We start from the raw sequence: 72089 nt of genomic DNA, 5'->3' as shown, positions 1-72089 counted from the left end.
TCAAGTTAGAAATATGGTCGAGCATAAAAAGTCGTATGAAACTTGCCTATAATGGTCATAAAGACGCTCGTATGAAAATTATGAAACTCGCTTGCGCTCGTTTCATAAACAAACATACTCGCGTCTTAATTACTACCATTATAGGCTCGTTGCATAATGTACTATTCTATCCTGGGTATGAAGAAATAAATTGTGATGCATATGAATTTATTGTACAATACATAAATTACAGATTGATAACAAACTTCTCTATATATGAACGTTTTTGATCAGTTCATCTAGTAAAATCCCAGACTGCCATGTCCTGACTCGTGTTGTGAGTTGTAAGCGTATGATGATCCGTGTGAGTGTGATGGGATCACCACATGGTGAGTAGCTTGAGGATGAGTAGCATGAGGATAAGTAGCTTGAGGATGAGTAGCATGGGGATAAGTAGCTTGAGGATAAGTAGCTTGAGGATGAGTAGCATGGGGATAAGTAGCTTGAGGATAAGTAGCTTGAGGATGAGTAGCTTGAGGATGGCTGGCGTGTCCGGATTTCTGGACGTGAGCGTTGAATCCGTTGTGTTTGTCGGCGGTGTAGTGGACAGTGCGGGTGGTGCCGTCAGGCTCAACCAGCTTGTAGTATCCCTCAACTTTATCGCCGTCACGCGTCTCGTGTTGTTCCTTGATGTCGTGGGTGTGAGTGTCCTTCACTCCGTACTTGAAGTCGTACTTGGGATGGTGCTTGAAGAAGGAATAATGATAATGTTACTTGTTGGGAATATTTCAGAATAACTTACAAATTCAAAACGAACTTTCATTAATGGTATTACATGGAATATGTAACTGCATCACCCTTAATTATAAACTATTGTTCTACAGTATATAAATTGCAATAAACTGAAAACAAATTTGAAGTGGATTGCTTTCGAGGTACAGACCTATTATCGTTTACAAGATCCACACATATCGTATTGAAACAATATAGGCTATGCATGGTATGTTGAATAGTACGCAGGAAGATGGTGTCTTATTTCTCTTAAACATTATTATAACCACTGTCTGGTATGTACAGTCACGAAGCTCAATACGTAATAAATATGCATTCATACATAGTTGCTAACCACTAGGATCGCTAATATCACCTCATTACAGACAATGCGAAATAGTACATGCACAGTCTATTGTTCCTAGCACTCTCACAACTCAAGCTTCGTGACTGTATATACTAGACTGTGTTATAACCAGGCTTCGAGACTTTGGACCCGATACAATAAGTTTACTGCGCATGCACTATACAGACGTGGACAAATTATTAGACAAAATTATTTATATGTGCAACGAAGCTGTATTTATCGGCAGAAATAATGAACAAAAATGTATTTTGCACAGAAATAATGAACAGAAAATTGAGTCTTGAGGTTACTAATATTTTGTGAACATTTCCTTATTATTTATTAACACGTTGATTTGGTCATGGATGCTGGAAACCAAAATTTGACACTTTCTTTGAATATCTGCATCATTTTGCCAGATATCAGAGTGCTTAAATGAGTCCATGTTTTGTTGTAAGCCTCTTTTTGTTCACTTTCTTCTTCAGTATAGATCACAGATTTCCAATTTTGTTCATATCCGGTCTTCTTGTAGGCCATGGGAGAACAGACTGTTGAATATATTCTGCAGTATACAATTAAAACACCAGTAGTACCAACACAGCCAGATAAAATATACTTAACCATTGGAAAAATATACCAGAAGATGTAAACAATCACATTTACAACAATAGAGACTCTGTGAATTATACTGATAGTTGATATGACGAATTATATTATGTTTCCAAGAAAAACGTTTTAGTCTAATAATTTGTCCACGTCTGTAGGTTGTTGACTCGCTGCAAGTAGGTAGAGATGTGTTGAGGTAACAATGTTGCTATTTAGAGTAGAGTACGGTAGTATGGGGAAACACACACATATGTAGGCCTTCATTCTGAAAGTAAATGTACACTACACAATGATAATGTCAAAAGAAGGTGAAAAGCATTTATTCTCCTGTCTTTTATAAGCATTTGTGTTTAATTATACACAGTGTTAATGGTGGAAATAAATATGTAGCAATTTTAATTTCTTCATTTATCCTATTGGTCGTCTTTAGGAAGTGCAGTTACAGTACCGAATTGCAATGTACTACAAGATACATTCTCAGTGTCTCATACGTAAATCTCTTTCGGTTATCTGCCAAAGATTGTACTGTAGAAAGCTGTGCTCTACGTCGCATGGCGTGATAGGAGCAAAACGAAAAAACCTAACATCATTGCAGTCTCTAATACACGTCCTTTATTCTCAGGTGACTCTATGCCCACTAGTTTACTGTTTATGTTACGTACACAATGTTCCATAACCGTTATTTTTACATAAAATTGTTTTACACGTTCAGTAACCGGTGTACTTGGTGTCTCTTTAATTCTCTGCGTCTTTTTCTAAATTAATTTGAGGGCTTCCGGCTCTCTTGCTCTGACTTTTCTAACCGTGTAATAGTTTCAGACACAGTCTGTATGAAAACCAAATTATTCGTCAGAACCTTCAAATCCAGAGCGTTTTTCTTTGCGTATTTGTTGGCATTCATTCTACAGTACCCCCACCCACTATACGCTTTACCACTATACTCAGCACGTCGTTATGCGGATTTCCCACTGAACTGCTCTATTGGGTCCGAAGTCTCGAAGCCTGGTTATAACTATGACAGTTAATTGGTGTTACGACGAATGTCTCTGAAATGTCTACATAATCGCTACATTAGGAATGGAAATATGTTAATAGGAGTTTATTTTCACTCAGATCAAGTGATCTATCAGAAAACGAAATATCGCGTACCTCAGCTGCAATTAAGTTTGTAGATTACCCACAAATATTGCAATTTAATTAAAACAATGTGTCGTCATTTTAAAAATCACTGTATAGAACCTAGGAAGTCTTTGATATACAGAGAGTAAGTGGTATAAGTGCCATTATTTTAACTGATGATTATTCATGTTATAAAGAAGAAAAATGTTCTTACATTTTTTTTATAATTACAATATTTAACTAATTATTAAAGTTTACAATATTAGACGTTTTGCAACGTTGCTGGATGGGGAAGAGGGAGTTTAGAAGTACACAGAACCGCTCAGGCGGGTACAGACATACCGGTACAAAACATGCTCTGTTCCAATGCAGGAGCGGACGATGACAATACTGTTGTTTGCACAAAACGAGCAGCAAATACAAACTTTCAATCTCATTAATAGAACATTATGGTAAATTTACATTTTATTTAATTTAACAATATTGCTCCATTTTTTATTGCACGTCTAAAAAATAAACAATATCGATTTTCTGCACAAAATCATACGAACTTTTTTTCTAATGCAACATTTTAATTTCTCCCACTTCCGTAAAGCAGTATAATTTTTAAATAAATTTCTGGTTGTGAGATTTTCGAAACGGAGTAAGAGAGTTATAGTTTCTAGTAATCGTTGAGAAACCGCTACAAAATTTCGTCGATTAAGTAACCTTCATTGCGGAAAACATTGACGGCACATCCTTCTTGCATCACTTGAATTACGACGACTTTCTCCATAAATGAATAACATATGATATTCCTAAACTGTGAATGACATTGTAAGTTGTTTATCGAATACCTGGTACCGAACTGTCATCCACTCGGCAGTAGAGCTATGGACAGGGAGCTTGAACTCAGCTGACATGTACGTACGTCTGTGCAGAGTACTGCCTGCTGAACACGTTGCCACGTCTCTCACGCCAGAATATTAACAAATTTAAGCATGCAATTTTATTTAATTTCACGAAAACGTAATAGAACACACAAATACGTATTTAAACTAATATTAACTCTTTGCTAGATATACCTACTGATGTAATTGTTTTCGTAATTTTACTCATTTTATAAGCAGCATAACGCAAATAAAACAATAGGAGAAATATTTTTTTCTGGGAAAACTATCAAGTTTTGATCCTATGTTGTATGGACATTTTTTGATCCTGTAGACCGTCCCCGACGACTGTGAAAAGGACAGCACTTATACCCCTTACACCCTTATAATTAGATTAGAAAACGAGAGACTTTCAACTATAAAGCAACAATCTCATTAAACTCATAAATAGCGGACATGTCATTTCATGGCCAACCAAACCACACAAACAATGTTCGATACTCACATGATGTTCCTGCTCCTCAAATCCAGGTACAGCGAAAGCAACAGCAAACATAGCGAGAACTACTGCAACCTGAAAGGATATTTTAAATTGAAAAATATAAAAAAGGAATTTACTTACTGTATTTATTATCATTAAAATGAACCTAAAATCACAATTTCTATCTCAACGCAGTGTTCGGAGGTTAGAGAAAGTTTAGGAACGTGACAAATTTCAATCGCGTAAGTATACAAAATGGCTTCTTTAGAAATACGTGGAACTAGAAAATAGTGTCTGGAAATCGTGGATGTTGCTGACAAAGTAATTTCGACATCCTGGTCGGGGCATCGCATCTCATGGACCTTGTCATATCTTCATTTAGACAACTATAAAATTTCAATGCCTTTGTAGACAGTTCGGCTATACACTGCCAGTTTCAACAGGAAAGCATCATTACAAAGAACCGCTCGACGTGCAATACGATTAGACACAGGCAGGATCATAGTGAAGAGCATGTGAAATTGTATTAAGTTTACTAACCACGTTTAAGTAATAATTATTGCAATGAGTGTACGTTAACCTCTAAAAAAGATAAATTAATGCAAGCATGTATGGCAACAAAGATTATGTGAGCTATATAATTGTCTAGGTCAGCGGTATCAACATATAGTACGCGTACCACTGGTGGTACGTGAGCCACGTGGTACTTAAAGTATGAAATAAAAATATATGTGATCATAAAATAAAAAAAATAGCTGTTTTTTCTATATTTTATGCAAGATTTCATTGAATAACTTCAGTCACTATTTCTTAATTGAACACTCCTAAATAAAACAATCAATGGTATTGGACCATAGAAATATTTATTTTATGACTGTAGAAGAGCGACACACGACATTTTTTCTATAATAAATTTCGTTAATGGTACAGTTAATGTCTTAAATTAAAAATAGTGATACGTCGTTGAAAAAGGTTGAGAACCACTGGACTACGTGTAACACCGACCATCTCTGCCTGCTTGATATAAAGGAAAGAATAAAGATAAAAGTTGGTGAAAAAATAAGCGAAAAGTAACTTTTTTTTACTGTGTCACTCGCTATTATCCTTGAACGTGAAAATGAAAATGTACGTTAACACAAACACTTAAATTGTTATTCTATGTAGTGCGTCCCTGACTGACGTTATTTGGCAATATTGGTCATAAATGGTAACAAAGATTTCGAATTTGTGACTCCAAATTTTATATTGTCACAATAATTTCTATACTATTATCATATATATCATATGTAAAATGAACGCGTGTTATCACATTAACGGAAAACAACACACATAATACCATTTGTGGAGTATTTACATTATCAAAAGAGGAAAGAATTCATATCATTCTTCATTCTGTGGGTTAAGTCACAGGAATGTTGCAGCAGACTGGACGAACAGTTCCCTAGAAATTGGATTGGTCGGCGTGGACCAGTGGAGTGGCCGGCCAGGTCTCCAGATTTAACACCCCTTGATTTTTTGTGGGTGTTACAAAAAGAGCTTGTATATGAAGAGAAAATTGAGAATGTGGAGTGATTATTTTGTAGCATTGACTTTAGCACAGGCTTCAATGATACGGTTTTTTAAATGTTCCATAAATTATTATTCTTTCCTCTTTCGATAATACCATCACGAAAATAAAAAAAATTGTTATAGGAAAGCTTCAAATAATCACAACAATGCATTGAAACTGTCACAGGTTAACCAAACAGTAAAGCAGGAAATGTTAATTACAAAATTGCATAAAAATACCTTTTCCAAAGCCTCCATAGTACTGTACCATGTTACAAAATATCTGTCGATGTAGTAACTAATTTTTGTGTCATTATGACAGTTATCTTAAAATAACTTAAAAAGGATTACAGATATCTCAAAATTGATTGTACCATTGCTTTTTTTTTTTTCAGAAAATTTCACTTGGTTTTGAGTACCTACATGACTCCCTTTTCATTTAAAATTTCAAAGTTGCACCCAAAATGGCGGCTTTTGAGATAGATGAGGGCTAGAATCGAATGTTTCACTGTTAGAGCATTTGGTCTTACAAATACTGGTAACATCTATAGAAATCGAAAACCAAGCATATGGAAGATATTTATATGGTTCTAGACTTTTGATTCACCCTGTAGAACAAAAAATAACAGAAGAATGCTCAAACTTGACAGTTCTACTTCAAATTGTATGAAGATTTCTGAAGCAAAAATAGCTACTAGCTGGTTTTCACTATGTTTATCCAAAAGAAATAGACGAAATAACAGGCATGTAGTTAGTGGCTATGAAAACCATAAATTATTATTCCAAAATTTTATTGGTCTTCAATGAAAGGAAAGATAATTTCAATTTGTCAATTTTTGCTTTAATATTGCATAATTATGATCTTATTTCTCTAGTTCTATTTTTTTTATTTCCCTCTTTTTGAATTTTTGCGTCTGTGTTTTTTATATTTCTGATTGCATTTCTTTTTCATATTTACTTCTGCTGTCTGCTTTTTTTTTTGTATATACCTATTTGTATTCTTGTGATGTGCTAGAGAAGGTCTGATCACCTAACTCCAGTAGATTAAACAAATAAATAACTAAATAATTCCCATGCTACAGGTTTCTTGAACTCACCTTTAATATAGTCATGTTTAGATGGAATGATATTACCCGTTGGTGTTCTGGCTACAAAAATTGGTAAGCTACTGATGAGACAAGGCGTAACATTCCTTTATATACTGAAGACATCGGCAAACGTTACATAAATGTTTCTCTTTGTTAACAACGTGTAATGCACCAACATCTCGAGCATTTTCACATTCTGCCCTAACTTCCCGTACAGTAAAGCTTGTACACTTGTGTTCATAAGAAATCTCAGCAAATTTTTATCATTTTACGGAGGCTTCCGTAAATTAAAAACGTATTGTAAACCCTATTGTTGCTGTTAAGGGCATAGCATTATGTTTGCCTAGGCTTTGTATGACCTATTTAGTGACAGGCCAAAGTTATTTTATAAAATGTGTTGCATACGTCTGAATCTTATTTCGTTCATGCATTGGTAAAATTTGTTAAATATAAATTTGAAAGTAACGTTTCATATGCGCTCAGTCTAAAATTAGCACGGTGGCCTACATACTTTGTTTTTTACTTGGTTCTTTAACGATGCTCTAACAACTACAGGTTTATTTAGAGTTGATGGAATTGGTAATAGCGAGGTGGTATTTGGCGAGATCAAATAGATTCGCCATAGATTACCTTACATTCTCCATACTGTTGAGGAAAACCACTTGCCGTTCCTGTTGTCCTTGTCAGTTTGTGTTGTTTTTGTCAGTTCGTATTGTTCTCGTCAATTCGTGTTGTTCTCGTCAGTTCGTGTTGTTCTCGTCAGCTCGGTTCGTGTTATGCTAGTCAGTTTGTGTTGTTCTCGTCAGTTCGTGTTGTTCTCGTCAGTTCGTGTTGTTCTCGTCAGCTCGGTTCGTGTTGTACTAGTCAGTTTGTGTTGTTCTCGTCAGTTCGTGTTGTTCTCGTCAGTTCGTGTTGTTCTCGTCAGCTCGGTTCGTGTTGTGCTAGTCAGTTTGTGTTGTTCTCGTCAGTTCGTGTTGTTCTCGTCAGTTCGTGTTGTTCTCGTCAGCTCGGTTCGTGTTGTGCTAGTCAGTTTGTGTTGTTCTCGTCAGTTCGTGTTGTTCTCGTCAGTTCGTGTTGTTCTCGTCAGTTCGTGTTGTTCTCGTCAGCTCGGTTCGTGTTGTGCTAGTCAGTTTGTGTTGTTCTCGTCAGCTCGGTTCGTGTTGTGCTAGTCAGTTTGTGTTGTTCTCGTCAGTTCGTGTTGTTCTCGTCAGCTCGGTTCGTGTTGTGCTAGTCAGTTTGTGTTGTTCTCGTCAGTTCGTGTTGTTCTCGTCAGTTCGTGTTGTTCTCGTCAGCTCGGTTCGTGTTGTGCTAGTCAGTTTGTGTTGTTCTCGTCAGTTCGTGTTGTTCTCGTCAATTCGTGTTGTTCTCGTCAGTTCGCGTTGTTCTCGTCAGCTCGGTTCGTGTTGTGCTAGTCAGTTTGTGTTGTTCTCGTCAGTTCGTGTTGTTCTCGTCAATTCGTGTTGTTCTCATCAGTTCGTGTTGTTCTCGTCAGTTCGTGTTGTTCTCGTCAGTTCGTGTTGTTCTCGTCAGTTCGTATTCTCGTCAGTTCGTGTTGTTCTTGTCAGTTCGTGTTGTTCTCGTTACAAAATTGTAAAAATTGTAGAAAATTATTAAATTGTAAAACTGTAAAAATTTGTAAAAATTATAATTGTAATATTGTAAAATTTTTACTTGTTCCACAACTTAAAGCTTCATTGCTCATGTAAGATCTATGGAATAAAATGAATGAATGAATGAATGAATGAATGAATGAATGAATGAATGAATGAATGAATGAATGAATGAATTATTTGATTGGAAGAGAACACCGGCTCCCCAAACTTAACTTGTCAACATGATTAATTCAGATTCCTCTCTCAGAATTTATTCTTGTCCCATGAGTGAGAAAACAAAACAAAATTTCATTAACTTCATCACAATTTTTCTGCAATTGCCGGATGTCTCGTATCTTGGGCAAAATTCTCTGCATAATTTTTGCAAAGCGAAACTCTTCCAATTCTTATTAATTGCATAGCTTTGTGAAGCGTTTATGTGGTGTACACTCTAAATGTGATGACGTGACGGAAAGATTAATTGCTTGGAGAGTTAAGTGAGGATGTGAAAATACTGGACTGTAGTTTGTTCCACACTTTGGAAACAAAGAAGCAGCATTTATGTAATCTCTGCCCGTATCTTCGGTATATAAAGGATCTATGCATTATAATCCGTCAGTATCTTACCAATTATTGTGGACAATTCATCAGTCCGATAAAATCAGCCCAGATTAAAATGGCTCTCTTGAAGGTAAGTGTAAATACTATATCAGTAATGTAATGATAGTCTACGATAATAATCAACTACTATTCTCTTTAATTGGCTAACTTACACAAATTAATATTTCGGCTTACTTGATATAGTGAATAATACAACTTCAATTGTTTAACGTCTTATAAAATTTGAGAACTTCAATTTCAATTCATAATAGATAGAGATAAATCTATTTTCTTTGAGTAATAACAATCAATGGTTACTGCCTCTGTTACGCGTTGCTATAAATGGCGTCCTTTCGAATGCTTACACAAGATCGAAATGTACCATACTCGGCGAATTTCTAGCTGTTAATACTGACAGTCAAGTACAGTCAAAAAATATTTGGGCCACCTGAATGTTCAATGCTTAGTATGTCATAACTGGGACTTGGAAAAATTCAGGTGGCCCAAATTTTGTTCCTGGGTCTGAACCAGCCATTAGTTAAATAAATAAAATAAATAATCATAAGCTATTCAAACATAAAATGCTCACACATTCAAAACGCAATTTGTTCATTTTAATCGTGCCTTGTACAGAATTTGCTAATTCAAGTGATTGTCTTTTGTTATTTTTTTTGGCATGACTCGAGTTGTCTTAGTAACAACATTTATGAGCGCCCGTGATTAAATATAATAATTATTGTTTTAATTCACCATCCACATTCAAGGAACTGTTCATGGCAATAGAGAAATAACCTGGTATCACCACATCTTGAGTCCACACCTGTGGAGTAACGGTTAGCGCTTCTGGCCGCGAAACCAGATGGCCCGGGTTCGATTCCAGGTCGGGGCAAGTTACCTGGTTGCGGTTTTTTCTGGGGTTTTCCCTCAACCCAACTTTCGGTGCTGGACCTCGGACTCATTTCACCGGCATTATCACCTTCATCTCATTCAGACGTTAAATAACTTTAGATGTTGATAAAGCGTCGTAGAACAACCTACTAAAATAAAAAACCACATCTTGATATCACTTCAGTTGACAAGTTCTTTCTTTCTAAATTGAGCAATAGGATCTTGGGTGTAGTTTATTACGATAGTTGTGAATTGGAATAAAATAACTTACAAAGTTTTATTATATAATTGATTTGGAAAATAGTTAATAATAATAATAATAATAATAATAATAATAATAATAATAATAATAATAATAATAATAGTAATAGGCTAATAATAATATGCCTATTTATTGAAATGGAAGGGTCGCCCTGCGTGATGAAGTTGATATAGCGCTGGCCTTCTGTGCCCGAGGTTGCGGGTTCGATCCCAGCCCAGGTCGATGGCATTTAAGTGTGCTTAAATGTGACAGGTCATGTCACTAGATTTAGTGGCGTGTAAAAGAACTCCTGTGGGACTAAATTCCGGCACACCAGTGACGCTGAGGTTACTCAGCAGTTGCCAGCGTCGTTAGATAAACCATAATTTTAAAAATTAAATTAAAATTGAAATGGAAGAACATTTTAGTAATAAATTTCATCTTGAAACAATGTTACATTTTAACTCATTCTTGTTATCAAAAGTCTTTGCTAATTTGGTGTTAATTTCCTTAATATGTCATTACTTATTTTCAATCATCCGATGTTTTTCCGCTTCCTTCGGCGCAGTTTTTTGTTTCGTTTTCATTTAACTTTATCCAGTTCAGACAATCATCGCAGTGATTATGGAAAGACTAATATTTCGATATCGGTATGTGTTTAACAAAACTATTATTATTAAGAATATCTTTAGTTTCATGATATGACTATACAATTCGCCTTAATTACAGTTCATACGCTTTTAGAAGGCACATTGGACGAGAACAGTCGGAGTTGTTCAGGGTGACTAGCGAAGTACTACCCGGAATTTGCTAGTATCATAGAAACAACGTACCTTAAACACTATTCTACAGCACTCCCTTCAAAATAGTTGCCTTCCGCAACAACACACTTTTGCCAACGCGTGTAGAGTTCCTGGAAGCAGGCCTGGAAGCCATTTCGTGAAACCCGTCTTAGTGCTCTCGTCGCGTTTGCGATAACCTCTTCAGCATTGAATCTCCGTCCTTTCAGATGACTTTTCAGACGGGGAAACAGAAAGTAATCAGGTGGTGAGAGATCAGGAGAGTATGGTGGGTGATCCAAAGCAGTTATGTTACGCACACGCTGAGCGATTGCTTCATTTGTTACAGTTGTTGGTCGGCCGCTGCGTACGTCATCTTTGATGCTATCGCGGCCACCAGAAAAGCGTTTATGCCAGGCATACACTTCAGTTTTTTTCATTGCTGCTTCGCCATATGCTTCTTCCAACAATCTTAATGTCTCTGCAGGAGTTTTGTGTAACAAAACACAGAACTTGATGTTTGTACGTTGCTCTGTGGACATAATTCCAAATGCGACGAACAAACAAAACATAATGATAAACAATTGCCTACAACTCAAAACCAACAATCGCCATTATCAACAAACTTTAAGGAAATGACATCATGAATGTTACCAACAAAACGAATGTATAATATACCTTGTTATATATTAATACGAAAAATGGTAGTAAAATTCCGGGAACTTTTTGAACCTAGTAATATAAGTTATGTGGAAGGTTTACTACATAGAGGACCAGTTTTATTATAATAATAGCTATTATAAATAAAATAAAACTTCAGACCAGATGACAAAAAAATACGATTTTATTAATCTAATGAGTCGTTTTCACGTTTTCTTGAAGGTTGCAGTAATTCTTGCCTTATTAGCTGCCACTTCCGCTCTGCCTGTATTTGAGGAACACGAACATAATGTAAGTATTTTTAATCATCCGCAAAAATATAACGAATTTTTCGTTTTCAATAAATATGTGAGTGAATGTTATATCTTGAATTTATATAACATGTATTAAGAAATGTGACAAAAATAACCAGGAATGAGAGCAAATTCGACGAAATTAGGTCATGTCAATCCACATACGAACAATTAGTATTCCCTTGTGGTTATTCTATTACAGTGCCCATAGTAAATTTGATATACAATGTTTTAATGAGGATTTAAAACTAGTAGCAAAGTTATTTTATGAGATACAAGATTTTAATACTGTTATTATGTGTTGACAATTTGTGTTCCCAGTTATTAATTTTATGAGTTTCAAAGGAAGTCAAATTAAAGAAGTCTCAATATTGAATTCTGTAGAAGAGATAAATATTTATAACGGCTAAAAATTGCCACTTTCTTCTGCCCGTTCTCTAACAATTCGTATTTCTGTTCTACCCGTTAAGGACAGCATTGAAATTAAATTTATATAACAATAATCATTGAAATGACATCGACATTGCAGAGACTGTGAAATCAATATTATTTGTCTCCAGTTAATTCAGTTACGGATGAAATAAGTGAGTATTACTGATTGGGAATGTAGTTCATCGCCAGAGATTCTAAGAAATACTTTAATTTCATTGATTGTTGCTTTTTATATTGTAAAGCCTTTGATTTGAAAATCATATGTCTTCTGTTTATATTTCATTGGATGTGAATATTTTACAAATGACACACAGCCGTACTAACATAAGTGTGTTTTCAATTAGACTAACAATTCCCCCCCCCCCCTCACTGTTACTTATACTCGCTTTAACATCTTTGGTCATATCGCGAGTTAATCTTTTGGGTGAAATCCGAAGGCCTGTGTGCTATTGTTGAGGCTGGTTCTATTCTTGTGAACTAGATGGCGACTGCAGGCCTACATGTATTACTGATTTGTTATGAATATGATTTCGGTGATGAATGAGGCCGGTGATATTCAGGGATGTTGTGGCCCGAATTTCCTGGCATTTGCCTTACGGTTGAAAGAAAACCCTGAAAAACCTCAACCAGGAAATTCAACCCAATCGGTAATCGAACCCGGGCCCTCTGCTTAAGAGACCAGCATGCTGACCCCCACACCACAGAGGTGGTCAACTAACAATTATAAGTTTATAAGAGTAACGAAAATTCTTGATCTTCCTGTTATAAATTTCCAAATTTGTATAATAGTTCAGCAATACTTCAATTATTTTCGAAGTTTTGGAGTATACCATTTGATCGATTTAGATTAATTTTAAGAAAGTTAGCTCTTAAAACAATCTTTTTTTTTTTTTTTTTTCAATTTCTCGACATAAACTGCATTATACGGTCACTTATTCTTTCAGCATCACCCAAAATACGATTTCAAGTACGGAGTGAAGGACTCACACACCCACGACATCAAGGAGCAACACGAGACGCGCGATGGCGACAAAGTTGAGGGATACTACAAGCTGGTTGAGGCTGACGGCACCACCCGCACTGTCCACTACACCGCCGACAAACACAACGGATTCAACGCTCACGTCCAGAAATCCGGACACGCCAGCCATCCTCAAGCTACTCACCATGTGGTGATCCCATCACACTCACACGGATCATCATACGCTTACAACTCACAACACGAGTCAGGGTCCAGCAGTCTGGGATCTTACTAGATGACCTGATCAAAAGCATGGTCATGAAAAGGAAATATTTCCCAATTGAAACTATAATTTATGTTTTGTGTAACAAATTTATATGCATTGTATAATAAATTTACTTCTTTATATTTCTCTGTGCCATTTATGTTGATTTTGCCTAGAAATTTTATACCTGGTGACTTAGACTTTAACGCAATAAAATTAAGGATTCTTTTCCTTACTTCATGAGAAATGTCCTCTTGTGAACCATACTCGTCTGCGTTAGATACGAACAGTTCTGAATTAGTGAGGGAATTATGATGTGTGTTATTTATTATCCGTTCTGGTTTCACATACCATAAATTAAACTCCATTCTTAAAATCAGAGAGTTAGTTTTTATTTTCAGTCAATCACTTATCATGTTAAGATGGCAGAAGTAGATTCTGTTACATCAAGTTACAATATATTAATATACATCACGAATATTTTCGACTTACTTTTCAAGTCATCTTCAGGTGATAGTTTACTAACAGACAAGTACATTTGAACTTAGGTGAAAAATGTAAAGATAAAAACACTTATAAAACACAAGTAAAAGTTTAACCTTGCTTGCTTTCTTAAAGTGGTTAAATGACGTACATAGTATTAATACTATGTTAAGATAAAACACTTATAAAACACAAGTAAAAGTTTAACCTTGCTTGCTTTCTTAAAGTGGTTAAATGGCGTACATAGTATTAATACTATGTAAAGATAAAAACACTTATAAAACACAAGTAAAAGTTTAACCTTGCTTGCTTTCTTAAAGTGGTTAAATGGCGTACATAGTATTAATACTATGTAAAGATAAAAACACTTATAAAACACAAGTAAAAGTTTAACTTTGCTTGCTTTCTTAAAGTGGTTAAATGACGTACATAGTATTAATACTATGTAAAGATAAAAACACTTATAAAACACAAGTAAAAGCTTAACCTTGCTTGCTTTCTTAAAGTGGTTAAATGACGTACATAGTATTAATACTATGTAAAGATAAAAACACTTATAAAACACAAGTAAAAGTTTAACCTTGCTTGCTTTCTTAAAGTGGTTAAATGACGTACATAGTATTAATACTATGTAAAGATAAAAACACTTATAAAACACAAGTAAAAGTTTAACTTTGCTTGCTTTCTTAAAGTGGTTAAATGACGTACATAGTATTAATACTATGTAAAGATAAAAACACTTATAAAACACAAGTAAAAGTTTAACTTTGCTTGCTTTCTTAAAGTGGTTAAATGACGTACATAGTATTAATACTATGTAAAGATAAAAACACTTATAAAACACAAGTAAAAGTTTAACCTTGCTTGCTTTCTTAAAGTGGTTAAATGACGTACATAGTATTAATACTATGTAAAGATAAAAACACTTATAAAACACAAGTAAAAGTTTAACTTTGCTTGCTTTCTTAAAGTGGTTAAATGACGTACATAGTATTAATACTATGTAAAGATAAAAACACTTATAAAACACAAGTAAAAGTTTAACCTTGCTTGCTTTCTTAAAGTGGTTAAATGACGTACATAGTATTAATACTATGTAAAGATAAAAACACTTATAAAACACAAGTAAAAGTTTAACCTTGCTTGCTTTCTTAAAGTGGTTAAATGACGTACATAGTATTAATACTATGTAAAGATAAAAACACTTATAAAACACAAGTAAAAGTTTAACTTTGCTTGCTTTCTTAAAGTGGTTAAATGACGTACATAGTATTAATACTATGTAAAGATAAAAACACTTATAAAACACAAGTAAAAGTTTAACCTTGCTTGCTTTCTTAAAGTGGTTAAATGACGTATATAGTATTAATATTATTAGTAAAGGTAAAAACACTTATAAAACACAAGTAAAAGTTTAACTTTACTTGCTTTCTTAAAGTGGTTAAATGACGTATATAGTATTAATATTATTAGTAAAGGTAAAAACACTTATAAAACACAAGTAAAAGTTTAACCTTGCTTGCTTTCTTAAAGTGGTTAAATGACGTACATAGTATTAATACTATGTAAAGATAAAAACACTTATAAAACACAAGTAAAAGTTTAACCTTGCTCGCTTTCTTAAAGTGGTTAAATGACGTACATATTATTAATACTAGTACTAGTAAAGATAAAAACATACATAGTATTAATACTAGTACTAGTATTAATACATAGTATTACTTGTGTTTTATAAGTGTTTTTATCTTTACATTTTTCACCTACATTCAAATGTACTTGTTTGTTAGTAAACTATCACCTGAAGATGACTTGAAAAGTAAGTCGAAAATATTCGTGATGTATATTAATATATTGTAACTTGATGTAACAGATCTACTTCTGCCATCTTAACAAGATAAGTGATTGACTGAAAATAAAAACCAACTATCTGACATTAATATTCACAAACTTATCTGAACTCAATATGACGTTTAAATCCATTTTTAAAGGTTCAAAATATGAATTTGAAGATGCCAATTTCCTCAGCGATAACAGCTAAATTCCATGAGCATGTAATATGAAAATAAGTAGTTAATTTGGATTAAACTCAGAGAATTTTGTCAGATTCAAACATAAAAATGAAATGAACGTATTTCAAGAAAAATATTGTACTTAATTATGTTAGCTTCATGTCTTAGGCATAATTTTAATAATATTTATTTTCGATTAATATATTCATAAAATGATAATGTGGTGATTTGGCAATGATGGTGTAAGGCTGGAACGAGAATTGTGAAAGATAATAACTCACAAAAAATCTATACCGTGTACGGCTATGTTAAGAATCAAATTCTAATACAATTTGGATTGCAAATTCAATAATTATATCTTTAATAATTATTATAAAATATGAAGTGAAATTTTATCCATTTTTCTTCGACTCTTTTTCTATTATATATTAGAGGGCCATTTTTCACAGCAACATGAAGCTTTAAAATTATTAAGGCTTCTCAAAACTTTAAATTTTGAGTTGTCCCCCTTTTGAAGTGCGCCGTCGATATGTATTGTCGATATCTTGATTTACTTATCAAATAGAGAATCTGTGAGCGAATAATTAAAACATATAGAACTATAGATACCTTCACTGCATAATTCTGTTTCATAGAGTCATAAATCATTCTCTTTACTTCCTTATGACTGTATTTTCATAGATAAGCTCCAATACGTCTACTGTGAGATAGCCATCTAACGCTCGCTTTTAACAGTAGTAATTAGCAGGAATTGACGTTGCATTCAGACAGTTTGGGTGCTTTACTTTCGCTTATGGCCACACGCCGAGTGGCAGTTTACGTAAGCATTTCTTTTCGTTCTCTTTTCTGCACAACACTACGGACCGGTTTTCAGCCACTGCCGTCTCTGCCAGTCTCTAGAGATGCGCCTCTCAATGCTGTTCCGTGACATTGACTACCGGTAGAAGTGAATGGGCCAGATTTTTTTTGCGTCTTATTTGTACGAATGACAACTAATGACCAATTAACTTTGACACTGTCATTTATGTAGTTTCTCATGCATTGTAAAGTAGTATTAATAAGTATTTAATGAATTTCAATCTTAAGACATATCAACTTGCAAATGTTTATTTGCTATTTAATAACAATATATGAACGTTTTCGCCGTTTAGGGCATCTTCAGATATAACAAAACATATAATCTGGACCTATAATAGTAAATTATGCAAATAACAAGGAATAGAGAACAATATATGTGATACATGAAATTCATGAGCTTTATGTAAAATATAATATAATACAGGATGAATATTGAGATAATCTTTGGATTTTGAACTTAGACTGGACGAATATTTTATTTTATACATATAGCTCATGTTACAATTAATATACAATGATTAAAATTTGTCAATGATGTTAAATTTAAAATTTACAATAATGATAATAAAATATTTTAGAGTAATCATGGCTGAAAATTGTCGTAAGTTACAAGATAGTTTGCGTAGTTGATGTTCGTGTGTTTTGTAATTGTTTCACCTGAAAATAGAGATTGAGAAATAATAATAAATGCAAAAATATAGACAAGTTATTATATAGAGACGCAGATAATTATTATTATAAGATTACTTACTAAAAAACGTTCAATATTGAACTAATGTTGTTTATGTTAAAGAATTACTGTTAGGTGTAATTAGTTAAGATATTGAATAAATGCTCGTTGATTATGAATGTAGTGGAATGTACGATAAATTTCGTAATAGATAAATCATGAGTTAGGTATGAATTTTAATCATTCATTGAAAATTAAGTAGAAAAATCAATATTATAATTCGTAATAATTATTACTAATTATTACGAATTATATTGTTATTAAATAGCAAATAAACATTTGCAAGTTGATATGTTTTAAGATTGAAATTCATTAAATACTTATTAATAATTTACCAGGCATATTGATATATAAAATGAATTGTAAATTATTGTAAAGTAGAGTCTGTTACATGTAATACTCGATGTCATTGTATCAGTGAGTGCCGCTGTTTGTGAATATATGAGGAGCATTGAATATGAAGATACTACAAACTTCGCCCTACACCATAGGCATTCCAGCAGTTCGTGGAAGTAAAGCATGTAAACTAAAATAACCGATGAAAGAGTAATGGAACGGAGAAAAATTCTCTCCGGCGCCGGGATTTGAACCCGGGTTTTCAGCTCTACGTGCTGATGCTTTATCCACTAAGCCACACTGGATACAACCCCGGCGTCGGATAGAATCGTCTCAGATTAAGCTCCAACTCTTGGTTCCCTCTAGTGGCCGCCCTCTGCACTACGTCATAGATGTCTATGAACGTAGGACCGAAGTCCACACATGTGCTGAGGTGCACTCGTTATGAGTGACTAGTTGGCCGGGATCCGACGGAATAAGCGCCGTCTTAAATCACGAAGTGATTTACGCATATCATATATATTATTATAATGCTTAGTGGATAACGCATCAGCACGTAGAGCTGAAAACCCGGGTTCAAACCCCGGCGCCGGAGAGAATTTTTCTCCGTTCCATTACTCTTTCATCGTATGATGACGCAGAATATCTGCATGGAAATATCATATGTACTTCGGTACATTATAATAATATATAAAATAACCGAGTCTGTTGAAAACCGGTAAGAAGCCTTATGTTCGGTTCAAGTTTGCCGAGTCTCTGTAGAACCAAAGCTCCCTTTGCGCTTGTTGAATCGTCCCCTTCCTTACATATGTTCGGTGCTTTCTCCTTAGTTCCTCCTCTCCCTGCGCCTTTATGCTTTAGCTCAGAGGTCTCCAAAAAGCGTATCGTCATTCGTGCTCTCGATGCTGCCCGCCGAACACAGTGTGCTGTAAGGCTAGAACAGGGGGAGAGACTCGTACCTCAACAGATGGGAGCGATCAGTGGGGGATCGCGGCAACAGTTTGTTTATGTTTACAAATAATAACATTAAAATAATAAGAAATATCATATATTATTTTGACATACTATGAAGCTAGAGCCCCGTATGTTGCTATTGACACAAGCCACTGCAAATTCAACCTCTTCTGTTCTATGGTGCCTTTCAGTGCCTGGAAGAGATCTTCTCCAGTTGTATTTTGTAATTACATCTAGAAGACATTCAGACACAGTAAAATGTTCATTAACTCCTCGGATGAAAATGGCTAGGTGAGCTTCGTCATTTCTATCTGTGCTTTCGTGCAATGCAAGTGAGTAAGCTACAAACCGGTTAATTGTGGTTTCGACTTTAGATTCAATTGCATTTACAGTCTTGAAATTCCTTCTCTGAACTGTAATTTGAAACAATTTAGTTTTCTTAAACTCTGACTTTGTTCTGGACACAGTATTTTAGTAACGTCCTGTATGCACGATTTTTTAAATGATGCTTCTGTAGCTAAAGAACTTCATTGATTTTCCAATATTCCAAGCTAGAACATAGCTAGTAAGAAGTTTTTTTTTTTTTTTTTTGTTTAATGCTGAGGACACGTGTGTGATTTGTGTTTGTATTTTCTTGTTTTATATTTAACAACATATTTGTACGCCTACGCATTTCACCTAAAATTAAACGAAAAACTATGTTTGTCATGCGGAACTGAGTGTAAACGTATTGTAGTAGTCTGCTCTTGTGCACGGCATGCAGAGTAAGATAAACTGCATTGAGTACACATCTCCTATTGGCTATTGTGTATAGTATGTAGTATCGGGTAAAAAAATTGAATTCTTCTCCCTTATAGCGTATTACACGTAGTAAGCAGCGTTTGATGGTTGGGTGGACGAGTTGGATAGGTGGATAGAAAAATTAAATGGTTGGATGATGAATGGACGGATGGAATGAATGATTTTAATATGGATTGCTAAGTCGATGCGTAGATGGATAAATAGGGAATTAGATGAAGATATGGTTAAATAGAAGACTTGACTAAGAAATTCATATATATTTATTTATTTAATGATTTACTGTTTTATTTAGGCCTATTTATTTATTTACTTATTTATTTATTTATTTATTTATTTATTTATTTATTTATTTATTTATTTATTTATTTATTTATTTGTTTGCATTTGTATATTATTAATTTATCGTTTCATAAATAATTAAAAATATATTTACTATATGTACAGTATCTACATTGTCGCTGTAAGACATAGGAATTTAATATTACCATAAAACTATGTATAATAAAAACAATGAAGAAATAACTTAATCCGAGGGCTATGTTTAGAAATTAGCAGGCTTTGACAATTTGTAAAACAAGAGAACATCATTTACGGTTATTAAATCAAAGCCTTATGTTGTCTTCATTTATAAATTGTCAAATCCTGCTAATTTATTAACATGGCCCTCGTATTAAGTTATTTCTTCATTGTTTTTATACATAAGTTTGTTATGGCAGTGTTAAATCTCTATGTCCCATGCCCAGAACAACACGCGGTATATTGGAGTGATCATAAAATGAAAACAGTTCATGTATTTTATAATAAAGATGTTTATAATAAATAAGTCACAAGCTACGATGAAAAAACTAGAGAATATAAGAGTAGAAAGAGAAGAAGAGGAGATAATAGAGAAAAGAGAAGCAAAAACGTAGAATTTGACGAAATATAAAGAGAAAAAATGAATAGAAATATATGATTCAAGATTTAAATCTTCCGCCACACAAAATGGCGAAAGGGAATGTATAATATTATAAAGGAGAGAACTTACGAAATTATACAAGCGGTTATGTTCTCTAATACTATTTAATTTAATATAATAAATTAATATTATTTTGTATTTCGTAATTGGGTTACTTTTATTTAATTAATAAAGAGTAAAACTCGATTCTTGATTTTTAGGTCGAGGCTTCGTATAATTGAACAAAGATTTTTGGAGATTTACTCGATTTGAATAACAATTATTATTAAATAAATTACATCAATAATAGATTTAATTTATAATTGAGTAATAAAATGCTATTTATAACAACATATATTATTAATATTAACGTTATAATTATTATATCAATGATTACTGCATCGCGTCATGGGGATACATAGAGGGGGTAATACTTTCGATTCAAACGCCATCTAGAAGAAGAGCTAGGGGTTGGATTACCTGTGTCTTGGGGTAGCGCGTCAGTGCTGTTAGTTGTGTCGTCGGGAGAAGAGGAATCAAGCCAGCCTGCCAATCTACCAGCCGTCCGGCTTCCAGCTTTCTTTTGTATCCTTCTACTTCGTAAGATTTAGATTTCGTTGGAAATTTTCGTTACTTTCCCAAGCTCTTTCGAGATATCAAAATTATATTACTCAAATATAAATGAGAGAAACCTAGTTTCAAATATTTTTCGCTAGAAAAATGCAAATCAATATACTTTTTGATTATACAAAAGCTACTGATAAAAATTTCCGTGCTTTTATAAATAGTTGATGCGATTCATGCATGTTTCGTATACGTAATTTGGGACATTAGTGGTTTACTTTGGAGCATTTCTCCAAAACTTCAAAATTTTACTCAATTTTAGAAGTTTTCTTGTTTGACTAGACTTTCAGATATTCAGTTTTGAGATACCGTGAAATAAAATATGATTGAACGTAAATGTGATTGAACTTTTATTTTCCAAATATTTTCGGGATTACGATAATTTAGCAAATATTAAAAGATAACGTAGTTTATAATCGCTGATATTATTGCATATGTCTAAAATTGAACTCTAGCTAGACGCATGTATTAAAAATTTGTTTTGCGATGGAATTGCGTTTCAATATCAGAATTCACGTACTCCAATATAAAATGATTCATTCCAAATGTTACAAAAAGAGCAATATTCAATTAGATAAAAAAAAAACTACAGATAATTCCGTTCTTTAAGTATTTCTAATGTTTAGTATTTGATGTCAATTTCGTGTACGTACTTAGTGTTTTGGTTACGTTAGTGTGCAACATTTCGCCCAATATTAAACAATTCCACCCAACGGTTGCCGCATTCGATATCCTTAACTACAGACTGCGTAGTGTGGAATCGAATATAGAGGTGAAACGAAATCTGATTTAAGCGGTAGTTGATCGGAACTTTTTAAATCGTTCTTATTGAAAGTAGGAAATACTAAAGATAAATTAGTTTCTGACATTGCGCATTTGTGTGCAATCAAGCTCTGGTTAGATTTACTATAGCCTAAATTTAATGTTTTTCAATGGAATTAAGTTCGAATAAGCCACCGATGTGGCCTTCTGTTAAGGCGCTTGCCTGCCGGTCTGAAGTTGCGCTCGGGCGCGGGTTCGATCCCCGCTTGGGCGATTACCTGGTTGGGTTTTTCAGAAGTTTTCTCCAACCGTAAGGTGAATGCCAGGTAATCTCAGCCTCATCTCTCCGAATACCATCCTCGCTATCACCAATCTCATCGACGCTAAATAACATCGTAATTGATAGTGTCGTCAAATAACAAATTAAAAAAAATTCGAATATTAAAATTACCGTACTCTAATATAAAATATTTTCGTAAGAAAAATGAGAAGCGATATGTCGTTAATGCAAAGCTACAGATAAATTCGTGTTTTATTCTATAGTTCTGAGATTGTCAATTTCACATACGTACTTCGCGTTCAGATTATTAAAACTTTTCTACGCAACGCAGTTACCCCATCTGACTTACTAGTGACTCCACAACGTAGAATCCAATATCGAGGTGAAACGAAACTTGATTGAGCGATAGTTGATCGGAACTTTTAAAAATCATTCGTATTAAATGTAGAGATACTAAAAATATAGTAGTTTATAACGTCTGACATTGCGTAGTTTTGTACAATGACGCTCCAGCTAGATTTATTATAAACTAGCCGTACCCGTGCGCTCCGCTGCACCCGTTAGAAATAAATATAAAGTAATTACATAATTAAAATAGGACATTTGATCCAGGGAACATTCGTGTTTGATAGAAGGATAAATCGTTTAATATGTTACTTAATTTAAATTGTATTTAAAAAATTAAAATGCGATCATTTTGATCCAGAGACCACTCATTTGGCCATAAAAATTATTTTAGGAAATACAGGAAACGAATGTACAGAATAGCCTATCAAGTTTTCTGTTCATAAGAAGCTATTTCAATCTTATGTCCTCGATTCACTCAGAAGTTACTGTAATAACATTATAGCATTCTGTCCATCCAGAGAAACTACACTTCCCAATGGTGAATTAATAATTAATTATACAAATAAGTTAATTTAGCTTCCGATATTACTTCATACAAACACATAAACATTCTCTGTAGGCTATGTTTCATAACTTTCGATTGTTGTCCAAGGCCCCTTATAGACGAAGTCATTTGTTTTTTATTTCATTACACCGCCTTAGATGGCGTTATTGTAATTTTGAAGCTCATTTATCTCATTAAATATCAGTCCTATCAAACTTTTGCATAGAATAAAACTTATCGGAAATCATTTTTAAATAAAATTTTGTTATGCAACATATTTCACAAAAATCAATAATAAGCGAGATATTTAGATTTATTTAATTCAGGCCCCCTTATAACCCCCCTTTTAAATAAAGTATTTTGAATGTCATATAGCCTAAAATCTGTTACAACGAACTTAATTTATATTCCAATTTTCATCGAAATCCTTTGTCATTATTGCGTGAAAAGGTAACATCCAGACAGACATCCAGACAGACATCCAGACAGACATCCAGACAGACATCCAGACAGACATCCAGACAGACATCCAGACAGACATCCAGACAGACATCCAGACAGACATCCAGACAGACATCCAGACAGACATCCAGACAGACATCCAGACAGACATCCAGACAGACATCCAGACAGACATCCAGACAGACATCCAGACAGACATCCAGACAGACATCCAGACAGACATCCAGACAGACATCCAGACAGACATCCAGACAGCTCAAAAAAGCGATTTTCGGTTTCAGGATGGTTAATTATACATGTTAACACCAATTATTTTTGGAAAATCGAAAATTACCAGAAAAATTTTGGCTACAGATTTATTATTAGTATAGATTTAATGCTTCTCAATGGAATTAACTTCGTATATCAAAATTATCGTATTGAAATATAAGGTATAAATGAGACATCCAGTTTCAATTGTTTTAGTTAAAAAATTGAGAATCGATATTTCATTTACATAAAGCTACAGATACGTCCGTGTTTTATTATATATTTCCAATGCAACTGTCTATTTCGTATACGACTTCGCGTTCAGGTTTCATTAGTGCGCCTGTACGGAATTTCCGCAACGCAGTTACCCCATCTGACTCCTACTAGAGACTCCGTAGCGTAGAATCTAGAATGGAGATAAAGCTAAACGAAGTGAGGGATAGTTGATTGTAACTTTGCAAATTTTCTCTTATTTCAAGCAGCAAATGTTAGAACATGAGCTAGTTCAGAATAGTTACCATGCACTGTGCATCTCTGGGGAAGGAGTAACTAGCCACCCTATCGCATTATCTCCCGGCTTAATTACCTCACGAGTGGTGCCTTATTGGTGTCACGAGGTTCAAACCTGTTTTCAAAGAGTTGATTAAAACTTTACCTGGACGTATTTACTGTAAATTTAACGTTTTGCAATGGAATTACGTCTAATACATAAAAATTAGCGTATTGAAATATAAAACATAAATGATACTTCCAGTTTCAATTTTTTTAGTTAAAAAAAATGAAGCGACATTTCAGTATACACAAACCCACAGATAATTTCTTGTTTTTTTTTATAGTTTTAATGCGATTACCGTCCATTTCACGTACGTACCTTACATTATTGCACCTGTCCAGCATTTCTCCAATAACGTCAGTACGCACCACGGTTGGATATCCTAGTTGACTCTTTATACTAGACTCTTCATTGTGGAATCAAAGGAACTCTAGGGAAAGTTAATCAGAACTTGTCAATTTTTCTCCCATTTAGCGAGTAGTTAGGAAATGCTAAGAGTGTAATTTAGGCGGTTACTGCTCCGTGTGTTTACAATTAACCATCGTGCAATGGAGTTACGTTAGATCTGTCTAAATCAGTATTTATGAGACGTGATTCTAATTATGAAGTTAGTATTACGCTATCATAGACGAATATCCATATATAATGGAACAAAAGTTGATCTTTAAAATTCATCGCTTGAATTATATCACGTTGTCAAAGATGTGCTTGTACAGATATTTACTTACACCATTCATTGTACACAGAATTTTTAATCTGTTTGTAAACTCTCTAAAGAAACGTGAAGCTGTGGTTTTCTGTATTTATTAAAATTACAACGTTTAGGCCCTGATGATCACGGATTTAGATTAGTATAATCATATTCCCTGTAACACAACTTGTAAATTAATTATTGCCAATTATTTAACCGTCAAAATATTTATTGAATGTTACTTTGGCAAGACTGTAAAGCAGCAGGGATTAATAAAATAATTAACACAGCATTATAATAGGAAAGCCCCTAATTGTCTTTAGTGTTACTTCCATGTAACGTCAAGTTTCTATTAACACGAAAAAAATAAAGCGAAAAGTATTCTAAGGATAAAAAATGACTAAAATCGGTTATATTTTCGCTGATGCACTTAAAAGGCAACAAAAAAATATTAGTACCTCCACGAAGTTTTGAACTTGCAACCTCACGAACTGTTAGCTATCGCTTTACAAACTGCGCTAAGATTTTACTGCAGTCAGAATGGCATTGTAACGAGCAATGGTCGTACTCCACTTGAGTATCTGTTATGCAGTATGTTTGTGTTACAATATTCATTATTTAACATTGAACGATCCGTCTGTTTTAAATCTTGCATGAATTTTCTCGGAAGATTTTAGTGATTAATAGTTGTTCCCCATTATCACTACTAGAAGAATATACGCAATATTTTGAACAAAGCCTGGCCGTCCCGAGCGCTCACGGAAATACCCGATTCAAACTGTCTCTGACGTCCGCCACTTTCATTTTGACTAAGTGTGTACATATTGAGATTTAGTCGAAGGTCTCTAAAGTTCGAAATGCAAGGCAGTGTCTTGGAGTTTCTAGGCTGTCGCGGCGATTCTGATTATTTAGGTTTTTGGGTATTCCAGTGTTCTGGAACTTGACATGTAGAGTGACTAGTTATATTCGAAACTAGGTATATTGTAATATGAAAGGAAGCCTTATGTCCAGTTCTTGATCAATTATAGGAATATGTAGAACTGAAATACAAATTTTTCCGATAAAACAAAATTAATATATACATTTCACTTTTTATTTCGTGTAAAATCTTTTTTATTTTCTTAGACAATGAATATGGTGTCATTAATTCAAATTGATAAAATATTTCTCCGTTACATCTTAACCATAACGTCTTATTTCTTTGTACGTACTTACAAATGGCTTAGTAAAGTCTAATTATGTCTTGTGAAAAATACAATACGTGCAGTTCTGCGTTGTGTAATTCTCCATTTTCCTGTAATTTCATCCCTCTTAGTCCCAAATATTTTCCTAAGCACCTTATTCTCGAATACCCTTAACCTCTGTTCCTCAAAGCGAGTCCGTTTCACAACAACCGGTAATATAACTGTTTTATAAATTCCAACTTTCAGCTTTTTTGAGAGCAGATTGGATGACAAAAGCTTCTCAACCGAGTAACAGGCATTTCCTATATTTATTTTGTATTTAATTTTCTCTAGTCATTTATATTTGTTATTGTTGCGCGAATGTACTTGAATTTTTCCACTTTTGAAAGGATAAATTTCAAATTTTTTGTATTTCCATTTCGTACTATGTTCCGGTCACGAGACCTAATCGGGATTTACTTCCAAACCTATCTCCTTACTTGCTCAAAGTAAAATTCTCGTGTTTTTTCTAATCGTTTGTGGATTTTCTCCTAACATATTCGTCATACGCATAAAACAGCTGATGTAACCCGTTCAATTCCAAACCCTTCCTGTATTCCTGGACTTTCTTAAGGGCATATTCTACAGCAACGTTAAAAAGTAAAGGTGATAGTGGATATCTTTAGCTCGCAGTGAATTGGAAAATCAAACTTTCCTAAACGGACTCTGTTTTACGCATCACGGAGACATTTTAATCAATCGAACTAGTTTCTTGGAAACACAAAATTAAATAAGAATATTATATGAAATTTCTTAGTCTTGTGCCTTTTAAATTTACGAATAACTCCCATTTTTTCTCCAATATCTGTCGAATACAAAAAATGTGATTTAGTCTATTACGTCTAAAATCATATTGATGAATTATTTCCTTATACCACTCAAATTTACTTCTAATTTTGAATATCTGAATCCCTGAAAGAAATCTTAAGCTGTGGGTTTCTATACCCGAGATTTTGTTGAAGTTTCGCGAATTCGAAAATCTAGTCTAGTGGGATCGGTATATTCTGAAATATTGCAGCAATAAACAAAGATCAGTTTTAGGCCAAATATGAGAATATACATAATGGCATAAACAGTTCGTCTATAAAGCTAAATTCATATTGAAATTTAATTTTCGACTTAAAATTTATCATTACCTATTTAGCAGACATTGAATTTGGCGTCAGTAGGCCTAATAAAAATTTATGAAAAACTCATCCTCTGCCCTTAAATATCGACTATTACAAAGTATTTGTTTAGCTATCTTACGCATCTGAATTTTCAAACTGTCTAGCAGTTAACGAATCAAGTCGAAGATAAATATTCATATAAATGTTTGGATTTGTTACCCTGGATTTAGGATTGAAACAAAAGTTCAAAACAAACTAATATTGCATTAAACGAAGTTAATGGGAAATAAATGCGTCACGTAAAAGAATTTTGCATAGTCAATTGTTTCGTCCCCCATTTACTAGAACGAAATTCTAGGCACTAATTATTCGGAAAATTATTTCGAATTTTAATAAACATGTTTGAAATCTAAAAAACTTGTAGAAAAGTCAAAGGGGTTGGAACCTTTTTCTTACTAGTTGGCAACTCTCAAGTGAATTTCATATTACATACTTATATACTTCATACTAAAATACATACTAACGTACTAACTTTGTAACTGCGCGCGCGCGTCTTTTTCTTGCATGACTTGAAGTTGCTTTATAACATTACTGACACATGCTATAAAATTCATTTGAGAGAATGCCTACAAAATCTTGTGGAAGTATATAGAAATATACTGCATAATTTCTTGCAACACCACCAGTAAATTCTATTTTAAAAAAGGGAAATACTTCGAAGTTATATGGGTGAATTTTACGTCTAACGTACGAGTATTCAAAAACTAAGAATTTTGATCATTGTTATTAGAATGGTATTTATTAGAAATGTACGAAATTATTTCTCAGTTCGTGTGGGCTAGGATGAGCCACATTTACTTAAATTGTTTATAATATTTTTAACGTTTTGCCATTGTTGCTATTTCAACAATTAGGTACGTGTTACCTTTAAGTCGAATTCTTCTGTAAATATCCCTGTATCGTTCCATACAAATCTCTTCCCTTATTTTGTAAGTTAATCTCCTTAAACACAATTTTGAAACTTTTCTTAAGTGGCTTTCAAGAAACCCGGAGGTTCATTGCCGCCCTCACAAGTCCGCCATCGGTCCCTATCTTCAGCAAGATTAATTTAATCTCTACCATCATATCCGAATTCCCTCAAATCCATTTTTATATTATCCTCCCATTTACATCTCGGCCTTCTCAAAGGTTTTTTTCCCTCCGGTCTCCCAACTAACACACTATATGTATTTCTGAATTTGCCCATACGTGCTACGTGCCCTGCCCATCTCAAACGTCTGGATTTACTGTTCCTAATTGTCAGGTGAATAATACAATGCTTGCAGTTCTGCGTTGTGTAACTTTCTCCATTCTCCTCTCGCTTCATTCCTCTTAGCTCCAAATATTTTCCTAAGCACCTTACTCTCGAACACTTAACCTCTGTTCCTCTCTCAAAGTGAGAGTCCAAGTTTCACAACCATACAGAACCGGTAATATAACTGTTTTATAAATTGTCAGCTTTTTTGAGAGCAGACTGGATGACAAAAGCTTCTCAACAGAATAACTTAATCGATAATTATTACAATAAAGTAATCGTAATTATTCACGTTTTATTGCAACAATTATACGCTATTATTTTCTGAACATTTTCATGAAGGCGTTGAATTTAGTTTTGATACCATAAAGCATTCAATTTTTTCGAAGAGTTGACTATGTATTCTGCTTCTATTGTTATTCGGGAACGTAAATCTTTTCTTTTGTTAAAAATTGATCGTAATGTTCATTATGGAAAAACTTTTTGTCGTAGCATTGCCTTCACATTTTCTTTAGGCCTATCAGATATTTCGGATTCATAAATATAAAAATTCTCAACGTTCTTTCGTGGTATTCTTACGTACGACTCAAAGTGCAAATAGCAAATTTCCATTTAAGTAAAACTGGCGAAATAATTTTAATATGTGGAATTTGGTAATAGTTACAGAAAAATCGTATAATTGATAGACAAGTGATTGACGCCGTTTTATATCACAAACTGCAGTAAATGAATATAGGCTTATTATTCGAAATTCATATAAACAATTTATAATGTCTACATAAAATAGTTGCCCGTAATATTTCATCAGATTAATAGCACAGATAGCTGTTGGCAGATAAATTGATTTGATAGATTCTACATTTTTAACCACAGCTTCATGTTCAAGTGTTACTACACCTGGCTACTAAATTTAGTACAGGTTTGTTTCAGAAAAATTCGGAAGTAACCAGCCAAAAGCTTAAGAACGCATTCTCAATGTTGGTATTTTCACACCATATTTTTGTTTACAGATCAATAATTACTTGTAAAACACAATTAACCATTTTATTGCAGGAACTTGCATATTTAGGTCGAATGTAATTACAGAATGTAGTGAACTAAATTTCCGATTATATAACTGCATTTTCTTTGCCATCTCATGCAGTAAACGGACATTTCAATTAATATTGGAAAAACCATACGAAAAATCCTGCATAAAATTCTCCCGCATTTCTGACGGAACAAATTGACTTTGATAGGGCCTTAATTTTAAACCACAGCTTCATGTTTAAAGTACAAACATGTCTGCTCATTAAATTGTTTCTATTTAGTACACGTTTGCGTCTGAGACAAATTCAGAATTGACTAACCAAGCAGTTAAGAATATTCTTCAAGAATGTCGTGGTCTACAACGCCATACGTTTCTATGAATTAATTGCTTAGGAAACAAAATTGGCCGTCGTTATTGTAGAAATTTGTATAATTATATCTACTTTTTGTAGAGATGTCCTGAATTATACGACGTATCAAAGTTCAAATTAACTTTCCCTCTGAGCTCGTAGTGATTAGGAAATTGTATTACAGAATTTATAGCCAGGCTATGCTTGTTACTAATCTTACAGGCCTCAAAATTTCCGAAAAGAAGTCTTTAGAAAACCATTCTCAGAATACATTCAAATTCCGTACTAAAATATTCATACCTCGACTAAAAGACAATGAAAATAGCGGGTTTTGAATTTTGTACCGCAGGTTGCATAAAAATAATTTGGTTACGCAGAAAATTAATTTAGTTTTTAATTTGAGTCACAGTGACAGATGGGATGCTATAGTTCAGTTTCATAATGTATAAAAGTACTTTCAGTATATTGATGAACAGTAAAAACTGTTAGGCCTACGATTAAAAATGTTATCGCTTCCATTTTATACCAAAGTCCTTAAAACACAGGATACAAAATGAAGCTTGTGACGCAATATTTGACATCAAATGACGTGACCATTTGAGAATGACGCAACCACTTAAGGAACTTAGACGAATAACAAATTGAAAATAAAATTGATACTGTAAAAAAATAGTAAAACATGCTGAATTCCTTACCAATGCAAGTCTTTCTGGAGGACGTACAGTACATACTGTACTTCAAAGACGGGAGAAATGCTAGACTTTACTGTAAAGTACCGGGATTTCATCATTCTTTTTTGGATCTTACGTCCAATTATTGGATAATTGTTAATATTAATGTTTCACTATGAAATTCGTGCCAATATGAGATACATTTTCCGAAATGTTGCATGAATTTGTTCCTCGGAAAGGGTGGGGGGGATATAATTGCGATTGTCTGTTTCGCACTTGGAACTTGGTATTGCTTTCCTAAAACCAGTCAATACAAATACATGCGTCTTTCATAATTGAGTTCAAAACACTTCCAGTTAAATTTTTTTTTCTATAACCTATCTAGAGAACTAAGTAAATCTCTTCTCTATTGCGTTGTATATTACGGGAGTAAGCGTGTATTAGACGGCTCCGGAAATCTGTTGCCATAGTAATTCAAATTTCTCCTAATACGAAAGAAATGTTGCACTGCAGTCGAACTTAATACAGGATTAAAATGTTTGTTGCTGAAAAATTTCTGTTCAACTGAGAAAGGTGGTAGATGTCCCTATATGATCCAAAAGAGGATGGAGTCTCTTCATAGCTGCTTAGTAGTCATGACCTTGATTTTATAAACTCTATAGGGCTAGTAAAGAATGAACAAGGCACTTATTATTATTATTGTTGTTGTTATTGTTATTATTATTGTTATTGTTATTATTATTGTTATTGCTATTGTTATTGCTATTATTATTGCTATTGCTATTATTATTGCTATTATTATTGTTATTGCTATTATTATTATTATTGCTATTGTTATTGCTACTATAATAATTATTATTATTGCTACTACTATTATTATTATTATTATTATTATTACTATTATTATTATTACTATTATTATTATTATTATTATTACTACTTCTATTATTATTATTACTACTTCTATTATTATTATTACTACTTCTATTATTATTGTTATTATTGTATTATTATATTCTATTATTGTATTATTATATTTTTGTATTATCATTATTATTTCTATTATTACTATTGTTACTATTATTAGTATTATCATATTTAAACTCTATTTATCCTGATGTAGGCATGTATAATTTTGATTTACAAGAAATGAAGACCCAAAACAAAAAGAAACTAAGTAACCATACTTCAAAATTGATCGCTGATAAAAGAAACATTTACTTGTTAAAGATACAATTTCCATTTTCTTATTCTGTAGATTATGTAATTTTAAACATTTACTACAGTACAAGATACTGTAATTAATAATGCTTTACAAAGCATGCAGGAAATAACTTATTCCTAGTTTTAAGTTGTAGTTCTTAAGTGGGAGGCCGCAACTGTTAGTGATCGGGTCCTCTAGCGACACCCGCAACTGTTAGTGATCGGGTCCTCTAGTGACACCCGCAACTGTTAGTGATCGGGTCCTCTAGTGACACCCGCAACTGTTAGTGATCGGGTCCTCTAGTGACACCCGCAACTGTTAGTGATCGGGTCCTCTAGTGACACCCGCAACTGTTAGTGATCGGGTCCTCTAGTGACACCCGCAACTGTTAGTGATCGGGTCGTCTAGTGACACCCGCAACTGTTAGTGATCGGGTCGTCTAGTGACACCCGCAACTGTTAGTGATCGGGTCGTCTAGTGACACCCGCAACTGTTAGTGATCGGGTCGTCTAGTGACACCCGCAACTGTTAGTGATCGGGTCGTCTAGTGACACCCGCAACTGTTAGTGATCGGGTCGTCTAGTGACACCCGCAACTGTTAGTGATCGGGTCGTCTAGTGACACCCGCAACTGTTAGTGATCGGGTCCTCTAGTGACACCCGCAACTGTTAGTGATCGGGTCCTCTAGTGATACCCGCAACTGTTAGTGATCGGGTCCTCTAGTGACACCCGCAACTGTTAGTGATCGGGTCCTCTAGTGACACCCGCAACTGTTAGTGATCGGGTCCTCTAGTGACACCCGCAACTGTTAGTGATCGGGTCGTCTAGTGACACCCGCAACTGTTAGTGATCGGGTCGTCTAGTGACACCCGCAACTGTTAGAATGTAGTGCGGCCTTCCTATTTTGCGGTTACATTAAGTGGCACAACGAGATTGCCATAGTAACAGTAAATCTCTTAAGTTTTATTAATTTGTAATAATTTTTAACGTAACATGACTGTTCCATGCAAGACCGTTGACTAAGCTCGAAAGCCCATCCAGGGTTCCAAAGATGTCCACCGCTGAGATGGAGCCATCTGTAAAGGGTGAGTAGCAGAATTTAATTTTCTCATATTCTTAAGGAGGCGTATGCGTCTCGAGGAGTTAGAAAAAAAATTGTTGAATGGTCTTTTCTCATTAGCATGCTGGAAAAAATGTAAATCCTTTCTCTGTTTATATGCATATAGGAAGAGATGTAAATACCTCTAATACTATTCCCTACTTACGACCCAAAACGTGGTTCTGGCAATTGACTGTTACATAAATATGGATGTAACATTTCGTATTCTCGTTTCCTGTGATAAAATTTTTCTAATCATTTTCACTCAGAACTTCCACACTTTTAGATAAATGTATGCACTTTTTATATGCAATTGTTTGATAACAGAAAACCATGCTTTTAACGCTATTTATTTTATAATTTCAAGTTATTTTTCATTAACTTGCGTATAAAATTAAACAATTCATGAAAAAATCACAAAATATATTTATATATTCGTCCGATAAGGGGAGACTCTATCAACACATTCATTAGCAATAAAATGAAAGGTCTAAAAACACACACAATTATACAAGAGAAACCAATTTTCCCTGCACAAATTGCATTTAAACTTATATTACCCATAACAAAAGATTTTTAATTGTAAAACTTGTTAATTAATGTAGTATTGTCTAATCATTAGACCAAATATGGGTCCAAAATTAACTCAGAATATGTAGAAATTAAATGTTCAATGTTGCTAAATTTATACTAGCGAAAGGTGTAAAATCTTAGACAAAAATTATCGGCTGCCATACGCTAAGTCCCTTCGGGAGATTTCGGTTAATTCAGATAGAGCGAAGTTCCCCCCCCCCCCGTCTCTAATCTATAACATATATATATATATATATTCAAGGAGTAATTAAATTCAAAATAAACGTCCTTTGCCTAGTCATGAGCCAAATGCTGCCCGAAGTGGATTTGACATATTCACGCTACAGGAAAGCGGTCATTTTTTTGTCTAAGACTAAACAAAATGAACCCTAAATGATGTCATTAATTCCAGGGGGTTATACTTTGATATATTTCAAACGAAGGTTGAATACAACTTTGCTCGTTTTTGCTTTCTTTTAGAGATAGTGTTTCATGTTGAGCATTTCATAGCGTGTTTTGGGAAAGTAATTGATTTAATTCCAATATGCTCAGTCAATTCGAGAGCAGTGTATTATGGTAATAAATGAGAGAATTTTTGTTCTTCAAACGTGCAGAAATTTGATTCGAATAAATGTAACTTTTCATTCTACAAAGAAATTTTACAATGTTACATTTGTTCAGATCAAATTTGTGCACATTTAAGAAAAAAAACTGAAATTATTTCAATAATTTACCATAATACACTGCTCTCTTAAATTGACTGAGTATATTGGGAATTAAATCAATGGCTTTCCCAAAAAACACGTTACGAAATGTTTAATATAAAATATTTTTATCTAGTCCCGTCGCTCTAATTTCCGGCAGCCAATCACGTTGCAGGTCGACTGCATTTAAGTGTGCGTCTTGTGATTCGCTGATGAAGACGTAATTCATTTCTTAAGGCTCGATAAATATTTAATATAGTCGCCCGCCATTTTGACTCTTTGGCGTTCGCAGAAAGCACACGAAGACTTTATTTCCCGGTCAATTATTTGCTGAATTACAATGAGTTTGATTTATTATCATAGGAGCTACGACATAATAATGTTTAACGATGTGGCAAATTCCTCGTCTGGCAACGAAAGAACAAAAATGGCGAAGGATACTACCTGCCTAGACTTTATAGAGCCTTCACTTCCTAAGACGTAAGCAAAGAGGAGGAGTCACGCCGGGAATAACAGCGTCGCGACTACAGAAAAGAAAGAGGATAATAGTGCATTATGCAACGAGCCTATGTTAGTAATTAAGAAGCGAGTATGGATGTTTATGAAACGAGCGCAAGCGAGTTTCATAATTTTCATACGAGCTTCTTAATTACCATTATAGGCGAGTTTCATACGACTTTTTATGCTCGACCATATTTCTAACTTGAAATTATTCATTTTATTTGTATCTAACTGACCGTGAGCAATACCTCGTAAATTGTGAGATGTGCGCAGACGCGAAAGTATTGATTTTTTCCGAGGAACAGATGTCCACATTGACCTTGACAGCCTATAAGAACCTACAGAGTAAACTAAATATTAACTTTGATATAACATTGAAATTAAATTAGACATTTAAAAACGAGATGACAAATTGAATTTATTTGAATATTATTTACAATTAACGCTAATTATTATAGTAACAGAACCTAACCTTCTGCGACAGTATTGGATTTCCAGCCTCCGTGACTTTTCGCTAATTCTCTTTCGATTGCATATCCGAGAATAATCGATACTTGCGGTTTTATAACGGTACAAAGCTGACTAGTCATTGGCTGAGGTTTTATAACTGTACAAAGCTGATTCGTCATTGGCTGAACACCTGTACTTTAATGAGTAGGTGTACTTTAATGAATGCATTAAAGGACTGCTACCAGGTGTGTAATTACTACATTTCGGCATGGTCGAGCATAAAAAGTGATATTGCATTTGAAGTTTCGTTTGAAATATTTGTAAGAATAATCCCCTGAAATTAATCACATTACTAACAGTGCATTCTATCTCCATTTCTTTGATACGAAAATTTAGGACAAAGTATATAATATTACCAGAGGTCTGAAAAGGAATTTGAATTTGTTTCAGATTGGAGCGCCCTCCCTCCCCCAGGATGGCCTCTACAAACAGTGAGTTACCTCTAAGTGCAGCGTCACGGGTCAGTGTTCGAGGGTTTTACCACGGCGCCGTATCGGGGTATGCACGCCATTGCTAGGTTTACAAGTGTGAGCATCGTATCCGTCCCTAGATACGATGAGCGATTACTGTGGCCGCAGGTAGCACGACGTCGATGCGGGCGCCGGTTGATTATCAGGGCCTAGGGCTAAGAGTCACGGCGGAACCCTGTGATGGTTATTTTTTTGCTACTTCATAAGTCTTTTAGTTTGTAAGTCCTCCGCTTCCTCCACATTAGGCACACTCAACGTTGTCTTGCAATTGGTGATTCTACGTCATATGATTGATGGGGTTTAGCTTTGCATCCATTAGCCCTCTGTCGGCAGAATATGGATTGTCCTTAGCCTTCTGCTGGCATAATATGGACGTTCAATCAGGAGTGTTTAGCTTGTAAGATGCTTTTTTTTCATCACAGGGGGAAACCGTGGCGCTCGGACGCTTGCACGCCTAGTAACTTTTTTTTCGTTAGTCTGCTTAGGCGACAGCCCTCACACGTACAAAATCCTCTTTCGGCGGGTTGCCGCAGGACTCCAGTGATGGCGTAGGACGAGCCCTGCCACTCAGGGTTCTAGGGACAGGGGGTACCAGCGTAAAAAAAAAATAGCTAGCAGATAGAATGAGAATCAATTTTTAGAAATTCTGATCAAAGATTGAAAAATGTTCTGAAATACTGAAATGAATACACTTTATAGAGAGAACAATTTATTAAGGTTTCAGGTACATAGTGAACTTGTTTAGGCCTAAAGAAATTTACAAATACAACATGCAAAAAAAATACGACGAAAAAATGCGACAAAAAATTAATACGACGAAACTTCGTATGAGACAGTTAGAAAATGAAAGACAGTTGTTGCGATGAGTTCATCTCATTTCTTCGATTTCGCAGATTTGATACAAAAGTTCAAGAAGAGGGATTTGAAGATTTTTCAATCGGTTTCCTCATATACCTTACTCAGTAAATATACATGTAGTTAAATAATAAACTGAATATGCATGTATTTCAACAAGGCATATGTGACTATTATAAATGAAGTAATAACAGAAGTAACTAATTAAAACTAAATATTTGAAAGGGCAGTAATGATTTCATAATGCCAAACGTAATTGAGCCCTTATTAGACAATGCATGTAACGTCTATGAGGAAACATTTTCATCGATTTCATCGATTTCGCCGATTTGATGCGCAAGTTCGAGAAGAGGAATTTGAAGAATATTTTTAAATTTGTTTCCTCATATACCTTACTCAGTAAATATAAATGTAGTTAAATAATAAACTGAATGTGCATGTATTTCAACAAGGCAAATGTGACTATTATAAATGAAGTAATAACAGAAGTAACTAATTAAAACTAAATATTTGAAAGGGCAGTAATGATTTCATAATGCCAAACTTAATTGAGCCCTTATTAGACAATACATGTAACGTCTATGAGGAAACATTTTCATCGATTTCATAATTTCGTCGATTTCATCGATTTGATGCGCAAGTTCGAGAAGAGCAATTTGAAGAATATTTTTCAATTTGTTTCCTCATATACCTTACTTAGTAAATATAAATGTAATGAAGTAATTAATTATAAACTGAATATGCGTGTATTTCAACATGGCACAGAACTATTGTAAATGAAGTAATGACAGTTAAGTAATTTGAATGTTTGAAAGGGCAGTAACATTTTTCATAAAGAAATTGAGCCCTTAGTATACAATAAACGTAACGTCTATGAGGAAACATTTTCATCGATTTCATCGATTTCGCCGATTTGATGCGAAAGATCGAGAACAAATTGGTTTCCTCATTTACCTTACTCAGTAAATATAAAAGTAATGAAGTAAATAAACTAAATATGCGTGTATTTAAACATGGCATATGTTGCTTATAAATGAAGTAGCTGTAATGATATAATTAACTGATAATTCAAACTAAATATTTGAAAGGGCAGTAATATTTTTTACATAATGCATGAAGTAATTGAGCCCTCAACAGATGATAAATGTAACGTCTATGAGGAAACTCTTTTCCGTCGACGAACACTTACACATACACTCACACTAGTACACGACGTAATTCTTGATGCACATCACGCATGACGTGGCCCGTCAAAGTGGTGTGCAACTTGAAAATGAGTCAGTCCTGCCAGTATGCGGAACCCGAATCACGCAAGTGAAGTGGGTAGGCATTGGACACGCACACTCACACATACACACACATTTTTTCATCGATTTCGCCGATTTATGAAACGTTCAAGAGGACAGATTAGAAGACTGTTTTCAATGTGCATGTATTTAAACATGGCATTGTAAACCAAGTAATGACAGTACATAACTGATCATTAAAATTGAATATTTCAAAGGTCGGTATTGAGACTAAGTTAATTGAGTCCTTCCTAGACAATGCACGTAACTTCTGAGGAAACATTTTTCAGGTTTATTAATTCAAGCTTTCCAAATTTTGTAGAAGCTGGATTTGATATTTCTTAAAACTTGTTAGGACTTAAATTCTCGTGTTACTTTAAACTTGCAAAGAGTACAATAATTTCAAGTTTAATATCCGTGTACTTGCTCATAGCATATGCCACGTCTTAATATTTGGATTAGGCTAAAGTTAATTTTTAAATAAGTGGCAAATGAATTCATAATTACTTGCTTTAAGCTTCCATTAGAAAAATTCTTGAAATGCTATGTAATATGTACGAGATAACGTAACTTTGATACAGTACTGTCTTTCCAGTCTGTTATTGAAATTGTAATACAGTTTTTTTTTTAATTTTTCGTGTAGTGGAAGCTCTTGAGACTGAAAATGAGGTTAGATTTGTTTCGGTATGTTAGGAACTGTATTATTTGCTTTATATACTTGATTCTGACTTGTTTTTTTCTTTTCTTTTTCAGGTCCCGCCCATTGTCCCGTGCCTCATCGTGGCGGGCGGGTGTAACAAGGAAGGATGCAAAGCTCTAGTACTGTCTTAACGGAAAGGATGGCTGTTTGCATCCTTCCTTGGCTAAACGGGACAACTTATTTCAATGATTGGTATAGAAACCAATACAATGTTGCAAATGTCATGTCATTGGAAAATAGTAGGAAGTAAAATGAGATGGTGAAATTAAGACAACTCTTATGTTGAAATTAAACAACCAAAAATGTGTGTTTTTTTTTTTTCCAGGTTTTAGACCCACCGTAGGCGGTAGCGCGTTTACCTGCTGATCCACAGCTGCTCTTCAACGTTAGATTCCCGCTTGGGTTGATCAGCCTACCTGGTTGCGATTCTTCAGAAGTTTTCTCAAACCGTAAGGCGAATGTCTGGTAACATATGGCGAATCCTGGACTTCATTTACCAAATACCATGTGGCTATCACCAATTCCATCGACGCTAAAAAAACTAGTTGATATAGCGTCGTTAAAGTAAAATTTCGTAAAATAATTTTCCCAACTAAATTCTAAACGTTTTATTCAGGGTGTTAAAAATGGTATTCAATATTGAGGCAGTAATATTCATCGTGGAGTAACGGTTAGCGCATCTGGCCGGGAAACCAGGTGGCCCGGGTTCGAATCCTGGTTGGGGCAATTTACCTGGTTAAGGTTTTTCACCTCGACCCAATACGAGCAAATGCTAGGTAACTTTCGGTGCTGGACCCCGGACTAGTTTTACCTGCATTATCACCTTCACTTCATTCAGACGCTAAATAACCTGAGATGTTGATACAGCGTCGTAAAATAACCCATTAAAAATAGTAGTGTCCATCAAAACGAGAAAGATGTCTAATAAACACGAGTCCTACAATTCTCTATGATGTAGTACTCGTTGTCTCGGGATTTTTTAATTTGACATTTGTATGTGGACTATACATACATTTTAAAATCTACCTGGATGCATTTAAAGAACTTTAAATGTCACACCAGGTCAAACCTCTTGTTTCTCAAAATCAAATTTCTTGTTACTTTGGTGTACAGCTGTCAAAAGAAAAAGTAGTCGATCTCTAGAAACTAAGTTCCCTTCGTGTATCTCCGCTACAATTCGGAGACAGGCGATGTTACATGTTGGACCACGTTGCCTGATATCTAGTTATAATTAGTGTTATCCGTGTTACTATGATAGCGTAATGGTAGCGTTTCGGGCTGGTATTCGTGAGGTCATGCGTTCAAACACAATCTAGTGCTTTTTTTTTTTGTTTTTGTTTTTAGGAGAGAATGTAATTGCTCCCGTCTCTTTTGACTGTTCTTGTAGTTAACGTCAGGTTCGTGGATGTAATTATACCATGACTTTATCATTATCATGACATTAAGGCTGCAAATGAAGAGAAAGATTATATTCTCAACAAAAATATCTTTCGTGACATAAACGAAGCAAACTTACTAGCGTCTGCCTTAGAAAATTCAAACAATTAAGTTAAAAAAAAGAACAAAAAGCCAAAATTCAATATTTTGTAAATCTTTTTCCCACCTCGATCACATCTTGCAGTCTGGTGGGCATGGAAACGACTAGTCTTTTCAAATAGCAACTGTTCACGGCATCCCAGGCATTCTTGATGAGCTTTCACAAATCAGGACGTCTTGGAGGGGGGATTGAGTCAATTTTTTTACTTGTGCCCCGTAGTTCAGTCGGAAGAACGTCCGAATTTAGATGTCAGCGTCTGAGATTCAAATCTTGTTCACTTTTCATTTTGTTGTTGCAGGATAGTATAATGTAATGAGAAGAAAAGACTAACACTAGTATTATGCAACTATATTGTTTGAAATCTAACATTAAATTTATATTACCTGTATCGATAAACAACGGTAACAGAATATAAATTAACTTCAATATTATTTATATCGCTAAAGAACGATAACAGAATGTGATAAATTGAACGAGGCCCGAACTCTCAACCTTCGAATCAATTGGCGAACTACTGCTCCTGTTCGAGACGCAAGTGTGAATGACCCCTGCTTAAACATCTTGGTTCCGAAACTACTTCTATAAGCATATGTATCGTGTAGCATGAGGTATCCGAAGTGGACTTGGAAAATATTCGCTGTTCATGAGTGCAGCCACTTTGACAGCTGTACATTTATCTTCAACACAGCCACTTCACTATCAAATTTCTCATCTTTTGTTTCAGTTTTTCTGGTCGTTGCAGTACACATCGAGTCTTCTCAGAGGACATGCTAGTAAACACAGAAGATGCAGCTCCTTCCAGCGGTACACAAATTTGAATTAATAAACCAAAAGCTGTTACTTTGTTTCACATTGATCAATAGGCTTAAGCAACGTTGAGATAAACAAATTGATTTTCTGTGTAAAAGTATGAGACAATTTATAAATTCATTCTACTCCGAAATTTTATCACTAAAGAGGCGTAATACTTTCAATATAATAATATTAAATTGGACTAACCGTCTATACTTATCTAGTTTATATTTGGATTAAACATTAACGTTTTCGGCACTTATGTGCCATTTTCAAATGTATGAAATTGCCTTATTACATGATCAAATAGCTACACCTTATGTGTGTGAAATATGTGGTATGTACCCTTGATGAACTACAATCATTTACAAAATAATATATAAATTGAATTAAAACACTTACTAATAATTAAAATCTATACTAATTTGCATCTACAATAAAAGTCCCATTGTTTTATGTATCAATATGGTTATCTTGAAGTTATCACACGCAGTTCCTATATTTATTAAAATGTTTTTGAGTTTCACTGTGTTGCATGTATTAAAATGTTAAAATTCTGTTTGTTATATACTAACACACCAAGGATTCATGTTGTTTCACTTACGCAAGTCGAAACACTGTACCACGATGAAATGTTGCGTAATATTAGTTGCATTGATGCTTGTTATTGTGTTCCTTCGGTTTGCCAAGGTTGGATGTTACAAATTCATCATTGTCACCATACGATTTTCAGTTTGTTTAATCCAAATATAAACTAGATAAGTATAGACGGTTAGCCCAATTTAATATTATTATATTAAAACTTGCTTATCGGAGAATTATACAAAATGAAGATACTTTTAGCTTTGGTACAATCATTAATACATAAAAATATAATAAATTGGGATGAAGTAGCATAATCTGTACTTAATCCATAAATTTTATTACTTAGAAGATTAATAAAAATATCTGACCAAAAATATGGATTACCCAACAAATTTAGTTTACACAGACTTTAAAGTATTAACTATTGAGGAAATTTATAAATATAATTTACTAACTTACTACTACAAAAATCGAATAAAACCTAAATCTAGTCGACATGAATATCATACTCGAAAATTAGTCTTTCACATTGATTGATCCTAAATGTCATACAAGTGAAGCACTTAAACATGGTGCTAGTTTCGGCCAAAGGCTTTGTAATAAAATTAAAAATAATTTTCCAAATTTGAAGTATTTTAAAATTAAACCTTTTAAAAAAAGGATTTATAAAATTATTCATGATATATATTAAATGGTGTATTTTTTTCTTTATTATTTCTGTCGACTATATTGTTTTTATCGAATGTCGTTGGTTTGTCTGCTTGTCAATTTATATTAAATGTGTGTTTTCCTCTTTTATCTTTTTTCTCTGTGTGTGTGTGTGTGTGTGTGTGTGTGTGTGTGTGTGTGTGTGTGTGTGTGTGTGTGTGTCTGAATTTAGTGTATTTAGTAAAATGTCATTGTGAATCTTGTATTATTGGCCAAGACCACACCGTATAAGAAATGGTTCTTACGGTAGTGGCTAGAAACATTTTTATTGTATAATTTTGAATTTGTACTCGCTTTGCTTACTAAATAAATAAATGTAACTAATATTATTACTCCAGTGATTTCAAAACACCTGAAGTCCATTTTATGAATGACCTGCATAACACAAACTTTTAAAGGAAAAAATCTTTAAATATGATGGAAGTCTCAAACCTAATCATATAATACTTTACTTATTTAATCACTAAATATATTAGAAAATTAATATCCTAATACATTATTTGCACCTATTGCGATTTTACATTTGTATGCCTGCTTATAAGTTTTGCTCCCCTATTTTTTGTTTCTATTTGCAATTTTGTTTTTTAAATTTACCACTTCTATTTGTATTTTTTCATTTTTATTTCTGGTGACATGCCCTTAAGGGTACATTGAAGTGAAATAATTAGTTTTTACTAAAAATATTTTCTCTATTTTTGGTCCTAAAAAATATCTCAATCCTTGCAGAAGCTCCTCGAAGATTTTCAGAGACCTGCGCCCCTTAGAACACTTGTTTCGGCAGTCATTTTTAGAAGTGGGCGCTCTTTAAAGTCCTTCCAGTCTGTGTTGTTTAACTTTATTTTTATAGGTTTTTAGTTTTGCATTTTTGTCCATGTTCAAAACCGATTTCCTTTCACAAATTTTGAGTATGAAAGTTTTCCCACACCTCCCTCAATCTTCACTGTATTAAAATTCGCATGGATATCTCTAAGGTTTTCAAAAAGGTCGTAAAATAATTTGAGCGAAAATCTAATCATTTAGACAAAATAATAATAATAATAATAATAATAATTATTATTATTATTATTATTATTATTATTATTTATTATTATTATTCTGCACAACACGGATTTACAAAACCCAAATCTACTACAACTAACTTAGTCTCTTATTTGAATCAGATTGTACCAGTTGTTGAATCCCAGGGCCAAACAGATGCAATGTATTTTGATTTCAGTAAGGCGTTTGATATAGTTCCACACTCTATAATATTGTCTAAATTAAATAATATAGGATTATCGGTAAGCTACGTAAACTGGTTTGAAAATTATTTACACGATAGACAATCTTGTGTACGAATTTCGAATACTCTCTCTGATCCATTTAATATTATTTGTGGTGTGCCTCAGGGCTCAACTTTAGGACCTCTTCTATTTTTAATCTTCATTGACGACATTTGCAAAAGAAAAAGTTCTATCTATTATTCGCTGATCTTAAAATTTTTCGGAAAATCAAGTGCTGCCGACTGTCAATTTCTTCAGGATGACATTAATTCAATTACTAATTGTTCACTTGATAACGGGATGATAATTAATGAATCCAGAACTTACGTAATATCATTTTCAAGGAAAACCTCTACACTAAAACATAACTATCACCTAAAAAATTTATTAATTAACAGAAAAGATTGTATTAGAGACCTTGGTGTATTAATTGACAATAAATTATATTTTCACAATCACATTGATTATAACCATGCAATAAGAATGTTAGGAATAATTCGGTCAATTACTTATTCTTTTTCAACACCTGACTCTCTTTTAATACTATACCATACATCAGTGAGATCGAAACTCGAATATGCATCTGTAGTTTGGAACTCTATTACTAGTTCTGATTCTGCAAAACTTGAAAATATTCAAAGGAAATTTATTTCATTATGTTCTTACCGATTCCTGTCTAATAGCTCTGAGTATAACTATGATCAAAAATGCGAGCACTTTAAATATCGAAGCCTGTATGCGAGACGTCATGATCTCGATTACTTATTCTTATGCAAGGTCCTTAAAGGTGACATTAATTGTCAATCTTTCTTAAACAGTGTCAGCCTTCGTATTCCTATGAAGGACATGAGACATCACAAACTCTTCTATATTAGAAATTCTAAATCTTCCTCGCAGGTCTCCAGATGTATTAAACATGCTAACTTACATGTAGGCGATTTCGATCCATTCTATGTATAGAAGTATTAGGACATGGCAATGTCTTTGCTAATATTAATTGCATTATCTTTCTACACATTTTGGTAATACTTTTGTATGAATAAACTCTTTTCCTTAAAATATAGTATTAATTCTTGTAAACTAATCATTGTAAACTATGTTCTTTTTTGTTATCTCTATTATGTAATGTGTACGATAGTTGTTCATTTTATTGCATTATTTGTATCACTGTTCTGGACTTTATTGTCCTATGGCTGTTGTCCAGCACATATTTATCAATAAAATTATTATTATTATTATTATTATTATTATTATTATTATTATTATTATTATTATTATTATTATTATTATTATTATTATTATTATTGGCAGAGTTAAGGCCATAGGGCCTTCTCTTGTACTCTACCAGTCACAAAGTATACAAGCAGTGAAAATTTAAGAAAAAGTTAAAGAACAGAATACTAACATATTACAAAAAAAAATAGCATAATAAAATCGGCGCTACACATGAAAAATACCATAATAGAAAAATAAAGTAAAATACATTGGAATATAGTAAAAGCAACTCATTTACTACAAATAGTTAATATGGAAAACGTAAGGAAGAATATAACAAAATGGAATGTAATAAAATAATAAAGGGCTTATAACTGAAAGGAATCTGAATTGAAAAAGTGCAATTTTAGTTTATTTCTGAAATTAGACAATGTCCGACAGTCTCTGACATGTAATGAGCAATTTAAAATTTCCATGTCAATTATTGTTAATGACAATATGCTGAATATAATAGTAACATTTCAGTTAAAATATATACATTATCCACTACTAGTATCTAAATTGGCATTTATTTCACAGTGAATTGAAATTTGTTTAAATCACACTTCCAGGACAACCAACACATTAGCAACAATAAATTCCATACATATTCATTTATAACTTCTTCACAAACACATTACCAAAGAAAAGGCCTACAATTTAAAATTAAATTTAGATATCAATCAAGAAATTTAGATATCCGTAATGAATGGAAACAATGTATCGCACACGACAGTAAACAGATTTTATGCGCTCGTGAAAATTATCACCCTCGGCTTCGCCTTGGGCGCTAAACTTTCTTCTCTCGCATAATGTGTAATTTTACTCTCTTACTATAAATTACTATTAAGAGTAGATGAAAAAATAAATAAAACTGTAGTTTTAAAAATGTAAAAAAAAAAAAATAGGAATTGAGCTGGAAATTTGTTTACTATTTATATGAAAAATAATGGAAATTGTAGATCAGATACTTCAAAAACCCACCTGCGTAGCTGTCGGCTGAGGCGCTTGCCTGCACTAGGGCGTGGGTTCGATTCACGCTTGGGCTGATTACCTGGTTGGGTTTTTTCGAGGTTTTCCCCAACCGTAAGGCGAAAGTCAGGTAATCTATGGCGAATCCTCGGCACTATCTTGCTATCACAAATCTCATCGAGACTAAATAACAAAGTAGTCGATACAGCGTCGTTAAATAGCAAATAAATTGTTTTTAAATTTTAAAATGTTACTTCCGTGTATTGTTATATCAGTTTCATTACATAAATAGAAGTAAATTAGAGTATAGAAGTTTCACTCGATCATTTGGATTTTCTTAAAAAATGTGTACGTATGTTATCACAATAACTACCACCACCCTTATTATAATTATAGCATTGTTTAAGGCACAAATGGGACACCAAAGCATGGACCGACATCAATGCTAGATTAGCAACACCATCATACTTAGGCAGGGCAGATCATATTAGAAAGTTTAAATTTAGAAAACAAAGAACGGATGTGGAAAAATTTTCCTTTGTTAACCGCACAATAGTAGACTGGAACAGCTTACCTGCGGCAATCTTTCAGGGTAGTCCTCTCAAAATTAATACATTTAAGGAAAGGTTGAAAAGATTAGACTGAAAATGTAATTGTAGGTGCAGTGTAAATATCTAAGTTGTGTCATGTAATTAAGATGTGTAATTTAGTTTACATGTAAATAAATTAAGATGATATGCAATTATTTAAATTGGTAATAATTGGGTGAAATAGAAGTACTTGTAAGTTATGTTTACTTTTGCTTATTGCAGGCGTTACTATAAAATAATTTTTATGTATAGTCCTAGGTTTATTGCATCTATTTATTTATAGTTAGAAATAAATTTAGGTTTATTTATTCTATTTTACTTTTTTATTTTTATTTTGTTGTAATTATTTTATAACTGTAATGGTATTGTATATTATGTCACTGCCACCGTGTGTATGTATACCCAATTGTAGTGTTAAATACGTACATAACCTTCTTGTCTTATTATTTAATCTCCGTCTATTTAGACTTCCAATTCAGTGTAATATAGGGGAGTGTCTCCTGACTAACAATCGATTCTCTTATAATGTGTGTGTGTCTGACAGTGTTCAACAAGATTTAGGGTCACCGCGGAGACATCACAGGACAAGTACAAGACAAGGATAAAAATTCAGGCCGTGAAATGGAGATAAATTTCTATCTGTGCCAAGAATAAAAGCAAACCACGGGCCACTTAATTGGGAAACGCACATGCTATTAAGCCATAGCGGCGGACCTTCATCATGAACTGTAATCTCCGTAAGCAATGCATAGCTTATTATGTAGTTTTCTGTCAAGTACTTCCAAACTTTTACCGAATATTCATAGTGGACCCCGCCCGCAATCAATTGCGTGTAAGTGCGGTCTGACAGTCAAGTTCTGGAGCTGTTCCACGACAAACACAAAAGTGAATGTATCAATCCACCAACATCAGCACCGCTGACATTTCCTGCATGCTTCTTTATTAAATCGACTGCGCCAGATCATACTCCCGGTTATATCATCGTTGGAATGCTAATTAGAGGGGAGGTTACACAAAAAAGGAAAGGGGGCAAGAACAAATGAAAACACATGCGACATATTCGGAGGGGCGTGTCCACTAAGGAATTATTTCAAAGGACGTTACCTACATATATAAAAGTCCCGTTTCTCCAGAACGTTAGTCAGTTCTGAGCTGTGGTAACGAACCAACAAATATACAATAAAATATATTCTCAACAGAAATGGCTTCTATGAAGGTAAAGATTAGTTTGTTTTTTAATTAAGTTTATTTTTTCTCATTTAATTTATTGTAGGATAAAGGTTGGCAATATTGTGATAGTTCTTTTTGAGAATCTATTACAATTTTACTGAGCGCGAGGAAGATCGGTTTTTTGGGTCAACGTATTAAGGGAATGTTCGTGGACAAGTTTCTGCACAAAATCGGTCCTTCTCTTGTTCAGTAAAATTGTAATAAATTCTCAAAAAGAAGTATCACATTATTACTCGTATCACAATATCACCAACACTTACCCTATTCCATAGATCGTATAGCTTCAAAATTCGGTACAAGTCAAAAGTTATACAAAAATATACAATACCTAGTAAGCAGATTAATTCAAATTACAACCATAAACAATTCACTACTTTAGAAGTTATGAGCATGCTGAAATGTTAATTCTGCTCTTAGACTTTTCTCTTGGCCATTCAGATCATTAAGAAAATTGGCAAGTGCACTGAAGACTGTTATACACGAACAGTGAACTCGTTTTTTCTATATAACATCTGAGATTAACAGTGGGTAGATGGAAGTCTAATTCATGTCTTATATTAAAATTATTAATGTTTTGATTAGTACTAAATATATTAAATTGTTTTTAACATAGTAAAACATTAGCGAAAGAGAGTATTCATAAAGTAAGATCAGTGCTTCTAAATCTAGTTTTTTTATACGATATCCTTTTATGAGCACCTGCCATTATTCTCATAGCTTTCTCCTGTAAAACAAAAATGTATTTAGTTTCGAGTGAGTTGCTCCAGCATATTAATTTTCACATTTTATCATATAATGAAAGTATACAAAGTTTGACATTTTAAGGATGTTTATATAGCCCATAGGAGGTAAAGATCTCAATGCATAACACACAGAGTTCAATTTAGGAGTAATGTATTGTGTGTTTTGCAGTTCAAGTGATTATTCAACTCTAAAGTATGAAATTTTGTGCTTAAAGGTTCTTTGTGATTAGTTCCATTTAACCTAATATTGTTAGGAAACCTGAGCACTGCCATAACCTATAAGAGAAATTGCCAAACTTTTTCTTCGAGTGCAACTAGTTAAACGTACTAAAGATTCAAGTTCGGTATCATCTACCATAGGAAATATATCGATTTGTCACGAATTAATGTATTTTCATAATTAAATACATTAAGATTACGAGTTACAAAATATGTTTTAATGATAAATATGAGGTTGTTGCTTTTAATGTCCGAAACAGTTTTTGAAAGTTCTAATCTAAATTCAGCCTCAACATAAAGTCTAGTTATTTCTATAATGTTTAAAAAACCAAAACAAAAAATCCATTTACGTATAAGTATTCTATGTTATGTTAAAATGTAGAATAATTATAAATACAGTATATATCTTATAAGGAATATCCAATATTACATACATACTATTGAATGTTTTAACAATGAAGGCAGAGAACAGATTTTTGTAAAGTTACTTTCTTGGAACACAGAGTTCTTTCGGAACTCATATTAAAAACTCTCCGGGTTGGTATAGAGAGCTATAAGAAGTAATTTAAGAGTAGGAACTCAGAGCGAAAATCCCCGGTGTGGCATATAACTCGCAATAATTGCCACTAAAATGCCATAAAATTATTCTAGCACGCAAGCTTATTGAGATGACTACACAGGAAATTTTTCACTAGTAGATCAATAGTATTAACTCTTTCTATATCTGTAAGATTTCATTGATGGCAGAGCGATAACATTCTATTGGCATCATAGTAGTGTTTGTAGAGAGTAAAATCTGTGATGTTTTTCGTAGAAGTTTCATTTTGTTTCATTCTTTTGAGTTTGTTTCTGTTATACGAAATTATACCCTTGAACCATGTGTGCAGCATTTTCTGTTCTTATAAACAACATTATTTGTATACGAGTATGTTGTTACAAAGATAAAATTCTCCCCTAAATCGTACTACTGTAACTGAGAACACATAAGTAATAGAAAATTAAGCTCTGATTTTATATCGTAGATCATCGTTGTCTTCGCCACACTGATGGCTGTCGTACTATCTTCCCCGGTGTATGAGGAACATAAGGAAATTGAACACCATGTAAGTATAATCATTTATAGTAATCCTTTTTAATTATTGTTTATGTAACGTTTCATTCAAACTATAGAGTCGATGAGATTGAGTATAATCCCTCCTGAATAAGAGATTGCTCAGGCACGATAATATTACGATAAAACGTAAGAATTTTTGACGCAATGACAGTAACATTTTTGTTTAATTTTGATATGAGGAAAATTGTAATGTTTAAAATGAAAGTTTTTCGTGGCTAATGAGAAAGACAGGCTTCGGCACGAATTGGAGTCACGTGATTATCATGGCCATATTGACAATCGCCTAATGTATACATGTTCATAGTTCTAAAAAACAAAGGAATTGTTGTATTAAACTCCTGTTAAACGTGCATTTATATATAAACTTGTTCAATGTTGGCCATGTTATGACTAAGAATATGACATCGCGCCATAGCCTGTCTTTCTCGTTAGCCGCGAAGTTTTTGCTATGACGTCACTCATGGTACCATGGGAACGAGTGGTTATCCACGCGGCCCGTCTCGCTACATTCTCTAACTAATGTGTGTCGAGGTTTCCCTCCTTCAGAACTTTCCCTCTACATTTCTTAGCATATTTTTCTAAATTATTGAGATGAAGGTGATAATAGCGAATAGGGATTATAAAGAATGGACACTTCGCGTCGGTACCTTTTTTTTGTAGCCAGACTGATTTCAATGACCTTCAAGCCAGCTAAAGCGTGAGATTCTGCTTTCTCCCTAGAGTTGGCGCTGACATCACACCAGCTAGCAGTCGACACAGCGGAAATATAACACATATAATTAATACATCTAGGTACATTATGTACTCAAATAAAATAAATTGGATCCATAAAATAATACATCCGTCATTAACTGTAATGTCTAGACTCTAGAGTTCCATCATAATGAGAGTTGAGACGTTGACCCTAATAACAATTAAAATATGTAATGATTTGATAGCGCTGAAAATGGAAAAACAAAACTCTTACGAGAAGTAAAACCATATACGGTACCTATATTATATTAAATACAAATATTAAACGAATTCGATACGTAATTTTATAATGTATTATATTATTTTATAATATAATTTATTATATCTGAAATATAAAATATTATTATTACAACTAGTTTGTCACTGAGAAATAAGGAAAAGCTGTTAACTTGAATTTATTTGAAGCAAAGCGTTACTTGATTATGCAATAAGGTAGGCGATGTTTGGTTCCTGTGTCTCAACTCTGTTCTCAATTATTATCTTAGCGTATGCTCGATTACACTAACCTCTAGCGCTTGAAAGTGGAACTAAACGCTGGCGCACAGAGAAACAAAACAGAGGAAAATTCGCTCAGTGTCCATTCTTTATAATCCCTATTCGCTGGTAATAATGTCAGCGAAATGAGTCCAGAGTCCAGCACCGAAAGTTACTCAGCATTTTCAATTCAGTTTTCAATTCAGGAATCCGCCCCTGAGCACGAGTTCTACTCTTTCAGGGGCGAGCTAAAGTTTTTCTGTATATTTTATGTTACAATTATTAGCAAAATAAAATTAATTAATTAATTAATTAAATAAATAAAGAAATAATTTGCTCTTAATGGATCGAGTGAAAACCCCGAAAAAATCTAAAAAATGCAATTTGTCCCGACTATAATTTGAACTTGGGTCGTTCGTTGCACGGTCAGGCATGCTAACCGTTAGTCCACAGCGACGAACTTAAATTACACTTAATTCTAAATAAATAAGTATAAATATATAAATTTCTGTTATCCAGTTTGTATTCTATACTTTTAGGCACACAATCGAGACCACAGCTGTAATAATATTTGATTTTCTACCATTTTAGGCGCCCGCTCACTACGAATTCAAGTACGGAGTGAAGGACGACCACACGCATGACATCAAGGAACAGTATGAGAAACGTGATGGCGATAAAGTCACGGGATACTACAAGCTGGTTGAGCCTGACGGCACCACCCGCACTGTCCACTACACCGCCGACAAACACACAGGATTCCACGCCAAGGTTGAGAGGTCGGGACACGCCATTCACCCAGTCCATCAAGAGAAGAAGGTTATCGTCCCCGTCAAGCAGATCGTTGTTCCCAAATATGAAGAAGTTGCATTGCCTTCATACTCCCACGAATCATCTGGCGGTGCCGAGAGCTACACAAGTTTTAAGTTTTAAAAAGAAATAGCTCTGATTTGTTCTGAAATCTGTACTTGTCACAGGTTTCAGATTAATGCATTACAAAGCACGCCTGTGACATAAAATCTGTAAATATCTCGTAAATGTTTTTCATAGCTCACATTCATAATGAGGTCAATGATGATAAGGGCTTCAGGGAATCAGGGAATTTTTCAAATTCAGCCTTGGTAGTTGAAGGAATCTTTCTCCTGAACTCCATGCAAAAAGGAGAAACAGAAGTCTAGTCTATGTGACATTAGCTCAAGGCAATGTGCATTGTTTAAAACTGTAATCCTGAATAATATTACATCATTTTGCAAAGTCCATTCCCAAATGTTAGTGGAGATGACATCGTTTCTTTTTTCACCGTTGTTAAACATTTTCTAATATTCGCGATCATGTTACTCATTTCACAGTTAGTTGCTATTTTCCTTGTATTTTATATAAATAAATGCATAATATTATATACAATGTTCATTTATTCATGTTATCCTTTGATACCTGTCATATCCTATAATATACTGTATTTACAATGTCATTGGCTTTTGCTAAACAATTTTTGTAAACTCCTTTCTCAACGTTTTTCTGTCAAATATCTTCCAATAGCTTTCCGAATTCATGATACCAGCAATCGGCATTCTTCTGTCAAATTACATAATATATTATATATAAGAGCACAGTCCTTCCTATACTTACCTATGCGTCTGAGACTTCAACAAGTGTGAATAATTAAAATTGAAAATATTTGAAAGAAAGATGTTGAGGAAAATATTTAGATCACTTCAAGATGATGGTATGCGAGAATAGAGACTCAGAAAATGTATATAAGCATCCAGATGTAATTGAAAAAATAAAAGCAATTTAAATGGAGAGGTCAAGTGATGAGAACGCCACCAGAAAGGAAAATTAAGTAAGTTAGAAATGAAAAACCGCCGAAAAGAAGAGCACTGGAAGACAGTGTATGAGATATTTAGGCTATAGAGGGAAACCTTTACAGACAATAGGCATAATTCATGGGGAAAATGTTTGCAGGAGTAATCTGGCACAGTAATGTTTGTTCTGCAGTGAAAAGACTTCACGGTTTGTATAACATAATAATAAAATAATAATAATAATAATAATAATAATAATAATAATAATAATAATAATAATAATAGTAATCCGTCTTAGCCCCAAATATTTTCCTACACCTTAATCTCTGTTCCTCTCTCAAACACAATCTCTGTTCCTCTCTCAAAGTGAGAGTCCAATTTTCACAACCATAAAATAAATGTAAATAATAAGTATAAATAAAAATAAATAATAAATGTTAATAAATGTAAATAATTTTAAACAATAAATTTAAATAAATTTAAATAATGAGTGTAAATAAATGTAAATAATGAATGTAAATAAATGTAAATAAGTGTAAATAAAAACTGTAAATAATAAATTTAAATTAATGTAAATAATAATTGTAAATATAAATAATAGGTGTAAATAAATGTGATTAATAAATGTAAATAATAAGTGAATATAATAATACAAAGAAATACAAACAGCAAATGTAAATAAATTTAAATAATGAGTATAAATGTAAATAGTAAGTGTAAATAAATATAAATAATTTCTCATATTTATTCTGCGTTTAATACCACGCCTGTGTCTACAAGGTAAATAATAATAATAATAATAATAATAATAATAATAATAATAATAATAATAATAATAATAATAATTTATTTGAACGATCATAATAATCGTACACTTTTGGTTGGCACTCCCGATGAAGCAAAAGCTTGTGGCTGGGAGTGGAGTTTACATCGAATAATTAAAAAGTAATATTACAAGTTTAAGCCTACACTAAAATAATTATTTAATTGTTTAATTTAAATAATCAAATATATGTAAAGAAAAGTAAAGTGATGAATATCAAAATAATAATACAAGAAATACAATGAAATTATATGAGGTAAAACACAGAAGATTCGATTAACTAGAAAGTACAAGGGCCGATGGCCCCTTTAAAAAATAATAAAATGAAATGGAAAAGTATTAAATAATACAATTGTAAAATAAATACAAAATATTATGCAATAATATAATGGAGTAATATATTTTATACATAAATGATATTTTAGTTCTAATTGATTTATTGAATTTTGAAGGCTTGAAAGATACTTAACTTAGAAATATATATATATATATATATATATATATTTTTTTTTTTTTTTCAAAATTTAATGTAAGATAGAAATAAAAAAAATGAAAAATATCAAAAGTTTGTTTTTGAACTTCATTGCAAGGAAACATAATAATGTCATATTGCTGTGTTTTATAATAATTATCATTATATAATAATTCGGTTTTGTAAGCTATTTAATTTTATTCGTTTAATAATCTTATTAAATTGTACTTGTGGTTTCATCTTATTAGCACAGTCTACTATATACAGTCACGAAGCTTGAGTTTTGAGGGTGCTAGAAACAATAGACTGTGACGGTACTATTTTGCATTGCCTGTAATGAGGCGATATTAGCGATCCTAGTGGTGAGCAAATATCTAATGTTTGCATATTTACTACGTATTGAGCTTCGCGACTGTATACTAGACTGTGTTATTAGCATAATTTCACTCGCCCTAGCACTCGTGCAATTACTACAGATAATTTTCTCGTACTTTTCGGGCGTAATAAACTGATACCGCGCTCGTTGTACAATTATGCGTTTCGAATGTGGTGATCAGTCTACTCCTCTGGTTCTCTGCAGAATGCGCGTTGAATACCGTCCAGTCTCCGAAATGGTGGGGGTGACTTGGGATCATGAATGTATCTGGCATGCATATAGCATGAGTAACATTACTGTGGTTTATGAAAGCATCTGTCAGTACATTAGAATAATAGCAGATGACGCCACTACCAAATGATGGTATTGGACAGCGCCACTACACGTACGGATTGTATGGAAACGCGATGTGCTACAGCAGTACTTGTGGAGTGATTTCCAGTTCCTGTCCCGTACGGTCTTCCGGCATGTCAAATGCAGCTGGTGTTGGTGTATTTATGTTATTGGGTTATTTTACGACGCTGTATCAACATCTAGGTTATTTAGTGTCTGAATGATATGAAGATGATAATGCCGGTGAAATGAGTCCGGGGTGCAGCACCGAAAGTTACCCAGCATTTGCTCGTATTGGGTTGAGTGTTGGTGTAGAAGTAAATACGAATCAGTTGTCCGTGTTTCTGAGCAGTGAAGGAAGTTGTGTAGATATTTGTATTGAAAGACGACTAATTTATAATAAAGAGACCTACGTGTTTATGTCGAAAAGTTCGGTGGTAGAGAAAACAGTGTTTTACACAGTGAATTGTATTATATTTATAAGTTCAAGACCTCCAGAAGTGCATAGCTACAGGGACTGAAACGTTTATCGAAATCTCAAATCAAAAATTACAATAGAGAAGCGTGAACTGCAAATGAACATCTGTATATTTTCCAATTTCTTTACTTCTACATACACCAAATTATTGGCTATATCACTTCTTCAAAACAATTCCTGTCCTTCATCACTGATAGAGCGATGTCCAGGATAGAAAGGAAGGCATAAAATAGTTTGATATACCGCAGATGAGCAGAGGGCACCAGAGACGTCTGAGGTAAGTGCATAAACGACATATTATGTGGAAGAAGGCCTTTCGTAGAGTAAACATTTTACAGATGTGTTATTTAGTCAACTGTCCGAAGACAGGTCTGCACCTCACAAATAATACCAACAAGGCACCACTTATGAGGCAACTGCCAGGAGATAATGGGGTAGGGTGACCAGTTCCTTTCCCCCTCCTCCATTGCATACATCGCCGATTAGCTACATATTACACTAATGATTAATCGGTAATTTCATAGAAGACGGGCACTTGGTTGAATATAATAAGTATTACCAACTTCTTTATTTCAGAGTTAAATGTTTGTGATCTTTTAGTGACTTTTACATGTTAGTTCTAGGTTTTTTGTACTAGGTGTCGCCGTGATTTTCTTTTAATTTTATTGGTTATAGTTGTCATTTGTTCTAGAATTTTCGTTAATTTTGAATGGATAATGACGTTACCAGTTGTTCTTGGTTGTTTGACGTGAGTGGTGTTATGTTGTGACTGATGGCTAAAGCTATTGAAAGTTTCTCATTTTATGATTTTTGTGATTTTTGTGATTTTCTTTCGATTTGATTGGCTATAGTTGTCATTTATTCTAGTAGAATTTTCATTAATTTTTAATGGATAATGACGTCCTGTTGTTCTTGGTTGTTTGACGTGAGTGATGTTATTGTAGATTTGTCTGCGTTTGTCGAATGCGCATCATCATGCTTAAGAAAAGCCACTTTTCAGTGCCAATAATTTATTTTGTGTGCACAAGGTTGGAATTTTGAAGTAAGAGGGAAAGGAAGGAAACCGTGTTCTGAAATTTATGTATTAAATTTTGTGTCGATTTTGGTTTAGTTCTTTCGCTGGTGAAGAAGGATTGTGTTGAATGTTGAGAAGAAAACTGTTTTTCTGTGGTTATTTACTGAATTTTCCGTATAAGTTAAGGTGTAATAAGTATTCAAAGAGAATTTCATTCAGTGTAAACACGTGGTTTATTTATGCAAAGTTGACTGTACGACAAAGTGTTGGTTTAGTTCTTTGTAGCCTGCATGGTTTAAGTTTAGATTGCCTTAAAGCCTGTGTCATATACTGGAAGTGAAGTGGTTGTCGTTGAAGACGTCGATGAGAATTGAATTTCATTTGATAAGATGATAAATTATTATGTTTTGTTTTGTCTTTTAGTGATTTTTGGGGGTAAAGTGCGGACGAAAACTGCCAGAAAAGTACTACCAACTATGAAGTTCGAATGCCACGAAACGCCAAAAAAATCGAAGGCGAAAAATTAAATGTATTTTCATTTTTTTTGGAGGGCTTGTTCTTCTTTAAAAATATGAATATATATTTGATTTTTCATCTTTGATTTTGCGATGTTTGGTGACATTTGGACTTCATAGTTGGCAGAACGTTTTTGGTAGTTTTCTTCAGCCATGTTGGATTTTGCCCGTCTTCTAGGATATTACCGATTAATCAGACTTCAGATGCATACAAACAAGTTTTCTTCCTCTGACATACTATCAAGCGAGATGTAATGCCTGATAATAGGTAGATGTAGTACATATCAGCAAGAACCTCAATCAGATGAGCTTAAAAATATTATGTACACTTCAAAATAGTAATTTTGACTATTTGAATTGCATTATATGATAAACTAGCGCACAGGTACTTCTGGTGATTCTGAAGTAAAAGTCGTGGAATTTATAGGGGATTTTTTTTATGTAAATGGAGTTGAATATACCAATATACTGTATTTAAAAAACAAAATTGTTAGTAAACTTAGTAAATTGCCTTTGAAATGAGGGGTGCGTCATAATGTAGGTGAATATGTGGTGGTTCCTAGTGAGAAAAAGAAAACGTAGGGATATAAAATATACGATAGTATGTTACGTGAAACATGAATAATTTGTATTAATGGAATAAGCACTAAAATAGTAAAACGGAACATATTATAATGAAATAAACACATAGTTTTCGTAATGTAACTCCGTTTGCATATCCGTCATTACAGTAGCTGGTCACAGACCAGTACTGACAATGTCACTAAACAAAAAATCAGGATCCCTTTCCAGCGTTTGAAAATCTCCGAACTCATTCGTTGTCATTTGAATCTTCTCGTAGACCGTCGAGGTAGAGGGCCTTGATGTCTCCTAACCTAACCTAACCTAACCTTTTGGTAAATCTTTACAATAGCGTCACCAAAGGAAGGCGGACAGTAATAATGGGCACATTCTTAGACAACTGTGAGTATGTGCAAGGCATACAAAAAAGCCTAAACTAACCTAATCTAACCTGTCACTGATTCGTATATACAAAGCATATCAAAAACCTCAACTAACCTAACCTGTCGCACATTCGTATATCCAAGGCACACCAAAAGCTTAAACTAACTTAACCTGTCATAGATTTCGTATATTATGTAAAGCATACGAAAAGCCTAAACTAACCTTACCCGATCTTTCACAGATTTCCGCACCTCTTTCCTGACCTCCATTTTCACAAGAACTTTCGACCCTTATTTTCGGTATGAAATTGGCGCCGGCATTTTTTATGACATATAATAACTCTACTAAGAGCCAAGGATGCAAATACTTTTGGCTATTCGGCAGAAAATATTGGTCAATATAACAAACATCAATGACATCATCGAGGATCAGTGACAGGTTAGGTTTGATTTGTTGAGGTTTTTGGTTTGCCTTCAATGTTATATGCGTTTTGATAGGCATGCCAAAACCTGAACAAACTAAGAAACTAAAACCAGTATTCAAAGCATTAATATCGAAAAATGAACTTAATGGTGAAGTTCATGATAACATTAAATTTTTAACCTAATTTGCGATAATTATTTAATATTTTTAATCAGATGCCTTATTTGCAGATATAGCACATTTGTGACTAAATCTGCAACATCCTCAACTATTTCAGAAAATTCAAAACAACATACAGCTCAGGAAGTAAATGAGTTCATAGCCACCGGCGTAGCTCAGTCGGCTAGGGCGCTTGCGTGCCAGTCCAGAATTCCGCTCGGGCGCAGGTTCGATTCTCGCTTGGGATGATTACCTGTTGGGTTTTTTCCGAGGTTTTCCTTAACCGTAAGTCGAATGTCAGGTAATCTATAGCGAATCTTCGGCCTCATCTCACCAAACACTATCTCACTATCACCAATTTCTTCGACACTAAATAACCCCGCATTTGATACAGCATCGTTAAATAACTAAGTAAAGAAGTTCATATTTATTCACTAACTGCTACCACAGCCTAGTATATACAGTCACGAAGCTCAGTACGTAGTAAATATGCATCCATAGGTAGTTGCTAACCTCTAGGTTCGCTAATATCGCCTCATTACAGACAATGCGAAATAGTACTGGCACAGTCTATTGTTCCTAGTACCCTCACAACTCAAGCTTCGTGACTGTATATACTAGACTGTGCTGCTACTGTAGTGATGCCCAACATCTGCTGTTTGTAGATGGCATGCAAAAAGCGCAAGAATTTCTGGTAGTGGTGAAGATTTAAGAAGATGACGGCCTTTCACATAAGTCTGTTTCGCACTCACATCTCATCATGTTGACTGTTTTCTGTGGTGCAGGTGTCGGTACAGTATATTGTCGGTTTTGCTTTGATTTTTTCTTACTAGAGTTAGTTATTTTACGCTATTCTTTGTAAGTTCGGTTTCTTTTTCTCATGCTAGTTTTAGCATGTTTCTGTTAATTAATTTTGTTTTATAGTCTCACATAAACACAGAAGAAGACGGAGAAAGGGAGAATAAAAGTAGCACTTAAAAATAATAAAACAAACATTTTATTACATTCCCCACTCATAACCCCTTTCGTTCTACGGTGCAGTAAGAGAAATGGATACGTGACATATGTTAAAGGCGGTATCTTTTACAATAATTACGTAATTGTAAATACAGTTGACTTATGGCACATCAATAACATAAATTGAATAAATATAGCCTATAGTGCCCCCCCCCAAAAAAAACAAAGTTAAAACATAGTCTATAGCTCAAACTTGATTTGATAAGATTTGTTTAAAGCGACTTTAAAATAGGACACAAAGGTTGTAAAATGATGGGAATTTATAAGGAGATAATAATACCTAATAATATTAATAATAATACGAGTAATAATAATAATAATAATAATAATAATAATAATAATAGCAATGGGATGGAAATTTTATATACCACTAAACATGAAATTTGTGCGATTCACCTCTAAATTCCCTAGATTATCGTGGCAATGCCGGAGAGTGTAGGTCGTGAATTAATTGTAGTTGACTCGCGCATTATGCCCGAAAGTTGGTAAGTCTGTAATTTAACCATAACTGATAACAAACCTAAAGCAGCGACCTGCTTCCGATACTGCTCCTCCCTTGGCCGCACAGCAGGCTATTTTGGTTAACTTCTTATTGGGTTATTTTACGACGCTGTATCAACATCTAGGTTATTTAGCGTCTGAATGAAATGAAGGTGATAATGCCGGTGAAATGAGTTCGGAGTCCAGCACCGATAGTCACCCAGCATTTGCTCGTATTTGGTTGAGGGAAAACTCCGGAAAAAACCTCAACCAGGTAACTTGCCCCGACCGGGAATCGAATCCGGGCCACCTGGTTTCGCGGCCAGACGCGCTAGCCGTTACTCCACAGATGTGGACATATGTTATGGATATTAAATTAGTTAGACAATAAATCCATAACATTTGATTATTAAAATATTTTGTATTTACATACTTATGTAATATTTGATACGTAATAAAATATAATATGTTTATGAAGCATGCCTAATAGCTGAAATGAGATTTATGATCATAATGTAAACTATACCAAAGGGGACCATAAAATATTTGCAATGATGAAAGAAGAACTAAACGTGGAACCGTCTTAAATTACATACGAACAGAAAGGAACAACTGGGTAATCCACGTTAACAGAATGGAACATGAGAAGATCCCAAAAAGATTCTTGTATTACGATCGAAGAGGCAGAAGATTAATCGGTAGACCGACGAAGAGATTAATCTAGACTGTAACAGGCGATGTGGCCTAACACTTTCCTGGAAGAAGAAGAAATGTATAAATTTAATATGACATACAGTAATTACTTTTCACATCACTGTTAAAAGACCGAATAATCTAGACTGTTTTGTGATGTTGAGGCAATCAGTACTAAAATTAAGTAAATAAACGTGGATTTTCAGTTTAAACTTTTAAAGGAAGCAGCATTGTATTTCATCACAATATATAATTGGCAATTTATTGTTGAGTATTATTCAAACAAGTATACAAGTCGAGAATCGAACTAAGGTGAAAAGCCAACAGCTGGTGAGTTTGACTATGTTCAGCATTTTATTACGAATCCACGTGCATGCGAAAATGCGATATTGCACTTTGACGGCGATGAAGAGTCATGTCACGGAAGTAATACTGGAAAGAAAGTAGATTTCGTAAAGGCTTTCGAAGAGGAATGTTACACTTTACAACTTGATACACATTTATATATAAAAGGAACATACGAGTCATCTTCTAATCATCGAGTAGACCAGCAGTCTCGAGGATTATAAGCAGTTCTATTTCAGAATCAGAATGTCTTTTGTGAAGGTAAGTATCTACGTATAAATTAATCTTGATAAAGAGATCAATGACAATATTTTACATACACATTTCCAGTTTTAGAGGATTTGGAGAGTGAATACAGATACGGATATAGAAATTTCTGTGTAGAAGTTGAGACTTTTCGTAGCTTTCATAGACACGAGCAAATCTATATTGCTAACGAATACTTCATTGTTTATTCTTTCTTTTAATTCGTTCAAGAAGAAAAAAGTGACAATATCCGGTCCTCAGAAAGAAAGTGACTTTAAAAAATCTATATTTCGTAACAACTTCTGTGTTGTGTGTTTGTAAGCTTACAGATATGCGTTGTAATCATTGTATGATTAGTGAATCAATTATTGTAGAAAAGAAATAGGCTATAAACTGTGCCGCAATTTACCAAACATGTAAATTTGTAGTTTTAACTGCAGTGAATTAGAAGAAAATATTTTGTGTAATAACTTCTTTCGAAATACAACGTTGTTGTCAGTGTATGTGCTTCATTACACAGTGTGAAGGAATTTATTGCTATTTGATCGTGTTGCAGAACTGACGTACTGAAAATTTATTATTCCTTGCCATAAACTAAAGCCATAATAAAGAATAATATTAGTGAGACAAATAATAATAATAATAATTTATTTATTTATGTGTTTAGTTAATTACTAATGTACAGTAGTGGAAAAAAAAGGACCGACCTTTGTAGCTGATTTCAAAGTCACAGATTCAAATTTTGCTAGCCACAAAACACATCCATCTTGTATAATTAATTGTAACAATGAAATTTATTGCATTTGTTCGATTCGTACCGTCCTTTGTTTCCTTCAGTGCCTCAAACTTATAGACGATAAAACTTTGAGAGTTTTATTTTCATCTGCCATCAGTAATACATTTCTACCTCTATTCGGCAAAGATAACTGCGTATTTTTACATTAAATAGCAGTACATACTTCTGGCTTTACTATTCATATTGAAATTACCACAGTTTGACACAATACACAGCACAGGATTCTTTTGTATCAGCTGCAAAGGTCTTCCGGTTTTTTTGCCACTATTGTACTTATTTGTATAGTTATTTATTTACTTCTTTATTTTTTACTCATTTATTTATTTATTTATTTATTTATTTATTTATTTATTTATTTATTTATTTATTTATTTATTTATTTATTTATTTATTTATTTTATACTAAATGTAGTAGCGTTTTATGTATTTGTTTATTTAGTTACTAATTTGTTTGGTTTTTGTTTAGTTCTTTTTTGATTGTTTAGTTGCTGTTGCGTTTGTTTAGTCACTTGCTTTTTAGTTTCTTGGTTGCTGGTTTAGTTACCTGGTTGCTTGCATGTTTAGTTGCCTGGTTGTTTGCCCTGTTTAGCTGCCCGGTTGATTGTATATTTAGTTGCGTGGTTGCTTGCCTGTTTGGTTGCCTGGTTGTTTGCCCTGTTTAGCTGCCCGGTTGATTGTATATTTAGTTACCTGGTTGCTTGCCTGTTTAGTTGCCTGGTTGTTTGCCCTGTTTAGCTGCCCGGTTGATAGTATATTTAGTTACCTGGTTGCTTTCATGTTTAGTTGCCTGGTTGTTTGCCCTGTTTAGCTGCCCGGTTGATTGTATATTTAGTTGCATGGTTGCTTGCCTGTTTAGTTGCCTGGTTGTTTGCCCTGTTTAGCTGCCCGGTTGATTGTATATTTAGTTACCTGGTTCCTTGCATGTTTAGTTGCCTGGTTGTTTGCCTGTTTAGCTGCCCGGTTGATTGTATATTTAGTTGCATGGTTGCTTGCCTGTTTAGTTGCCTGGTTGTTTGCCCTGTTTAGCTGCCCGGTTGATTGTATATTTAGTTGCATGGTTGCTTGCCTGTTTAGTTGTCTAGTTGCTTGTCTATTTAGTTGCCTGTTTGCTTGTCTATTTAGTTGCCTAGGCATGGCATAATTGCGCCCCGAAGAAATCAGGTAGCAGAAGGGACATGGCATAGTTGCGCCCCGAAGAAATCGGGTAGCAGAATGGACATGGCATAGTTGCGCCCCGATGGGCATAGTACACACGAAAGTGATTGTCATAAAATAAATAAATTACTTAAAAATATTACAGTGATAGCTGCAATGAAATCAGGTAGGCCTAGCATATGGTCAATTTTGCTATTTAAAATAATACTTTTTTTATCGATCACACACAATAAATGAACTGCATTTTTTGTTTGTACATCGATATCTTAACCCTATGGTACAAGGTTTCGAAAATTGAAAGTTAGAACCATTGTGAATTATTAACTCTTTACCCTTTTCACTAAACTTAACATTCATTTTAAATTAACCTCACTATACGCCACAGACGGTGTGAAAATCACTAATAAAATTTCAAGACTGCTAAGGCCCCATATTCCAATGGCTCACTCATTTTAATATGTCAGTTAATAAAGTACTGCCAACTTCATGGTGTTCATTTTAACGGTAGGCAATCGATAATCACTGCATAAACAGTAGAAAAACAGTTAATAAAGTACTGGCAACTTCATGGTGTTCATTTTAACGGTAGGCAATCGATAATCACTGCATGAACAGTAGAAAAACAGTTAATAAAGTACTGCCAACTTCATGGTGTTCATTTTAACGGTAGGTAATCGATAATCACTGCATAAACAGTAGAAAAACAGTTAATAAAGTACTGGCAACTTCATGGTGTTCATTTTAACGGTAGGCAATCGATAATCACTGCATGAACAGTAGAAAAACAGTTAATAAAGTACTGCCAACTTCATGGTGTTCATTTTAATAAATATTAAATCGAATAAGAAATCAATAAGGTTGGTTGATTACGAGGCTCGAGTTTCCGTGGTGTCTTTTTCTCTACCTATTTCATCGGGGCGCAACTATGCCATGCCCCTTTTCTCTACCTGATGGAACGGGGCGCAACTATGCCCACAAAACAGAGACCCTTTTTTATCTGCTGCATTTTATCTGACCGCGGGCGCAACTATGCCCTGCCCAGTTGCCTGATCGCTTATTTGTTTATACTTTTTCTTCCTGGAATTATGAAAGAAAAACACATTTCCAAAATTTGATGTACGAAGAACCTCAGAATTCATTAATTCTATATGGAACGTAGCTCTTAACTACAGAAATTACTCAGACGCAACAAAAAGATCGTTAAAGAGCATTAATGAATATTTAAATGTATGAAAGTAAAAAAAAAACAGGTTCCTACATACATTATATTATCAATAATTATTCGCTAGGATCATGTATTGTCATGTGACTGCTTTCAGACTGACATTATGTATATATATATATGTTTTTTTCTTTCAGGTCGCTATTGTTTTAGCCGCGGTGACAGTCTCCCTAGCTCTTCCTTTACATCACGATTCTGAACACGACGTAAGTTACACAAATATTTACTATTTTACCATAATATAACGTATTTATGTAGCTTATATGTGATGAAGGCTGGCACTCACATAGGTTTTCTACACAAGTAAGAAATATTCGTAAATTATTTACATTTAACATAAGGTCACCTTCACTCTCAGTGTGATTCTTGACATACGTAACGTAAACGTTACAAGCTGCCAACCGTATTCAGATAGTACGTATAGCACTGGTCACCAAATAAAAATAAAACTAATAGTTTCTTGATATATTTTCCTAGAGAAATAGTTTTGCAACTACAAGGTTCTTATGAATAATAATCTAGGTTTGAGGAGTTGACGAGTAAGATCAGGACACTAACCAATCCAACAGAACCGGCAGTATTAAACAGCCGAATGTCCACACCTGTGGAGTAACGGTTAGCGCGTCTGGCCGCGAAACCAGGTGGCCCGTGTTCGATTCCCGGTCGGGGCAAGTTACCTGGTTGAGGTTTTTTCCGGGATTTTCCCTCAACCCAAAATGAGAAAATTTTGGGTAACTTTCGGTGTTGGACCCCGGACTCATTTCACCGACATTATCACATCTCATTCAGACGCTAAATAATCTAAGACGTTGATAAAACGTCGTAAAATAACCTACTACAATAAAAACAGCTGATTTCTGTTAGTAAGAGTAGATCACTTGTACTTGTATAGATTAATTGAATTTCGGGAGAGGGAGGGCACTACGACCCAGCACTGCGACCTTAGAAGAGTGACCAAGTGTTTCGTCAGTTATGATAAATAAATTTAAGTAATGAAATAACTGACACTGCAAGATAGAACAGGACAGACAAAAAAGAAAGAAGTTTAAACAACATAAAAATTGTTATTCATTCTCAAAATATAGTGAATTATATATTTACAGTTCACTACAAACAAGTAGCACTATTTTCACATTAAGTTAAATACAGTAAAACTTCCTATTTTAATTAATGTCAATTTATATACGTTACTTCGATCTCCAGGCGAGAATTAATTTTTAACAAAAATTCCAGGTACACCCTAAATACGACTTCAAATATGGAGTGAAGGACTCTCACACCCACGACATCAAGGAGCAGGCTGAGAAACGTGACGGCGATAAAGTTGAGGGATACTACAAGCTGGTTGAGCCTGACGGCACCACCCGCACTGTCCACTACACCGCCGACAAACACAACGGATTCAACGCTCACGTCCAGAAATCCGGACACGCCAGCCATCCTCAAGCTACTCACCATGTGGTGATCCCATCACACTCACACGGATCATCATACGCTTACAACTCACAACATGAATCAGGATACGGCAGCCTGGGGTCTTATTAAAATGACTTTGACTATACATGTGTATTTGTTTGTTCATTTCCTTTGATAAAAATAAAATTTTTGAGACGATGTTCTTTAGTTATAATTATTACAGTTATCTAATGTTTCTGTATGATTCAAAAGGTAATATTTTCGGCCACAATTCCAGCGACCCCAATTTCTATTCCTGTAAGAGTGAAACGTATTATTATTATTATTATTATTATTATTATTATTATTATTATTATTATTATTATTATTATTCAGTAGTATTATTTATCCCCCTCTATGGTTCATTAGACAGTATAAACTTCCGTATAAGCGTTTCTTGATTCGATTCCCGGCATAGACAGACGTTTATCTTCATTTCACTGGAGTTGATGTTTATCCCTTGTCTTATACTTGTTCTGTGACGTCTCTGCGGTGATTTTGAATTGTGCTGTCCGCACGGTTAGGGAGGACCGCCATATAAGAGATTCTGCTGTTCGTTAAAGAAATAGCAAAACATCTTTCTAGAAGAAGAATATAAAAATTTGCATAGTGAACATAAATTAGTGATGTTTCTGGAATGTTACAATGTATGATAAAGGTCCAGGGCGTTGGTTGTATCGAGACCACTTTCCCCACATTTTATTTACCGACGTTTTCAAGTGTAGTTGTTATTCATTGTCGAGATTTGACGTGCACGAGAAAAAATGGTAGGTATGTAGGTTGTATTTCGTCTGGAATCCTGCACAGTTTTAATGATCTCATTTACGAATGCCCTCAATGAATTTTAATTAAAATTTTGTAATAATCTAGCTTCCGAACGATCTCGATAAATTCATAGTGTTAAAAAATACAAAAAAAAATCCTGTTTGTGAATATGATCGGTAATTTAATTAATGTTATCATAATCTCGATCAATTAATTTGCGAACGTACTGGGTAATTTTAAATTAATGCTAAAGAAAATATAATTAAATTAAAATTAAATAAAGATAGAAATTGTAACAATATCATCTGCAAATGTTCTCGGTAAATCTAAATTAATGTTAAATAAAGATAGAAAGTTCAATAATGTCATCTGCAAATGTCCTTGGTAAATCTAAATTAATTTTAAATAAAGATAGAAATTGCAATGCCATTATCTGCAAATATCCTCCGTAAATCTAAATTAAAGTTAAATAAAGATAGAAATTGCAATAATGTCAGCATCTGCAATTATCTTCGGTAAATCTAAATTAGAGTTAAGACAGAAATTGCAATAATGTCATCACCTGCAAATGTCTTCGGTAAATTTAAATTAACGTTAAATAAAGATAGCAATTGCAATGATGTCATCGTTTGCAAATATCTTCGGTAAATCTAAATTAAAGTTAAATAAAGATAGAAATTACAATAATGTCATCATCTACAAATGTCCTCGGTAAATCTAAATTAATGTTAAATAAAGATAGAAAGTTCAATAATGTCATCTGCAAATGTCCTTGGTAAATCTAAATTAATTTTAAATAAAGATAGAAATTGCAATGCCATTATCTGCAAATATCCTCCGTAAATCTAAATTAAAGTTAAATAAAGATAGAAATTGCAATAATGTCAGCATCTGCAATTATCTTCGGTAAATCTAAATTAGAGTTAAGACAGAAATTGCAATAATGGCATCACCTGCATATGTCTTCGGTAAATTTAAATTAACGTTAAATAAAGATGGCAATTGCAATGATGTCATCGTTTGCAAATATCTTCGGTAAATCTAAATTAAAATTAAATAAAGATAGAAATTACAATAATGTCATCATCTACAAATGTCCTCGGTAAATTTAAATTAACGTTAAATAAAGATAGCAATTGCAATGATGTCATCGTTTGCAAATATCTTCGGTAAATCTAAATTAAAGTTAAATAAAGATAGAAATTACAATAATGTCATCATCTACAAATGTCCTCGGTAAATTTAAATTAACGTTAAATAAAGATAGCAATTGCAATGATGTCATCGTTTGCAAATATCTTCGGTAAATCTAAATTAAAGTTAAATAAAGATAGAAATTACAATAATGTCATCATCTACAAATGTCCTCGGTAAATTTAAATTAACGTTAAATAAAGATAGCAATTGCAATGATGTCATCGTTTGCAAATATCTTCGGTAAATCTAAATTAAAGTTAAATAAAGATAGAAATTACAATAATGTCATCATCTACAAATGTCCTCGGTAAATTTAAATTAACGTTAAATAAAGATAGCAATTGCAATGATGTCATCGTTTGCAAATATCTTCGGTAAATCTAAATTAAAGTTAAATAAAGATAGAAATTACAATAATGTCATCATCTACAAATGTCCTCGGTAAATCTAAATTAATGTTAAATAAAGATAGAAAGTTCAATAATGTCATCTGCAAATGTCCTTGGTAAATCTAAATTAATTTTAAATAAAGATAGAAATTGCAATGCCATTATCTGCAAATATCCTCCGTAAATCTAAATTAAAGTTAAATAAAGATAGAAATTGCAATAATGTCAGCATCTGCAATTATCTTCGGTAAATGTAAATTAGAGTTAAGACAGAAATTGCAATAATGGCATCACCTGCAAATGTCTTCGGTAAATTTAAATTAACGTTAAATAAAGATGGCAATTGCAATGATGTCATCGTTTGCAAATATCTTCGGTAAATCTAAATTAAAATTAAATAAAGATAGAAATTACAATAATGTCATCATCTACAAATGTCCTCGGTAAATTTAAATTAACGTTAAATAAAGATAGCAATTGCAATGATGTCATCGTTTGCAAATATCTTCGGTAAATCTAAATTAAAGTTAAATAAAGATAGAAATTACAATAATGTCATCATCTACAAATGTCCTCGGTAAATTTAAATTAACGTTAAATAAAGATAGAAATTGCAATGATGTCATCGTTTGCAAATATCTTCGGTAAATCTAAATTAAAGTTAAATAAAGATAGAAATTACAATAATGTCATCATCTACAAATGTCCTCGGTAAATTTAAATTAACGTTAAATAAAGATAGCAATTGCAATGATGTCATCGTTTGCAAATATCTTCGGTAAATCTAAATTAAAGTTAAATAGAGATAGAAATTACAATAATGTCATCATCTACAAATGTCCTCGGTAAATTTAAATTAACGTTAAATAAAGATAGCAATTGCAATGATGTCATCGTTTGCAAATATCTTCGGTAAATCTAAATTAAAGTTAAATAAAGATAGAAATTACAATAATGTCATTATCTACAAATGTCCTCGGTAAATTTAAATTAATGTTAAATAAAGATAGCAATTGTAATAATATCATCGTCTGCAAATGTCCGCGGTAAATTTAATGTTACATCAAGAATTGCAATTTATAGATCTTTTAATATCTCTCTCCTTCTGTGCAACGTCACAGTTTGCGGTGAGAGAGAAGAGAGATAGCAAAAGGCTGTAATGCTTTTTAAAACACAGAAGCTCACAACCAAGATAAACCAATTGAAATTTAACGGTCACTCACAGGCAGAGATTTTCCTCATTAACATCTGTACAATATTGCAATTATTTCGTTTGTGAATACCCTTGGTAATTTTAAATTAATGTTAAATAAAGGATTATAATTACAATGTTCACATCCTTGAAAACTTTTAATTAATATTAAATAAATAATTACAATTACAATAATTTCGTCTGCGAAAGACATCAGTAATGTGAAATAAGTAATTGTTACTGCAGTGATCTCATTTAACTGTGATTTTCCGATCATTACTGGACAATGACTATCAGTGTTAATGCCATATAACTCTCTATGTACAGCCTATATGTCTTAAGCTATGCATTGACAGTCTTGGTTCATTTTCGACAAGAAAGTGACATCCATCATTATTGCAGTGGACTCTTCATTTGCAATGATCACGTTAGTAAATGTCCTCGGTGATTTTAAATTAATTTTAAACAAATACTACTGCAATTGTCTCGTTTGCGGATGTCCTAAGTAATTTAATTTAAATCAAAGTTAAATAAAGAGGTACAAATTGCAACAGTCAAGTTTGCGAATAATTCAATAGAGGACGGCGAGGTTTTCAAGTAAGAATATATGTTTCGGAACGTAAAGAATTAAAATTGTAATCATATCGTCTCCAAATGTCTTCGGTATTTTCACATTGTCTCTAATAAAGGCTTGCATTTGTAATCAACCTACCTCTAATGTTGTCGGTAGTTTTAATTAATGTTAAACAATGAATATAATCTTATTTTCTCCTGTAAAGGCATTGTGATTTTAAAGAGATGCCAAATGAGTAATCAAAAGGCAATTTTATCACAGTTACACTATTTTTCTGCAACTGATGAACACAACGATTTAGCACGATGTTGCCGAGGAGCGGGATGTGCAGGGTGCCATTTCCTGCATGTGGTGCGGCACCCACCGAGAGAAAGGAGAATGTCGATCACTCGCGGAGTGCACGGGGTCTACGCAGCACATTTCCTGAAACCGCGTAAGCATTTTCAGAATAATTTACGTACGAAGTTTACCTACGGATATGTGGCTGTTATATCATTGTTAATTGGGCTGTTGGGGGCGAGGCGGAAGCTTAAGTCAGTAATATCTGCGAAACAGGTTGCCTGGACTTTTACTCCACTTCATACTATATATAAGGCGCCGATCCCTGCCTCGATACAGTGTTTATCAGTGTCTGTCTTCTACAACTCCGATCGTGAGAGAAATGGTTTTCATTAAGGTATTGTCTCCAGTTATAATATGTAGCCTACATTAAGTTTGCTATATAAGCATCACATTTTCTGAATATAATTTTTTCTGTGTAAAAGGGATATCATCATCATCATCATCATCATCATCATCATCATCATCATCATCATCATCATCATCATCACTAATCAAGGTTTAACTCTAAAAACTCGTGCCAGACTCGTGTAGTGAATATCTTTGTAATGTATGTGTGTGTGTGTGTGTGTGTGTGTGTGTGTGTGCGTGATTCGGGTTCCGCATACTGCGGATAGATGGCAGGACTGTGACCCATTTTCAAGTTACACACCACTTCGACAGGCTACGTTATGCATGATGTGTATCTGTGAAGAGTTTTGTCGTGTACTAGGGTAAGTGTATGTGTAAGTGTAGTGTAGGGAATGGGTGAGGATGTAGATAAAAGTGAGGAAGGGAGAAGGGGAAACCCGGTGCCGGTAGACTGAAAGATTTATAATGGATTATATTCACATTCTCGTCTTTGAAAACCTTATTCACCCTAACGTAATAATAATAAATTCAGGTCTTCTCTTTCCCGCCACAAGAAATATGTATACATATAAAATTTTAAGACAGCAGCGAAAAAACTAATTAATAACTTTCAATTACACAAAGCAACGTTTACAATTACAGAAACACAAGCAAAATACAAAAGCATCAAGAATTTTATATTTGTATAGGCCTACTATTAATCAAAGCTTAAGATCTGTATTAATATTAATCCAAATAACTAAACAAGAAAGGACAACTAATAATGCAAACCAATTTAGTATGCATGATTAGACAAAGGCTGTAATCAACACATCTAGTGACTTATTAATAGAGCCCGGATTTTCATGCACTATCAAATCTTAAAATATGCATGCTTTTAAGCACTATCATATTGTGACAAAACATGCAGAATGAAGCGAAAAAAACCGTAAAATATATATATGCACTATCACTCACGTATGCAATAATTAAAAAAATGTGATATAAAGAACTAAAATTACAATGATCTTGCTATTTCTAAAGAGCCTCTGTAGATTAAAACTATTGTGACAATAAGAAATATAGTTACACTCGTCTTATTAACATGGAATAGTCATTAAAAATTAAAAGGGACTTTAAATAAACAATTAAAATCACAATATTTTCACGGTCTTTGAACAGATTATCTGGATTAAAAGGAACGTTAAATAAAGAATATAATTAAAAAAAATCTTCCCATTGCCTCTGAATAGCCTGTATAAAAGAAAGGTTAAATACAGAATTAAAATTACGCTTATCGCCTCGGAATAGCTTGTATAGATTAAACAGAATACTAATTGCATTATTAAATAATACATTAATCTCCTTGTCGTCTCTGAATTAATATCTTGTCTAAGTTAAAAGGAACCTTAAATAAAATAATTAAAATCACGATCATCTTCTCATCATCTCTAAATAGCTTGTCTAGGTTAAAAGGAACCTTAAATAAAATAATTAAAATCACGATCATCTTCTCATCATCTCTAAATAGCTTGTCTAGATTAAAAGGAAATAAAATAATTAAAATCACGATCATCTTCTCATCATCTCTAAATAGCTT

At 33.6% G+C, this 72089-nt stretch overlaps 4 protein-coding genes across 5 annotated transcripts in view; 3 read left to right on the top strand and 1 right to left on the bottom strand.

Moving 5' to 3' along the window:
• Positions 1-190: 190 nt before the first annotated feature.
• Positions 191-6878, bottom strand: LOC138716346 (cuticle protein 7-like). The gene is made up of 3 exons (XM_069849333.1): positions 6817-6878; positions 4196-4264; positions 191-725 (listed from the first exon to the last, which is right to left on the bottom strand). The coding sequence occupies exons 1-3, from the start codon at positions 6829-6831 to the stop codon at positions 279-281; spliced, it is 531 nt and encodes a 176-aa protein (XP_069705434.1). The 5' UTR covers positions 6832-6878; the 3' UTR covers positions 191-278.
• A 2155-nt stretch (positions 6879-9033) lies between these two features.
• On the top strand, positions 9034-13661 carry LOC138716141 (cuticle protein 19-like). Its single transcript, XM_069848961.1, has 3 exons — positions 9034-9090; positions 11790-11858; positions 13237-13661. The coding sequence occupies exons 1-3, from the start codon at positions 9076-9078 to the stop codon at positions 13546-13548; spliced, it is 396 nt and encodes a 131-aa protein (XP_069705062.1). The 5' UTR covers positions 9034-9075; the 3' UTR covers positions 13549-13661.
• Positions 13662-54836: 41175 nt separating this feature from the next.
• LOC138716161 (cuticle protein 19-like) lies at positions 54837-65862 on the top strand. Of its 2 annotated transcripts, none has more exons than XR_011336582.1 (3): positions 54837-55514; positions 64386-64454; positions 65482-65862. XR_011336582.1 is itself a non-coding variant. In XM_069848992.1 (3 exons), the coding sequence occupies exons 1-3, from the start codon at positions 61076-61078 to the stop codon at positions 65791-65793; spliced, it is 396 nt and encodes a 131-aa protein (XP_069705093.1). In that variant the 5' UTR covers positions 61034-61075; the 3' UTR covers positions 65794-65862. The 2 variants fall into 2 exon arrangements, 1 of the variants encoding a protein (XP_069705093.1); XM_069848992.1 differs by lacking the exon at positions 54837-55514 and adding an exon at positions 61034-61090.
• A 4531-nt stretch (positions 65863-70393) lies between these two features.
• Positions 70394-72089, top strand: part of LOC138690961 (cuticle protein 7-like) — a 9536-nt gene continuing 7840 nt past the window's right edge. Inside the window, exon 1 of the mRNA XM_069812555.1 lies at positions 70394-70496. Coding sequence (XP_069668656.1) covers positions 70482-70496 — 15 coding nt within the window. The 5' untranslated portion in view covers positions 70394-70481. The remainder of the gene's footprint in view (positions 70497-72089) is intronic.

Source organism: Periplaneta americana, chromosome 16, assembly GCF_040183065.1.
Source record: "Periplaneta americana isolate PAMFEO1 chromosome 16, P.americana_PAMFEO1_priV1, whole genome shotgun sequence".
Classification (NCBI taxonomy): domain Eukaryota; kingdom Metazoa; phylum Arthropoda; class Insecta; order Blattodea; family Blattidae; genus Periplaneta; species Periplaneta americana.
The sequence above is the reverse complement of the archived record's forward strand: the minus strand, read 5'-3'. Positions and strand labels throughout refer to the sequence as shown.

Excerpts from the sequence above, each read along its gene's own strand:
- LOC138716346 (XM_069849333.1), bottom strand. Across the intron at positions 726-4,195 it reads TTGAGGAGCAGGAACATCAT|CACCATCCCAAGTACGACTT; the intron begins GTGAGTATCGAA and ends TCCTTCTTCAAG.
- LOC138716141 (XM_069848961.1), top strand. Across the intron at positions 11,859-13,236 it reads TTGAGGAACACGAACATAAT|CATCACCCAAAATACGATTT; the intron begins GTAAGTATTTTT and ends TTATTCTTTCAG.
- LOC138716161 (XM_069848992.1), top strand. Across the intron at positions 64,455-65,481 it reads ATCACGATTCTGAACACGAC|GTACACCCTAAATACGACTT; the intron begins GTAAGTTACACA and ends CAAAAATTCCAG.